The sequence below is a fragment of the Lathyrus oleraceus genome, chromosome 4, assembly GCF_024323335.1.
Source record: "Lathyrus oleraceus cultivar Zhongwan6 chromosome 4, CAAS_Psat_ZW6_1.0, whole genome shotgun sequence".
NCBI lineage: Eukaryota > Viridiplantae > Streptophyta > Magnoliopsida > Fabales > Fabaceae > Lathyrus > Lathyrus oleraceus.
The window spans coordinates 252309689-252381777 of record NC_066582.1 but is presented as its reverse complement, the minus strand read 5'-3'; the positions used below and the strand labels follow the sequence as shown (position 1 = coordinate 252381777).

Here is a 72089-nt window from a genome sequence, read left to right as displayed (position 1 = left end):
CCTTGTGATAAATGTTGTGATACATGAATAATGTATTAGTAGCCAAACCTATTTCCCAACATGAAAAACTCTTCCTTTTGCAGTCAAAATTGGCTAATAAGTTCTTTTATAGTAATGTGAAAAATTACATTGTTGTATGACATGAAATGTTGGACAATAAAAAGCCAAATGATGTCCACGAGGATGCTGTACTTGATTAGTGAAAGTACAAGACGAGAAAGGATCCCTAACCCAGAGAGAGAGAGAGAGAGAGAGAGAGAGAGAGATATGATTAGGAATTATAACATTAAAGAGAGAGTTAAGGTAACAAACTAGCACTTGTGGTAGATAGTATGGTTAAATATCAACTTAGGTGGTTTGAACACTTGCGGGCATGACCGTCTTTGAAGGCATGTAAGGAGGACTACTGTACATGGGACAAAATTTGTCACGATTAAACCTTGGTTAAATAGGGTCTCATAAAATGTTTACTGCCTTTGAATCATGGTTAAATATAGCCTCTATTTGTTTTATCATGGTTCAACTGTAATTAATCTTCACAAGACCTCCAAAAACATGAGATGCTCTACTATGGGAAAATCTAAATATCCTACAGTGAGGAGAATTAAACCATATGGATGGTGGCACAATTGCTAGATGTAGAGAAATTTCATAAAAAACTATTTCATAAATCATTAAGAAATGCAGAGTTCCATATTTTGGCTATAATAACATTTATTAACATTATCATTATGACGACTTTTGATTCATGTACCTAACTTGATTGTTATAATAACATTATGATGACTTTTGATTCATGTACCTAACTTGATGTTTGTTGTATAATATTGAGCCAATTTTAGATGCATTGACCCATTTTTTAAAATTTGATCAGTGAACTTGTGTATAGTAATGGAAATGTAAAATTGGCAATACGACCTTCACATAGTAAAATATTAATAAAATGTGAATGTTGCCAATATAATGATGACATGTGGTAAATAAGAGGGCTATATTCAATTTTTGCCTATAATAATTGTATGAACTAACTAATTTAGACATTCACTAAGAAATCTTAGCATATTTGGGCATTTGGTCTAGTGGTATGATTCTCGCTTAGGGTGCGAGAGGTCCCGAGTTCAATTCTCGGAATGCCCCATTTTTAAGATCTGATTTTTCATTTATTGTTGAAGCTGACATGGTTATCTGAATATCACTAAGCATCAGTTTTTATATGCTTAGCATCTAGCATTTGTGTCACGTCACTTTGCTAATTCTTTTTGGTGCCTTACAAAGAAAAAACATGTTAGCTTCTAAGGAATATGTTGCAACACCGAATGGTCTCATTTTTGCACATAGATTTCTGTTGCAAGTGAAGTCATAGACTTTGACTGTACGATCTCAAATCAATGGTCAATCTTGTTTATAATATATATAATGATTGTGTAATATAACCTGTTGGATCTTAATCATACCTGAGATTGATTAACATTTATAATATATATAATGATGTGATTAACATTTATACCTGAGATTATATTGGATATGAATATTCGATATAAATCTCGTTTTCCACTTGTTTACTGATGACAAGTGGTGAAAATAAGAGGTATGTACCTCAACTTTTCCCCCTAAAACAGTTGTCCCAACTTTGTTATTTACAAACTAAAACTTCGCATATTAGGGAATATGGTCTAGTGGTATAATTCTCGCTTTGGGTTCGAGCGGTCCCGAGTTTGATTCTTGGATTGCCCATTTATTTTTATTTTGAGGTTGTAGAAGTTTACTATTGTTAAATGTTTAATTCAATTCGAATAAGCCATATATTTATTTTTATATTTGTTTAATATATGGAAACTGACAAACTTGACTTGTTTTCTGGTGTATTAATTAATAACTATTAGGCTTTAGGGGCTGCATATGAATGCCTTGTGATAAATGTTGTGATACATGAATACTGTATTAGTAGCCAAACCTATATCCCAACATGACAAACTCTTCCTTTTGCAGTCAAAATTGGCTAATAAGTTCTTTTATAGTAATGTGAAAAATTGCATTGTTGTATGACATGAAATGTTGGACAATAAAAAGCCAACTGAGGTCCACGAGGATGCTGTACTTGATTAGTGAAAGTACAAGACGAGAAAGGATCTGTAACCCAGAGAGAGAGAGAGATATGATTAGGAATTATAACATTAAAGAGAGAGTTAAGGTAACAAACTAGCACTTGTGGTAGATAGTATGGTTAAATATCAACTTAGGTGGTTTGAACACTTGCGGGCATGACCGTCTTTGAAGGCATGTAAGGTGGACTACTGTACATGGGACAAAATTTGTCACGATTAAACCTTGGTTAAATAGGGTCTCATAAATTTTTTACTGCCTTTGAATCATGGTTAAATATAACCTCTATTTGTTTTATCATGGTTCAACTATAATTAATCTTCACAAGACCTCACAAAACATGAGATGCTCTACTATGGGAAAATCTAAATATCCTACAGTGAGGAGAATTAAACCATATGGATGGTGGCACAATTGTTACATGTAGAGAAATTTCATAAAAAACTATTTCATAAATCATTAAGAAATGCAGAGTTCCATATTTTGGCTATAATAACATTTATTAACATTATCATTATGACGACTTTTGATTCATGTACCTAACTTGATTGTTATAATAACATTATGATGACTTTTAATTCATGTACCTAACTTGATGTTTGTTGTATAATATTGAGCCAATTTTAGATGGATTGACCCATTTTTTAAAATTTGATCAGTGAACTTGTGTATAGTAATGGAAATGTAAAATTGGCAATACGACCTTCACATAGTAAAATGTTAATAAAATGTGAATGTTGCCAATATAATGATGACATGTGGTAAATAAGAGGGCTATATTCAGTTTTTGCCTATAATAATTGTATGAACTAACTAATTTAGACATTCACTAACAAATCTTAGCATATCTGGGCATTTGGTCTAGTGGTATGATTCTCGCTTAGGGTGCGAGAGGTCTTGAGTTCAATTCTCGGAATGCCCCACTTTTAAGATCTGATTTTTCATTTATTTTTGAAGCTGACATGGTTATCTGAATATCACTAAGCATCAGTTTTTATATTCTTAGCATCTAGCATTTGTGTCACATCACTTTGCTAACTCTTTTTGGTGCCTTACAAAGAAAAAACATGTTAGCTTCTAAGGAATATGTTGCTACTCCAAATGGTCTAATTTTTGCACATAGACTTTTGTTGCAACTGCAGTCATAGACTTTGACTGTACGATCTCAAATCAATGGTCAATCTTGTTTATAATATATATAATGATTGTGTAATATAACCTGTTGGATCTTAATCATACCTGAGATTGATTAACATTTATAATGATGTGATTTTTGTATCGTAGGAAATCCTAGACTTTATTTATTCTAAGACCATATGGCAGGACCAACATCTGCTACTTAGTAGCGGGTTGCTACAAGCAGATTTGGTCATCACTTGTGTTGGTTGATAAAGGTATTATTCATATGTGTCGTCGATCAATAAATGTGAAAATAACCTCATGAATACCGCCTCTTCTTCAGCTTTTAGAGTTCCGAGTGTATCGAACAACTTGTAAAATTTTGTGAGATGTGTATATGGATCTTCAGAATCTAATCCGGAAAAAGGGTTAGCATAAATAATTTACAATAAATTTGTGTTTATCTCAACTTAGCGAGCATTCGTTTACGATTCAACTATGCAAGTTGGTTGTTTTTTACTATTGCGGCACAAGATTCTACCACCATTGTTGTTGTTTTCAAGGTTTTCCATGGTTTCTTGCTTTGAAACAATAGACTCTTCTAGTTCTTTTTTCTTCGCTAGCAATTTTGCTTTTATGGTCTTTCTATTGTTTCTGTGTGCGATTCGTTCTATTTTAGGATCAAACCAAAGTTGTTCTTCATGAACCTTACCTCGCATAAACAAATTTTAACGTACTAACCAACTGTTAGTAGGTTAGTGACTATAAACAAAATATGCATATATGTAAATAGAATAGTCAAAATGATAAAATATATCACAATGTCTTTAAAAACTAACACCAGTCCCCCGACAACGATGTCATTTTTGTTGTATTGTAGATAACAAGTTCAATTTTATTATCTACATAGAGACTAATTAATATTTTCTATGGTTTTAAGAATGATTTATCAGATGTTTGATTATTTGTGAATACAAAAAGTAAAATAAAAGAATAGAAAATAAAATGAACTTTGGTGTTCAATAGTTGAGAAAATATATTGGGTTAGATTTCATTGACTTATTCTTATATAATATCCTTGATCAGTATTAAGTAACTCTAATCAACTATTAATATTACCTTCCTTTGCTATCACTGTAACTCATGTCTGAGTCAACGATGCAAGATCAATCATATTACCTAATAGGCGATCTCTCAGTCTATTAACCAATACAACAACATTAAGTTTCAACAAATTCATACTCATATTGAACCTAAATCTAGGTCTAAACTTTAGAATATCCAATAGATGAAAAGATTAAATCTAGTAGTGACAAGTACCTTTCGCATATCAACTCATACCATGAAAAATATGTTTTAGGTAGATAATCCAAAACAAGCATTAAGAACAAATAATTCATCCATATTAGATATAAGGAAGAATTACATTGAACACCACGACCAAGATCAAGACATGAGTATTAGGACGACTAAATCTAACCCGAAAATAGAAAGTATCTACACTTACTCATCATAGCCTTACAATTGATCCCTGGAAGAAAGATGTTGAAAAACATCTGTTTCAGATTTCTTGAACAATGTTTCTGCCTTCAGTCTTCCCCTCTTTTTCTTTCATGTTGCATTTTTGGTATATAATGGACTTTTTCACTCCAAACAAGGAATTCTACATAATTACACCAAATTATCTTCAAATGAAGTTTTTGAACCTCTATTTATAGGGTTATGTCCTACCATTCTCGCTAAGTTAAGTTCAAAGTTTATTTATTACATCTACAATCTTAACCATTAAGAAATGTCAGTTCATCCTGCAAGTGGTCTTGACCGCCTTAACCTCGCTTAGCTTGCCTCAAGCTCGCTTAGTGAGCAAACCCTTTTTTTGCCATGAAGTAACTTAGCCCTAAAGTTATCTAAACCACCAAGCTAGCTCCATGCGCTTTCTAGTGAACTTTGGTTCTTGGGTGAGGTTATTGACTTTTAAGCATTATTTTGTTGTCCTTTTATGGCTTAGCGAGATCCTATTATTGTCTAAGCGAGCATTGGTGTTTGAATGGTGCATTTTATATGCTTTTGGTGTTTGGTCCTTTTTACATGTATTTAGTAAACACACTTTTAAAAAATTCATACAGGTGTTTTATTATGTTTTCTTGATAAATTGATGATTTTTTTATTGATGACTTGTCAAATAAGTCAGTAAGTGTCTAAGCATTTTGCATATTTTGACCTTATCATATACAAATGGTACATTGTGAATACTGGAATGAGAGAAAACTTAGAGACCAAAGACTATTTATAAGCTTGATTATACCATTAATAATTCTAAAGTCATTAATATAATTAAAAGATAATTATCACCCAATATAATGACCCATTAAAAGTCATTATCACCTAATATAATGACCATTAAATTTAACACCCTTAAAAAAAATAAAAACTTCCAAAATATATAGACTATTTAAATGCAGGTTTTTAATAATAATCAATTTATAAATGTTAGAGTATTACACACCACGATAGAGAGTCTTTCTTTCCTACTTCAAATTCATCATTATTTGCGATATTTTGGGTTAAGGGGTCGTTGCTGAATGAAAGTAGATCGTACCACATGTCATCTTTATCATAGAGACATCGTCATTTCCATTTGCTAAGTAGGGCATCATTGAATACCTCTAAATCTTTGAACCTCTATACCACCATCTTTCTTTCTTTTACATGCATTTTCTCAGCTTACCCAACAAATCTTTTCTTGGTCCGTGCATCCAATCCATAAAAACTTCTTCAGAATAAACATTTTTTTATAGATTTGTACAATGATAAATAGTATAGTGGTATGGTTATAAGAATTTATAAATGATACACATCTCAAAGATACTTAATATAGTTATCTTAAATGTTGATTTCATATAGCTTTGATACTCCTTAAGTTATCAGTTGAGTCTTTCCTAAATAATATAGTGTTGTCTATAAACTATAGGATGTTGAATTTAAAGTTATGCGTTAATTGATATCCCTCATAATCTCCATTTAGGATTGCTTCATGACATAAATTGGTAAACCCTTGAGCTATTATTAAAAATATAAAGGGTGATAATGACTCTCCTTAGCATAATCCACGGCCCATATGAAATTCCTCTATTGGGATCCCATTCAGTAATATTGACTTACAACTATTAAAAATACAAAATCTTATCCACCTAATCCATTTCCATCCAAAGCTTATTCTTTGAAGCATACATTTCAGATGTACTCATTCAACACAATCATATGCCTTCTCAAAAATATTGAAGATGAGGCATTGATCTTTTCTTCTTTTGGTTAAATCAATTATCCGCTAAGAATTTTTTTTTCTTAGATGAAGGCAATTTAGAATTTTAAAATGACTTTTCCTAGCACCAACCTTAATCTTGCAACTAGTAGCTTTGCAATAATTTTGTAAAGGCAACCAATTTGGGCCTATAGTCACTTAGATCTTGAAGGTGGGTTGAATTTGGATATTAATGTTGGGTGTTATTTACTACACCCCATGTAGTGATAACACATTATATGGAAACTCCAAAATTCTCTGCCTATACTCTAGATTTTAAAATTCAGATACGTTCATTCTACAACAAAATCATTTCATGATTGAGGCACCCAAATTTTGTCAAAAATTGGTCAGAATTTCAATCTCTGAATTAGTCTTGCATGTGTATTTTTGTGTGTTTTTTTAAATCATAGTTTTGGATTCTAAACTCCGGATTAAACTCATGATAGTATTTTACACTCATTGACACTAAGTTAGAAGAAAATTGATTTTTTTTAATAAACTTACATTATAAGTCATTTATAAATCAAACCCACGATAAACCATATACATTTGTCACTTAATAATAAGAACAAAATAGAAGGACTAATGCATATATATGAATGCCAAAATGTCAAATATGAAATGTCAAATATGAAATGTCAAATATAAAATGTCAATATGTCATAATCAACCAAAATATAAACCATAATACAAAAATATCAAAATATACAAAATAAAATTCCACTACTCCGTATATTTAACGCCCATGTTCCTCCTTTGCCGCTGGTACTACAATGCATGCCATGCCTCTGCTATGATGGCTCGTAGAGTGGCCATCTGAAGAGTGTCTTCCTCAAACTCGCACATAGCTATGGCATTTATCCCAATAGCTACAACACGATGATATATCAGTAACACATCAATGATATGGTTTACCCTTGCCTGCTCCCCCTCTAAGATCTCTTGATGAGCTGGCTTCGGATGAACTCTTTCTGCATCTGGTGTCTTGTACGGATATGACACTATAAAACCATTGGATTTAGATGTATATTATACTCCATGGACGAGGAACAGACACACGACGTACATCCTCTATAATTAAATGATCATAGTATACTGCAAAAATCTCATCAACACACATGTGGAGGACATTGGTTGTAGCATCAACGCTAAAGTCTCTGGATATGCACTACATATATACGAAGTGATGCCTGACTCGCTTAGGTAAATGTGGGTACATAAGTCGAGACCCACATGACAGTCATCCAAAATATAAGGCATACGACTTAAAATATATATCATAAAGCATAAAACTATTTAAGCAATGGATGTATTTGAAATCAAAAAAGTAAAATAAATGAGCAACTTACCAAAGCAATGGAGTAGAATTTCATATACACGCAATGTAGTGGAGTAAAGACTTGATAAACTTTAATGTAATGGATAAAATCTTAGAGAATGCTTAAAAATGAGGAGAACAGGCTCTATAACACAAATGAGGAGAAACTTCATGTTTCTCTATTTTTTTCTCTTTTGTAGAAATGAAAATGGGGAAGGAGAGAGAAATGTGCAAGTTTACTTAAACAGAAGCGTCAGGATTCCAATCTCCGTAAAAAATCTGGATGTTGGAATCTTGAATATTTTTTAAATTGTGGTTCTAAGGTTGAACATAGCTGTGGTGTGTTAGGTATGTCCGAAGTTCAATCTCAATAATTGACTATACGGATTCCAAAGTCTAGAATTTTTTAATGGGTTAAATATGTTTGTAGTACTCCTAAATATCTCATATTTCATGTTTAATCCCTGAACAAAATTTCTTTTAAGAATGGTCCCCATAAAAAAAATTTATCCACACTTTTGGTCCTTCCTGAAATTTAGCGACGATTTTTACAATTTAACGAAAGAATTAGCGACGTATTTAGCGACTAAACGACTGAATTATCGACGGTTTTAGCATAAAGGGTCAAAAGTGGATAAAACTTTTTAAGATGATCATTCTTTAAAAAAGAATTTTTGAGAGATTAAAAGCGAAATATATAATATTTAGAAAAACACAAACATATTTAGCCATTTTTTATTATCTAATTTTGACGTACTTTAGAGATAGATTGTTGTGAATTACGTCTCGATTTTAAAATTTGGATTGGAAGATTATTTTTAGAATCATATATTATTATTATTATTCTTTATTTATTTATTGTAGAGAAGAAAAAAACACATCAATGTTTTATTTTTTATAAAATTTCATTTTGAAATTTGTTCTAAATCTAAATATAATTTGAGTTGGCGCTTTCACTTCACCATACTAATACAAGCTAAAAGCATTTGAGATCGGTCAAAAATACATCATTCTTATTTCCCAAGCAAATGGATAATATTTCTTTAGTTGTTTATATGCATATAGTCAAACTCAATAATTCAAACTAAAACTGAATAAAAAATAGAGATGAATATAATTCTTGTTTCCCAAGCAATTTGATAATAATTTTCTAGTTGTTTATTCATATAAGTCAAAATCAATAATTCAAACTAAAACTAAATAGTAAAAAATAGAGGTGAATATAATTCTTGATTCCCAAGCAATTGGATAATATTTTTTAGTGTTCTTTTGCCACTGACATACTTCAAGATTAATAATCAAAACTAAGGTAAAGGTTGAACTTAAGCTTAACAAGATATTGCCATTAATATTAGAGTGATGAAATTGAGGATTATACATTTGATGAAATTTGAGACTTTCCTGTCATACCTTTGGATAATGATACTAATTCTAAGTAAAATTAAGTTGATGGAGAATAAACTTGGATTTAATCTAAAACTCCGAAGAATAATGTGATATTAAATAGAAAGTGTGACTTTAAATACATTTGACTTTTTACACGAGTTATAGTTTTTTTTCTTCATAATTTTAATTATTTTTATTAATAATATTTCATCCGTTTCAAATTATATATTAGGTAAATATATTTGTTCTGCATTTTATGATTTTTATAATATTAATGAAATATATTTTTTTTTTATTAATGATAAAATATATTTTCTTTTAAAAGATCCATAAAGCATAATTATAATTAGAACCAAATATAATTTTTTTTAAAGTTATCAATGAAACCATTTCATCTTCATCATTTAAAACAACAATACTTTAATATTTTAGAAAAATGAGTTTAACTCACTTACATTTATCAAGCAAATGGGTCAACGATCTTAATCCTTAAAATTTACAAAAATAGGGAATTGAATTACACTCACTTACATTTATAAAATTAAAAAAAAATAAAAAAAATAAAAAAAGTATCTCTCAATAATATCAGATGGGTGTAATTTGCAAGAATGAATGAAAAAAGTATATGTCATGATGCGTAGACGAACTTATATATGATTAGGGGTTAAAACTACTTCGGATTGGTCCAGATCAGAATGCCGAAAACCGTGGAATTTGATTCAATGGATGATGATGAATGAGTAGTCTGGATCCAGTGTGCAGTCCTCTAACGAAGGTCTACATGTTCATCTTCAACTTCGAGGTATACTGGAGTGGGCCTTTGATGTTGGGTCAGTCTTGTTGGGCAGTTTGGTCGGCTTAGAACAATTTCCTCCCAAGTCATTGCTACAATATATGAAGCTAAGTTTGTGATAGAAACTTGGAGACTGGCCTCTAGACTAGTCTTCTTCGCTGCATCGATGTGCTCAGGCAGGTCTATATATTGGAGACGGGGTCAGAGACATATTGAGTAAGAGTAGATGACATCGAGAACACGCGTATTGGATGCTTATCTTGTAACTGGAATGTTCGCAATTTAACTTCTTCATGTGTCCCTAAGCTTCAAGGGACATAATATGCCTTGAGGTCATTCCAATGTTGTGATAATATTGAGGCCTAATGGTTCGCTTGTGCATTTTCCTCGATCTTTGACAGCGGTTAGGGATATCGCTTACTGCCAATATATAAATGCCAAAAGGAGGAACCTAATTCTCTTTTTTCTTTCCTTATTTGTTACAGCCATAATCTTTTCGCTTCTTTGGTGTTGTGCCCAGCCCATCATGTTTATGTTCTCATTGTTCCCAGTCTTTCTTTCTCTATTTTAACAACACCCTTGGATATTAGGTGATTCAATATCCTTGTACCTGAGACTTTGTGGTTACTGAAGGTAATAATCATTATTCCCCATTTTATTGTTTCATTTGTCGTTTGTTAGGATACTTTGTGCAACTTTCATGGAAAACTCAAAGGCTGACGTTGTTGTTCAAGGGGATGTACTTATGCTGGCATTGGTCTCAAGGAAGTCTCTAGGGGTCTGCTTTCACAACCTTACCTTTAACTAACCCATAACATGTAGACGACTTTGGGCGAGAACGAAAATCTAAAAGTTATATTATGGCACACATGTGTGATTTTATTTGTGACCCAACTAATAATGAAGTTATGTGGTTGGTAGAATCTTAATCATGTGATTAAAATTATGGTCATTCTTTTATATCTATTGATAATGGATAGGGAACGTATTGAGGTAACCAGCTGAATAAGTGGGAGTTTGGAGGTGAAGATCGGTCGTCATGGGTGGACTTGGAGATGTTGAACATAATTTCCTTCTATGCCAATAAATGAGCTTTGGGTAATACTTTCACTAAGGAGGGTCCCTACTCTGATTGGGGGTGGTCTCCCTAAAGGGTGTGTTCTTCCTCTCCACGAATGTGTATTTTCTCAGATAGGGCTATGGCTTCCCTTTAACGAGTTCAAGATGGAGGTCCTCAAGCATATATGAATCCCCCTTCATAAATACATAGTGTGAATTGTGCTTATGTAAATGTATTTCAATACTAGTGTAAATACAAGAGGGGTTTTCGAGTTTGACATTTTTCTTTCATCTTTTTAACATCCAACATACCTCAACGGATCCAGAACGTGGGTCATGGTTTTCTCTTCCTTAGACAAGTCAGAAAGTTGTTTAAGGTATATGTTGATAGCATGAAAAACTTCATGAGTTTATATTATCTGGTCACACCCCTTCAATAAGATTTCTCATGAGAGTATTTATGAGACCCAATTTGATGTGTTCCTCTAGGTGTATTGATAAACTCCCTAAGTTTCGACGCCAAAACCATATATTGGTATGGCCAGGGACATACCTTTATCCTCCATGTGACTTGTATCGGGAGGAGACGTATGTGAAGAATAAGCTTACAAGTTTAAGGGAAGGTCTTGAAGTTGATGATGGTGTTAGACCCTTCGATGTCAGGTATGACAAGCAAAAAAGCATGATATTAAGTCTCGACTGCTGGTGGAAGTGGACACTAGAGAGGAGAGGCATAACATTTTAGTTGGAACGACAACCTTACTTGTTCGTTTAATCATTATGTAATGGGTGCTACTATTAATATCCATTTCCTATTTTTTGCATATGAGATGGGTTTTCTCAAAATGATGCTCTTGATGAGAAAAATGTCAAAGAATAAACCCTCTACACCCAATGTCATAATTATGTCGGTTATGGAGAAAGCCTCCCTTGACGACAGTCCTAAATTTTATCTCATCCATTCTTCCCCATCCGGAACGGACTGAGGTGTAAGTTTTTGCCTTGCCTAGTGGTAATCAAGTTCAGATCCAAAGGTCTTCCCGCCGACCAGGGGGTGAGAACTTTCCAAGGTAATAATCTAAAGGAACTGGAGAAGGTTCATGAAGACGAGATGTTGACGTTGACTTTTACTTAACAAACCCTTCTTTAAGAGGCCTTAAGGTAGAAGTTTGTAGCGGTAAATTCATGATCATCAAGCTATGGATAAGCTAGACGTCAATTAAACCAGAGTCGTCACCACGCTTTTATTGTTTCCAAGGGAAAAGGGAAAAGCACGAACAAAATCCAAAAGATAAGAAGTTTTCAAATCAAAACTAATAAAATGCCATAGATTACAGGTAAGGGGTTTGGTTACACAGAGGGAAGGTGTTAGCACCCAAAGTGTCCTAGGTACACTTAGGGAGCCCTTTTTTGTGTGCAGATGTGTTTTTGTACAAAAGATGTTTTCAATAAATATAGTAGAGGGATGAGAAAAGAATTCATTAATTATATCTTTGTGTTTGATAAGGCCTTCGAACTTGTGCCTATGTACCAACATAAAATGAGGGATCAAAACCTCATAGTCCGTGGTATAAATTTCAAAGTGAGTGCATTGCTTTTAACAAAATTTTAAAGTTTGACAAAGGCACAAGAGGCCTAGAAATGGTTTGAATGAGTGTTAGTTCTTTTTGTCTTTTGAAATTTTAAGTCAAGTATAGTTAAGTTTATTTACAAATTGATTAAGAAAAGAGTTTTGAAAATGCAATGGCATAAGGCCAAAGTTTCTAATTTGCAATATGGTCAAAGTTTTGAAAAAAAAATACAAGCAAATAAGATTTTTAAAAGGAGAGAGAGATTTGAAATCAAAGAAATGGGAAGGAGATGAAGAGACTAATGCTAAGCAAAAATTTAAAAGTTAAGAGTTGAAAACATCTAACCAATGGGCTGCAATCCAATAGACAAGAATGTCATATAGAAACCCAAAATTCCCTTGGACTTTAGAGTCAAGCAACAATCAATATACAAACAACAAGTTGAAGAGCAAGGCATCAAATAGCCACATCCAAGCTTAGTAACTCCAGGATCTTCTTCAAAATTTTCCATGTATCAGATGACTTCGAAGATGGCATTAGGCACAAGTTCAAAATAACAACTTCACTATAATCATGTTGCAGATGAACTCAAATGGATCTTCAATATTGTATCAGATGGAGGTTCACTTCACAAGCGCTTGGTTTCATGAAAGTTGACATTGGTCAAGTCCTTTGCATAAGGAGTGTTGCATAAATTCTAAGTCCAATAGTCTCATATCACATCAACAGTCCACACAAAATGTTTTTTTAGGGTTTTTGTTCTTATTATGTACATTAAGGTCAAAATGAACACACAAGCAAACAAATATATATAAACACAATATATCACAAAATATGGGCCAAGTGGACAAAGGAAAAATGACATTAAAGTAAACAACTTGAATGGTATAAATAATGGCAAATGAATAAGGCTTAAAATTAAAGTGCATTAAAAGTAAATGAATTGAAATTAAATGTTAGTTGTTAGTTGATTAGAAGTTAGTATTGCTTTTGCTTTTATTTTTGTTTAAGTTATTCTTTGGAGAACACTCAACCCACTTATCACAAGCATGAATCCTTGAACCAAGACATCTTCCAAAGGAAGGAAAAAAGGTCAAGTTTCCACACAATACCATGAAAGATGGGAGACTTATAATCTCACTAACTAGAATGATATGCCTTTTGTGTCAAAATTTAGCGCTATGTTAAGCAATCGTAATTGGACTTATGTAGAAGTCATAACTATTTGAGGTCGGGTAATAGAACTTTGGTGTTAATGCATGTTAGAGACATAGTATAATGGACTATGCTCATGAAACATACCACACACAAAAAGAATATGCAAAGTGGGGGGCCTAATCTCATCCATACTTATGTTGATTTTGCAATCAACTAGCCTTAGGATATATAAATATTATAGGTCCATGACATGAATGAATAAAGAAGGGAAAAGAGATGAAGAGGGAGGGGAAATGGATCAAACACAAATTGGTCAAAGGAGGACTTTTACCAAATTAAGATCATTCATTCATTTTGGGAGATGGAATGTACATTCCATCAATCCCCTAAATCTAATGATCTTAACCTAGCAAAGTCAAATTAACCTTGACCAAGGCCCAACAACACAAGTCAAACTCACAAAGTCAATTAAAATGGCTCTACACAATTTATTTGTCATTTAATCAATTGAAAATAATAAAAAAAATGCATTAAATTAAATTATGGTTGGTCAATTTCCTAAAACCTCATCAAAACACCAAAGAAATGGCCATGAAATTTATCATAGGTCAAACAAGGTCAAAGGACCTTAGAGAAAAAAATTCAGAATTTTTGGAAACTTAAAAGTATTTTTAAACAATTAAAAGTATTCAAAAAATCAATTAAATTATTAAAAATATTAATAATGATCCACAAAATAATTTTAATTCAAAAAATGAAAGAGGAATTTGTTTAAATTATTTTGGTGAAACTCTCATATTTTTTGGATCAATATTAAATTTAATATGAATTAATGAAAATAAAACAAATAAAATGAAAATCAATTAATCAGAAAAAACGTGAACCACTTGATCTCCCTCATTAATTGAGATGGCAGATCAAGTGGATGAAAACACGCGTTCCATGGTACACTCAAGTTAGCGTGCCACACAGTTGGTATTCAAAAGGAACGCTCAAGATTAAAACAAATTGAACTGATCATGTGGCTCTGGACCATGTCACCTCATTGCTGGAGCAAAGCGTCGGTCGTCTTCTCAGGCGACCTTGGCCGGATTGGTCCACTCGTCACCATCACAAAAATGAAAAAGAAGGACATGATCTTAAAGAGAAAATGGCACTAATCTCGAATCTGACCTCAATTCAACCTAACTCCAAGTATATTGAGAGATACATGGAGTTGAAATTTGAGGTACATGAACTGAGTTGCTTCGATTTTTCCTCAAAGCAACTCAATCTTCTTGCCTACATTGGTAGGACTTCAAACAACCAAGGATCCAGGAGAATCAATGAGAAATGAGAGAGAATCGAAGAGAAGAAAAAAATCTGGAAAATACCTTCAATGTTGTGCAGAACTTGATCTCCCTTGCTTCAATACATGCTTGATCTTGCTTAGGAAGCTTGCAGAAGTGGCTTAGGATTGGTACAAAGCTTTGGATCCTGGAGTTTTTGAATCTCCAATCAGTAAGATTCAAACTCAATTTTCAAATGAAAATTCTCAGGTTTTCCTTTCAAATGTGAGGGTTTCAAGTGTGGGAGGCAAAGCTGGCACGCAAGGGTCCTTATTTCTGATGCCAAGAGCTCTTATTTATAACCAATTTAAATGTTATTTGCACCTTCCAAAATGTTTCCAAATTTGGCAATTGAGTGATGCATGCTTGCATGGGCGTGTACAGGCCCATGGAGCTACTCAATTAAGTCCATAATCACATGCAATTGAGTCTGAAAGTGGATTGGGATGCAAGGCAAAAATGTGCAGCTGTTTGAAGTTTGACCCTTGCCAAATGATGTAGCTATGTTCAGATTATGCGCAGACCCCTTAAACTTTATCCAAAATGGATGAAATCGGACTCTTTGGAAAGGTTAGATCAAGAGGAACAACTCTCATGTTGAACACTTTTCCATTTGAAGCTTGTATCATGATGAGTTTTGAGGTGGAAGTTTGGAAATTTCAACATGCCAAAAACTTTTCTAAGTGTCAAGCCATATGTTCAATTATTCCACCTTAGCTAACTTTTCATGTGAGCTTCAAATGAGAAACGTGTCTTCATCAAAGTTGTGGCTCTTTCAAAAAACTTCAAAATGGTCACAAATGTGACCCTATTTGGATTTGGGATGAATGAGTTATGCATTTTTGAAGTTGAGGAAAATCACTTGTTCAATGGTATTGGTCCAAAATGACCTAAAATGTATCCTCATATCATATGCTCATAAAAGTTGAATTATCTATTCCTCCAAACATCAAAGTTGAATTAGGCACCTTGAATTTGATTGTTCAACTTGGAAATATTTCATCTCATAAAAATTGAGCAAGTTATGGCCTTGGGAAGTTGACCTTCAAATTAGGGTTTAGACAAAATGACCTATAATCTTTCAACATAAAAAATGACTTTCCAAGCAAAACTAGCTCTAGACCTAAACATGAAAGTTGTTCGGAATGTCATTTCGAGTAACCTTTCTCTTGGAATAATTTTCATATGATGAAAATTGTAGGAAATAGGGTCTAGGGATCCCCAGTTTTGATCAGATGTATTCCTCTGGTTAACCACCATCAACCAACTTGCTAACTTTCAATTCTCTTGACTTTTGGGACTCATGGGAGATCATATATGCATAAGATGATGAAATTTGAAGTGTCCCTTGAAATATTTGATCAATTGTTAAAGAAGCTTGGTGAAGAAGTTACACAAGATACCCAGATGAACTAGGGTTTCCAAGGCAAACCAATCCCAAACTCTTGAAGAATTATTGATCAAAATAACATTTAGAGATAATGTGGACTCTGTCGCACCCCAAAATTTGACTTTGGCTTTGTTGACCACATCTTGATTAATCTCGTTGTCTCGTATTCATCTCAATTTCTTAAACTTCGCGTGACAACTGGTTTGATTAGGTTTTGTGTGTTTTCGTTGCTTACCGTGTTGTATTTCGTTGTTTTAGCAAAACCTGGCCGATATCGTTGCCTCGTATTTATCTCGCTTATCTCTGTTGTGCGTGGCATCGCTTCGATTAGGTTTTGTGCGTTTTTATCTATTTAATTGTTTGTTTGTCGGTATTTTGACTGTATTTCGAATATATTAGAGTTTTCGTATTGTCCGATTATTTGTGATTGTGTTTGTCAGCGTTTTTCGTGATGTCGTGTTGATTTTATTATTGCCTAGGGTTGTTTATTTAATTACGTGTTGTGCCGTGTGATTTAATCGAGTCTGTTTGAGTCGTGTTGTTGATTTTATTGGTTTACCGATTTACTGGTTTATTGGTTTTATCAATTTGTCTGTTTTGCTATGCAAATTGTCATCGTTTTTATCGCGTTCGTGTCGCTCGATTTTATCGTATTTTAATCGTGTGCCGTTTAATATTATTTGTGCTTAATATTAATTGTGTTTAGTTGTTAATTAGTTTATTTAATTAGGATTAATGTTATATTAGTTTATTATTATTATTATATATATATAAATTATATTATTAATTTATGTTAGATATTTTTTAGGTTTCTTATTGTTTAAGTAATCTAAATATATATTATTAATTTATGTTAGATATTTTTTAGGTTTCTTATTGTTTAAGTAATCTAAATATATATATATATATATATATATATATATATATATATATATATATATATATATATATATATATATATATATATAGGTGTGGTTAGTAAGAAAAGGGAAGAAAAAGGAGGGATCAGTAAGGAAAAAACGTGTGGTGAGAGAAACAGAGAATTGAAAAGAAATATTTTTCCAAAAGCATTACCGTATTTCACTTGTTCTTCATTTTCGGTAACCCAAAATCGTCCCGATTATTCACCGAAACACAAAACCGATTTCATATCTTTGAAGTTCGTCGAGTCCAGGTCACAAATATCCAAGGTTCATTTCATTCCGGCGTCGTTTCACCGATCAAAAGCGACGTTGAAGTCAGGTACTCACGAAGGCAGCCAGCACTGCGTCGGTGACGGTTTCCAGCTTTCGGTCGATCATTTGGACGATCAGAAGTTCATCCTCTTCACACAAGGTAATATTTTTCACTTATCTCTGAAATCGGCAAAGTTCCGGCTTGCCGACATGTGTTTTAATATATTATTTATCTAAATATATATATATATATTATTTTTGTCTATTATATATTATTTGTCTAAATGTACATATATATTATTTTTGTCTACTATATATTTATTGTCTAAATATAAATATATATATATATATATATATATATATATATATATATATATATATATATATATATATTACTTTTGTTTACTAAATATTGTTTATCTTTTATTATTATTTTGCATATATGTTTTATTTAAATGTTAGTTAAATTAATTATTTGTTTAAATGTTTATTTTAATTAAATGTTTATATCAAATGTTTATTTTGTCTAAAGTAAATGTTTATATTGTTTTTTTATATTTGTTTATGTTGTTACTAACCGTTTCGTTTCAGTTTCAGCTCGATTAACTCCACTAACTATTCGTAATACTAACTATTCATAGCTAACTGTGTTGTAATAATTTACTTTCTCGCATTTTTTATGTTCTGTATTGTGTGTTTAATCGTATTGTTCACGTTTTATGTTAAAAAATCGAAAAATCCAAAAAAGAGAAACCCGATGCGATTCCAACGGTCGCCGTTTAAGAAACCCTTTTCACACACTCACAAGCTTACTCTTGGGCTTCCTTATAATGAGCCCATTTATTTATTGTATCAGGGTTTAGGCTCATTCAAATCTTTTGCCAGCTTTGGCTTTTCAGTTTAAAAACATTTTCAAAAGGACGTGTCAGTCTCGAAGCCTCCCGCCTAGGTCGAGCAAGAGATGGCAAGACACGCCAATCTAAAATCAACAAAACAGACTTTCCCCTTTTCTTTTGGGAGAACTACGTGGATTCTGATTTCTCCATTGCGCCTTGAAGATACGTAGGCATGAAGTCTACGACTTTATCGAGTCCAAAAACAATAAAATCAAGTTCTTTTCTCATCTCCCCAATCAAACGATCAAAGCGAAAAAAGCAAAGCATTCACATAAACATAAGTAAAAAGGTTCCTGTGGAGTACCACAGATGTAGAGGGTGTTAATACCTTCCCTTTGCATAACCAAACCCCGAACCCGTAACTCTAAAGGGATTTATCATTATTTTTCCCTTCCTCTTTTTGGATAAAATAAAAGACGGTGGCGACTCTTGCATTTAAAATATTTTTCAAACGGGTTAAGTTCAAACAATACTTAATCTCGTGAAAAATCCCGCCGCGACAGAATGGCGACTCTGCTGGGGACACAATGCTTAAACTTATTTGAGGGTTTAGCCTATCTTTGCTTGTTTATATGTTTGCTTTGTGAATATTTGCTAAATTGTATTGTTTGTAATGTTTGTTATTTTGGGTTTTGGGGGATACTTGTGATAAATCCTATACCCGGATTTGGGGCACATTTGAGATAGGATGGATGATAATTCAGGTTGACTTGATAGGAGACAATCCTTACCGAGTTGACTTGAGCCTTTGTCCGCTTGGTGGAGGCCTCTTTGAGGGTGATAGTGCTAAACAAGTCATTTGTGAGGCATTGTTGCTTTCGACGGGCCCGTGAAGCCAAGGACCTTAGTTTACCTTTACCCCATCTTGGCCTTACTTAGGATGTGATGCGGTGACCACTTCGGACCAAAAGTCTGGTTTGGTTGATACGCGATATCACACTCAAGCGAGATTCTTTTGAGAATAATATTGGAAAGCGAGCAGTTGCTTAACCCGATATTATCCGAAGAAGGATCCATAACCTTGGGAACTTTTAGAACCCGTTTGGCAGGTGAACCTTAGAACTTATCTTGGGGCTTTGTCCTAAACTCCATGCTGGTGATGAACTTTGAGCCTTGTATTGTTTGACCATGTTTGTGTTTGTTGCATTCATGCATGACATGCATTCATTCCCATCATTTCAACCTTTTTCCAAGGAACTTAAAGTGAGGATTGCAAATATTGCAGGAAACATGGATTTTGGACGGAGAAGTGTGAAAAAGTACAATCTCATCAATCCAAAGATAGATGAACTAAAGAAACTGGTTTCTTCGATCGCAGATCCTATTGGTTTCAGAGACAGATATGGGGCACTTATATCTTTATTGACACTTAGGATGGAAGAAGGGTTATTGCAGACATTAGTACAGTTCTATGATCCAGTCTATCACTGTTTCACATTCCCAGACTATCAACTCATGCCTACATTGGAAGAGTATGCCCAGTTGCTTCACATCCCAGTTGCTGATACAGTACCTTTCTCTGGTTCAGAAAAGTTACCCGAGCACAGTTCTCTTGCAAAAGTGTTGTACATGAAGAAGTCAGAATTTAAGAATAACTTCACCACCAAAGGAGGACTTCCAGGTTTCACTGCCAAGTTCTTAATGGGGAAGGTTTCTTATTTTGCCAGTCAAGGTTGTGATATTATTGTGGAGCATCTGTTCGCCTTGTTGATCTACGGTTTGTTAGTATTTCCTAATATTGAAGGTTTTGTGGATTCATATGCTATACGCATCTTCCTAAGTGGTAATCCTGTTCCAACTTTGCTCGGAGACACCTATCATTCCATCCATTACCGTACTTTGAAAAGAGGAGGAACCATAGTCTGCTGTATACCGTTACTCTACAAATGGTTTGTCTCTCATCTTCCTAAGTCAGCTACTTTTTGGGATCGCAAGTCAGGACTTCAGTGGTCACAGAGGATTATGTCTCTTACCCAGTCAAATATTGCATGGTATAGTAGAGTTTTAGACGATGTGAAGATCATTGATAGTTGCGGGGAGTTCCCCAATGTGCCCCTCATGGGCACAAAGGGAATCATTTCTTATAATCCAGTACTTGCTAGGAGATAACTCGGTTACCCTATGAAGGACAGGCCTCCTAACATTCTTTTAGAAGGTATTTTCTTGAGGGATAACGAGGAGGACCCTACCATGAAAGAGAGAGTAGTAAGAGCTTGGCATCGTGTTTGTCGCAAAGGGAGACTTGAATTGGGTAAGAAAGATTGTACCTCCTATGAGCCGTACCTCCAGTGGATCAGAGCCAGAGTTATACAGTTGAAAATGCCATACCCACATCATGATCCTATCAAACCCGCCCCGTTGAAGACCCCCTACCTTCCGCTAGATGACAAAGAAGAACTCCAAGCCACCTTGGAGAGGGTCAAGAAAGAGAGAGACGCTTGGAAGGATAAGGCCCAGGTGCTCGAAATGGAAAATGAAGAACTTCAGAGACAGTTAAAGGAGCAGAGTGGAGAAGATCGTGCAGGTAAACGTCCAAGGGTGCAAGAGGATTTATTTTCCTCAGGCACAACAGATTACTCCCAGATTCCACAGTCCTCAGGTGCATGGAAAGGTCTTGTAGACAGTTTGGTGAAGGAGAAAGCTTTTATGCAGAAGGCCTATGAAGAAAGAATTGAGAGACTTGAAGGACAACTCCTACTTGTTTATGCTCGTCCTGATGACACATGTCCTTAATTGGTTTTCTTGGTTGTATTTTGGGTTGATAACTTTGTTTTGTTATCAAAAATGTTTGCAATTCTATCTTTTCCTTCACTTAGAGTTCCTTGGAAAATCACTCATTTTGCATATCCATGCATCACGTGCATACGGGTTGTCTGTCTTGGTCCAGTCTTCTAACAGTTGCTTCCCGCCAGCAGATCCATTTCAAGCTGACGCATAATTACAACACAAGAGCCAACTACAAAAGAAGGCCCCAGATTTGTGACACCAGGAGTAGTTATGAAGAACTGGACCGCAGTTGACATCCCACATTGTGTCCACATATCAAAGTAATTAAGCTTTTCAGTTTTCAAAAATCTTCCGCTTTAGCCCAAAGCGCGAAGCATTAATTTTGTAAAATGGGCACTTTTGTCAAAAACGTACTATCCATGAAAAAGATCTTTTGTGTTCCTATACACTTGTGTCATTTTATCTTTTCAGCTTTTTCGGAAAATGGTAACACAAAAAAAAAACCTTAAAAAGAACACATTTTTGCATGTCATGGTCAGTCCTCTAAAAACAATTGTTTGTACAGGATACTTAAACCCGTTGAACACAATGACATCATGCCCTCTCCCAACTTTTAACATTCTGTATTCGAAGCTGAAGAGGAAGAGTGGGATGAGATTCCAGAAGAGGTCGCCCGCCAGCTTGAAAATGAAGAAGACACTATTCAGCCATACAAGGAGCCTTTGGAAACAGTCAACTTGGGTTCGGAAGAAAATGTGAAAGAAGTCAAAAATTGGAGCATTGTTATCCCCACAGGTCAAGGAGCAATTGATCAGTCTGTTGAAAGAGTATGTAGATGTGTTTGCTTGGTCTTATCAAGATATGCCTGGTCTCGACACTGGCATCGTAGAGCACAAGCTACCTTTGAAGCCAGAATGTCCACCGGTCAAACAGAAATTAAGAAGAACACATCCAGATATGGCCGTCAAAATTAAAGAAGAAGTTCTGAAGCAAATAGATGTTGGTTTTCTTGCCACTTCAGTGTATCCAGAGTGGATAGCAAATATTGTGCCAGTTCCTAAGAAGGACGGGAAGGTACGAATGTGTGTCGACTATCGTGACTTAAATAGAGCAAGCCCAAAGGATGATTTCCCCCTGCCTCACATTGACATGTTGGTAGACAATACAGCAAAGTTTGACATATTCTCCTTCATGGACGGATTCTCCGGGTATAACCAGATCAAAATGGCTCCCGAAGACATGGAAAAAACTACATTCATAACACCATGGGGAACATTTTGTTATCAAGTGATGCCGTTTGGGTTGAAGAACGCAGGTGCTACTTACCAGCGAGCCATGACAACGCTCTTTCACGACATGATGCACAAAGAGATTGAGGTTTATGTGGATGACATGATCGCGAAGTCTCGTTCAGAAGAAGGTCACTTAGTAGATCTATTGAAGCTGTTTCAACGATTGAGGAAGTTCCGTCTTCGCCTCAATCCGAACAAATGCACATTTGGCGTCAGGTCAGGTAAACTCTTGGGCTTCATTGTCGGCCAAAAAGGCATTGAAGTTGATCCAGATAAAGTAAAAGCTATCCAAGAGATGCCCGCACCAAAAACAGAAAGGCAAGTGAGAGGTTTTCTAGGACGATTGAATTACATATCCCGGTTTATTTCTCACATAACTGCCACTTGTGAACCTATCTTCAAATTGCTGAGAAAGAGTCAGAATTGTGTTTGGACAGAGGATTGTCAGAAAGCATTTGACAATATCAAAGAGTACCTCATAGAGCCTCCTATCTTGTTACCACCTGTTGCTGGAAGACCGTTGGTTATGTATTTGACAGTGCTTGAGAATTCTATGGGCTGTATTCTGGGTCAACAAGACGAAACTGGAAAGAAAGAGCATGCCATTTACTACTTAAGCAAGAAATTTACTGACTGTGAATCACGATACTCCTTACTCGAGAAGACATGTTGTGCATTGGCTTGGGCTGCTAAGAGATTGAGGCAGTATATGTTAAGTCACGCCACTTGGTTGATATCCAAAATGGATCCAATCAAGTACATTTTTGAGAAGCCTGCACTCACTGGTAAGATTGCAAGATGGCAGATGCTGTTATCAGAATACGACATTGAGTATCATACCCAGAAAGCTATCAAGAGCAGTGTGTTGGCTGAGTACCTTGCTCACCAACCCGTTGAAGATCACGATGATAATGAGGATGAGTTTCCTGATGAAGATGTCATGTTCTTAAAATCCAGAGATTGTAAAAAGCCACTTCCTGAAGAAGGACCTGAACCAGATTCTCAATGGGGTTTAGTATTTGATGGAGCTTCCAACGTTTATGGACATGGAGTAGGTGCAGTCATTATCACTCCAGAAGGTTCTCATATTCCTTTCACGGCAAGAATTTGCTTTGAATGTACAAACAACATTGCTGAATATGAAGCCTGTATCATGGGTCTTGAAGAAGCCATTGACCTCGGCATCAAAAATCTTACTGTTTATGGTGACTCAGCGTTAGTTATCAATCAGATCAAAGGAGAATGGGAAACACGCCACCCTGGCTTGATCCCATACAAAGACTATGCAAGAAGATTGTTGACTTTCTTCACCAAGGTTGAATTGCATCACATTCCTCGGGATGAGAATCATATGGCGGATGCTCTAGCTACGTTGTCTTCAATGTATCAAGTGGGTTTTCCAAACGAAGTACCCAGAATTGTGATCAAGCGACTTGATAGACCAGCACATGTGTTTACAGCTGAGGCCAGTTTTGATGATAAACCATGGTACCACGATATCAAGCATTTCCTTCAGACTCAGGAGTATCCTCTTGGAGCAACAGAAAAAGATAAAAAGACTTTGAGAAGATTGTCAGGCAGTTTCTTCCTTAATCAGAATGTGCTCTATAAGAGGAATTATGACATGGTCTTACTCAGATGTGTTGACAAAAAGGAAGCAGAAATGTTGATGAAAGAAGTTCACGAAGGGTCCTTTGGTACTCATGCAAACGGCCACTCTATGTCAAGAAAGATGTTGAGAGTTGGTTACTACTGGTTGACCATGGAATCAGATTGCTGCAAATTTGTAAAGAAGTGTCACAAATGTCAGATCTACGCTGATAAGGTTCATGTACCACCAACCTTTTTGAATGTGATTTCTGCTCCTTGGCCATTCTCAATGTGGGGCATTGACATGATCGGTATGATTGAACCCAAAGCTTCCAACGGACACCGTTTCATTCTCGTGGCAATTGATTACTTCACCAAATGGGTGGAAGCAGCTTCGTATGCAAAGGTGACAAAGCAAGTGGTGGTCAGATTCATCAAAAATAATCTCATTTGCCGATATGGCATTCCAAACAAGATCATCACTGACAATGGCTCCAATCTGAACAACAAAATGATGGATGAATTATGTGAAAGTTTCAGGATCGAGCATCACAACTCTTCTCCTTACCGTCCCAAGATGAATGGGGCAGTTGAAGCTGCAAATAAGAATATCAAGAAGATCATTCAAAAGATGGTTGTTACCTACAAAGATTGGCATGAAATGCTGCCTTTTGCACTACACGGATATAGAACATCAGTCCGTACTTCAACTGGGGCAACCCCATTTTCACTTGTATACGGTATGGAAGCTGTGTTACCAATAGAGGTTGAAATTCCATCAATGAGGATACTAATGGAAACTCAGTTGTCAGAGGCTGAATGGTGTCAAAGCAGATACGATCAGTTGAATTTGATTGAAGAAAAAAGAATGACTGCCTTGTGCCATGGACAGTTATATCAAAAGAGAATGAAGCAGGCATTTGATAGGAAGGTTAAGCCGAGAGAATTCAAAGAGGGTGACCTTGTGCTCAAGAAGATGATACTATTTCACAATGATTCTAGGGGCAAGTGGACTCCTAACTATGAAGGACCCTATGTTGTCAAGAAAGCCTTCTCAGGCGGTGCTTTAATTCTTACAAACATGGATGGTGAAGAGCTTCCACGTCCCGTGAATACAGATGCAGTCAAGAAATACTTCGCCTAAAAAATGAAAAGAACAACTCGCTAAGTTGAAAACCCGAAAGGGCGGCTTAGGCAAAAATGAGCGTCTCGGTGGACTGAAAACCTGAAAGGGCGGTCCAAGCAGAAATTAGAGACATAAAAAAACAAAGAGAATATTATCCCGGTAGATTGAAAACCCGAAAGGGCAATCTAGGCAAAAGTTAGGGATTTCAGGCAAGTAACTGCATAACAGAGATAAGATCATTGAAGTATCAGAATATTTTCAACAGTTCTCCAACTTTCTCAAGGCTGCAATACAGGTCAAAAGTGGAAGAGAGAATGATGTCATTGTAGTTCAACGTACCCTTTTTCCACGAAATTACCATTTTCCAATTTGTAAAGATCTATGGAATCACGCTGTTGGCTGATTACCATCCTATAAAATCAATTTGAGCCTTTCTATATTTCTTGGCACTCTTAATTTTCATTTCAATTTACGAAAGTTCTTTTACTTTGACAGATATGTTTTGAAACAAAAGTTTTGAATTAAAAACAGTTTTTGAAAAATATAAAGATTATTTATTTTGATTTGTGGACATCAATAAAAGGATTGAGACATGTGGTCCCAGTAATTCTGAAATCATGTGATTCCAACTAGACATGTTCATATTACTATCCTTATATGTATATGATGAAAAAATCTCCACAGGTGTCTTGGCAGTAATATTTCTCCAGCAGAGGTTGTGATTCTGGATATCCCCAGCTATGCTTCCTAGTTTTCCTCAAGAGATCATGCAAGAAATATTTCAAGAAGTTTATTCCCTTCACTTGGGGCATGAAGACTCCCCAGTTAATTGATCATGAAGACTCCCCAGTTTAATTGATCATGAAGGCTCCCCGTTTAATTGATCATGAAGACTTTGATCCAGGTTTTAAGTTACAGATTTGGCCTATGGGATTACTACAGGTATTTCCCCAGTAATTTATTAAGGAGGGATCAGCAATGTCCCCAGCAGAGGATGAGAAGGAAGATTTGATTTCCCTGAGCAGGAGTAATACAGAGGTCTCCATCCCTCAGCGAGTGAAGAAAGTTGATATTCAGAAACTACAGGGAATCTCCTGTTGTTCTCTGTCCATTCAATAGAAGGATATGTCTCCGCCTCAGTAATGTTTTGTAGTAAAAGAAGAGTGTGTTATGCATTTTAAGCAAATTTAAGAATTACAGGATTCCTCCTGAATTCTCATTTATATTCAAAGGTCAGACATCACTGTTCCCCGGCAGAGTCTCCTAGAGGAAAGAGCTCGTAACCAGATATCAGACACCATAATCCCTGCAGAGTCTTCAGATACAGAAAGTCTCCATGATAATTAAAGCAAAAAAATCAAGGATAGATTTCCCCTATATTCTTATTCCCTGGAAAGATACCACCTATCCCCAGCGGACTTTATCCCCAGCGGAGTCTTCCAGAAGAATAATCCCTTCTGCATTATCAGCAAATTCAAGAATTGCAGGACTTCTCTTACAATATCATCTTATTTCCAGAGGATAACACCTTGTATCCCCAGCGGAGTCCTCAGAAAGGTCCAATCCTCATATACCTCACAAATTCAAGAACCACAGGGAATCTCCTGCATTTTTGAAGTAGAAGGCATCTCCATTCTTCTACGGAATCCTCAGCAGAGACAGACTTTTAAAGAAACCTGGATATGGTGCTCTTGTACCAATTCCCAAGCAAGTCTTTGTACTACTCCCTAGCGAGTCTCAGTGCAAATCTCCAGCAAGTCCTTATGCAGCTGTTAACATTTTTAGTTATTCCTAGTTTTGTCTGTCCATCATGCATTCATTACTAAATATTCATGCATATCTATGACATATCATGCTTGCATTCATATGCACCTTGTTTCCTTGTTTATATTGTGGGTTGAGTCAATCTCTCCATATAGAGTATCCTCATAAGCAGCAAAATACCTTTTATTGGTCATGTTCCCCACAGAGATTTATGCCTCGTGGAAGATGGTTGTTTCAGTTGTAAATCCTGATGAGTTCATTCCTCTTCAGTTGAAGTCTTGTTTGACCGATTCATTCTAGTTCTATCCTAGTTTGAACCTCGTGTCTCCAGATAAAGCTCAGAAATTGCCAGTAAAAGAAGGCAACAATATAGTCTTTGTGACTCTCATTCAGTAAAACAGACATGACAGATATTGTGTCCAAGTCCTTTATGCCTTCATCTTTGAGTTGGTACCCGTTACAAACTTGAGTTACCTACATCCATGAGTGGTAACCTTTGTTATCCCTCGGATAAATTAATTACTATCTCCATCTATGAGTTGATAACATCATCACAGAAAGTTCCATGGTTCTACCTGCAACATTGAGCTGGTAGCGTGCTTTCGTCTTTGAGTTTAGCACAGATTCCTTTTGATTCCACCTTCGTCTTTGAGTTGGTGAAGTACCTGCAACTTTGAGCTGGTAATATGCATTCATCTTTGAGTTCGCACATTTTCCTGTGATTCCATCTTCGTCTTTGAGTTGATGGAGTACCTTCATCTATGAGTAGGGTATGTTTGATCCTTGTTGAACTGATAGTGTGCTTTCATCTTTGAGTCTGCACAGATAACTTCTGATTCCATCTTCGTCTTTGAGTTGATGGAGTACCTTCATCTATGAGTTAGGTACATTTTGTCCTTCCACCGTCATCTTTGAGTCGGTAATGATAAACATCTCCAGGAAAATATGTTCTAAATTCTTTTAAACACCTTTGTCAATGAATCGGTGGTTGCCTTCAACTTTGAGTCGGCATTTCTCTGTCTACCTCATCGATGAGTTGGTAGTGTGCATTCAACTGTAAGTCTGCACAATGATCCTTAGGTCTGATTCTTCATCTACACCATCATCAATGAGTTGGAATTTGATTTCCCTAGCAGTGTTATTATCAATCTTTTGAAGCTTGCCTTCAACTTTGAGTTGGCATGTCCTGTTTACCTCATCAATGAGTGGGTAGTGAGTTGTCAACCATGAGTTAACGCAGTTCGATTCTTATTATGCCCTTGTTATACCTTCATCCTTGAGTTGGTATTCATCTTTTCTATTACCTCCATCTTTGAGTTGGTAATGTCACATCAGTACTCTTGTTATATTGATCTTTTCCCACTTACATCTATGAGATAGTGATGTATCGTCAGCATTGAGTCGATATCTCTTTTCCTCCTATTTTCCATCTATGAATAGGTAGTGAATCTTCCCCAGCTGAGTATTCTCAGTGTTTACCTTCATGCATTGAGTCGGTGTATGTCCTTCCCCAATAGAGTTTGCACTCCTGTGTCTCTGTGTCTGTCTGTCTTTTGCATCATGCATACATGCATTTGCGGTCAAATTTTATGGCGTTTGTCATATTTAATTACCTTACGCCATTCGATAGCCTCCGGCTATCTGGCCTAAGTTAATTAAATAGGGGCATCTGTCGCACCCCAAAATTTGACTTTGGCTTTGTTGACCACATCTTGATTAATCTCGTTGTCTCGTATTCATCTCAATTTCTTAAACTTCGCGTGACAACTGGTTTGATTAGGTTTTGTGTGTTTTCGTTGCTTACCGTGTTGTATTTCGTTGTTTTAGCAAAACCTGGCCGATATCGTTGCCTCGTATTTATCTCGCTTATCTCTGTTGTGCGTGGCATCGCTTCGATTAGGTTTTGTGCGTTTTTATCTATTTAATTATTTGTTTGTCGGTATTTTGACTGTATTTCGAATATATTAGAGTTTTCGTATTGTCCGATTATTTGTGATTGTGTTTGTCAGCGTTTTTCGTGATGTCGTGTTGATTTTATTATTGCCTAGGGTTGTTTATTTAATTACGTGTTGTACCGTGTGATTTAATCGAGTCTGTTTGAGTCGTGTTGTTGATTTTACTGGTTTACCGGTTTACTGGTTTATTGGTTTTATCAATTTGTCTGTTTTGCTGTGCAAATTGTCATCGTTTTTATCGCGTTCGTGTCGCTCGATTTTATCGTATTTTAATCGTGTGCCGTTTAATATTATTTGTGCTTAATATTAATTGTGTTTAGTTGTTAATTAGTTTATTTAATTAGGATTAATGTTATATTAGTTTATTATTATTATTATTATATAATATATAAATTATATTATTAATTTATGTTAGATATTTTTTAGGTTTCTTATTGTTTAAGTAATCTAAATATATATTATTAATTTATGTTAGATATTTTTTAGGTTTCTTATTGTTTAAGTAATCTAAATATATATTATTAATTTATGTTAGATATTTTTTAGGTTTCTTATTGTTTAAGTAATCTAAATATATATTATTAATTTATGTTAGATATTTTTTAGGTTTCTTATTGTTTAAGTAATCTAAATATATATATATAGGTGTGGTTAGTAAGAAAAGGGAAGAAAAAGGAGGGATCAGTAAGGAAAAAACGTGTGGTGAGAGAAACAGAGAATTGAAAAGAAATATTTTTCCAAAAGCATTACCGTATTTCACTTGTTCTTCATTTTCGGTAACCCAAAATCGTCCCGATTATTCACCGAAACACAAAACCGATTTCATATCTTTGAAGTTCGTCGAGTCCAGGTCACAAATATCCAAGGTTCATTTCATTCCGGCGTCGTTTCACCGATCAAAAGCGACGTTGAAGTCAGGTACTCACGAAGGCAGCCAGCACTGCGTCGGTGACGGTTTCCAGCTTTCGGTCGATCATTTGGACGATCAGAAGTTCATCCTCTTCACACAAGGTAATATTTTTCACTTATCTCTGAAATCGGCAAAGTTCCGGCTTGCCGACATGTGTTTTAATATATTATTTATCTAAATATATATATATATATATATATATATATATATATATATATATATATATATATATATATATATATATATATATATATATATATATTATTTTTGTCTATTATATATTATTTGTCTAAATGTACATATATATTATTTTTGTCTACTATATATTTATTGTCTAAATATAAATATATATATATATATATATATATATATATATATATATATATATATATATATATATATATATATATATATATATATATATTACTTTTGTTTACTAAATATTGTTTATCTTTTATTATTATTTTGCATATATGTTTTATTTAAATGTTAGTTAAATTAATTATTTGTTTAAATGTTTATTTTAATTAAATGTTTATATCAAATGTTTATTTTGTCTAAAGTAAATGTTTATATTGTTTTTTTATATTTGTTTATGTTGTTACTAACCGTTTCGTTTCAGTTTCAGCTCGATTAACTCCACTAACTATTCGTAATACTAACTATTCATAGCTAACTGTGTTGTAATAATTTACTTTCTCGCATTTTTTATGTTCTGTATTGTGTGTTTAATCGTATTGTTCACGTTTTATGTTAAAAAATCGAAAAATCCAAAAAAGAGAAACCCGGTGCGATTCCAACGGTCGCCGTTTAAGAAACCCTTTTCACACACTCACAAGCTTACTCTTGGGCTTCCTTATAATGAGCCCATTTATTTATTGTATCAGGGTTTAGGCTCATTCAAATCTTTTGCCAGCTTTGGCTTTTCAGTTTAAAAACTTTTTCAAAAGGACGTGTCAGTCTCGAAGCCTCCCGTCTAGGTCGAGCAAGAGATGGCAAGACACGCCAATCTAAAATCAACAAAACAGACTTTCCCCTTTTCTTTTGGGAGAACTACGTGGATTCTGATTTCTCCATTGCGCCTTGGAGATACGTAGGCATGAAGTCTACGACTTTATCGAGTCCAAAAACAATAAAATCAAGTTCTTTTCTCATCTCCCCAATCAAACGATCAAAGCGAAAAAAGCAAAGCATTCACATAAACATAAGCAAAAAGGTTCCTGTGGAGTACCACAGATGTAGAGGGTGCTAATACCTTCCCTTTGCATAACCAACCCCCGGAACCGTAACTCTAAAGGGATTTATCGTTATTTTTCCCTTCCTCTTTTTGGATAAAATAAAAGACGGTGGCGACTCTTGCATTTAAAATATTTTTCAAACGGGTTAAGTTCAAACAATACTTAATCTCGTGAAAAATCCCGCCGCGACAGACTCATATATGATTCCTATAGCCTTTGTGGATCATTCTTGGTTGAGCTCTTATCAATTAGGGTCTTAAACCCTATACATGAACTTGATATATCAAAGATGATCAAGTGCCCTACCTACAAAAGAGTTAGGCAAATGCAGAGACATATTTTTGGTATTTTGGTTAGGAAATGATAGAATACAAAGTATGATACAATCACATGGTGCTTGGTAATCTCTCCCAATACAAACCCAATGGATGAGGGGGGGGGGGAGGAGGATGCAAGGTATGATCCCAATGCTAATGCATATGATGAGATAGCATGAGGGATTTTAGGATCAAAATTGGGGTCTTACAGCTGCCCCTATTTAAGGACATTCTAACTGAGGAGGTGAAGGTTAAAATCTTCATATCGACTCAGTAGAATGGGCATAAATAACAACATATATAAACAAATTTTAGTCCCTAAGAGACCTCATGATGCATATGATATGAATGCTAAAAATAAACTCTTTGTGGGGGAATACTGCCACAAAGGAAAAGAATTCAGAGAGACTGAAAGTCCGCAGGAGCGTTATGCATTCCGTAAGGAAAACTCACTGGGGAGACAAAGACTCTGAGGGATAAAGGGTTGTGTATAGGACAGGCTACGACTTAAAAGCTACTGGGGGACATGAGGAATTCCACGAAAATGGAAAGACTCAACCGGGGGGAGAACATCTGCAGGGGAAACAGATAGATCAAAATAAAACTGAAATATTCGAACCATGCAGGAAAAGCAATTCCACTAAGGAAATACGCACTCAACTCAACTGGGGAAGAAACAAAATTTCAAACACAGGAGGAGGAGAAAACATATTATCCCCTACCTATTACTGGGTAAGGAGATAATAAAATCTGACAGGGAGGACATCCGTTACCGGTTAGGGTAAACATATCAAGGATGACTCATTGAGGGCCACCAGGAGGTGAATTCATTACCGGTTACTGGGTAAGAATATACTTGTTGGGGAAAAGTTGAAAATAGGATTTACAACTACCGGTTACTGGGCAGAAGACCAAAGGGAGAGAATATCTGTCACTGGTTAAAGTGAACATATCAAGGATAGACTCAAAGGAAAGAAAATCCGCCACTAGTTAAGATGAACATATCAAGGATAGACTTGCCTGGGAATGTTAAGGAGGATACCCGTCATCGATTAAGATGAACATATCAAGGATAAACCAACTGAACAACAAGAATAGGAATTACATCTATCGAATGCTGGATAGAATACTAACAAAGAGAATATCCGTCATCGGTTAGCATGAACATATCAAGGATAGAATCCGAGGGGAAGAATAGTGATTACATCTATCAGTTACTGGATAGAATACCGCAAAGAGAATATCTGTTGCCGGTTAGGATGAACATATCAAGGATAAACTCTGCAAAGGGGAGAAAAAACAGGATTTACAACTACCGGTTACTGGGCAGAAGACTGCAAAGAGAAGGAAACCCGTCATCGATTAGGATGAACATATCAAAGATTAACTCTCTAGGAAACAAATAGGGATTATAACTACCTTTTTAATGGGTAGAATACCATAAAGAGAATATCCGTCACCGGTTAAGATGAACATATCAAGGATAAACTCAAAGCAGGGGAAGAAAATATCCGTCACCGGTTAGGATGAACATATCAAGGATATACTTCCTGGGGATTTGTGAAAACGAATTCGTTGGGGAGAATAAGGTTACTTTTGTCGGATACTAGGCAAGAAGTAATAAATTGCCAACTAAGAAGAATATTACCAGCTACTGGGTAATAGACTCTTAGGGGACCAAAAATATCTATCTAGGTAAGATCTAGAAAGAAACGGTCAATCAAGACTCAACCCAATGAGGATATAACTCAAGGGGAATGATTCCATCCAGATAATCAACTGTGGAGGAAACTGAAATAATAACCATCCACGAGGAAACAACTCGGTGGGGAAAGGATAAAGGTTAAATTCTTTCTACTTAAGGGGTTGACACTCTACAATTGAAAGACGAGAGACACACCAATCTTGCATGGGGATAAAGTACCACCATGACAGAGAATAGAATTACAAGAATCTCAAAGTGTAATGATGCGATAATGAAATTATATGAGTGTATATGTATATGTATATGTATATATGATGATTATGCTGACAAAACAATCTTAAAGGATACAAAATGTCGCAAATTTGAACCATCGATACAATTCTCGGCCAATCCACAAAAGAGGGAAACAACTACTGGAGAAAATACCAAACATCTCAAAAGCTCGACCCTAGCTGGGGGAGAAGATATGACATCTACTGAGGAAACTGCTACTAACTCGGCGGGGAATTTTAGGTCAACACCATATCAAATGGGAGACAACCCTGTAGGGGGATCAAATACAAATAACTGTTCAGAAACCAGGAGAGAAATCTTACTGGGAGCAAATCTAATGGCGATTGGTGGGGAAACCAAAGCTCTGTCGAAATCATGCGAACTGCTGCAACGAATGTTCGTACTCAGCTAGGGAACAATCATAAACTCTGTTGGGGACAACGGCGAATTAATCATCTGGGGAAAACAACAAACACCTGGTGTTAAACATGTTGCCGAGGGTGAAAGAGGAATCACACCTATTGCTTTGGGGAGAACCAATACTGCTCCGCATTTAGGGTTTACTGCTTTCGAATCACTGTTAATATTCCTTTCAAATGAAATCGATTGCTTAAAATTAATGCTTTTATATGTTTAAGAAAACATGCTTAAAATTTTAATTTTCAAAATGATCATAATGAAATTTAGAACTATTTGGCTGAATTAAATAAGAGTAGAAACAATTGGATAAAAGCTCAACTTTATTTAATAGAATGGTAGTTTGTAAATGACAAGACTCCATAGATCTTTACAAAAATTGAAAATGGTAATTTACATGGAAATGGGTTACATCGAATACAATGATCACCAATCCTTCTACCATCTCCTGATATCCATTATGCTCTTGGCTGCTATCGGGGATCAGAATCCGACAATGTGCTCAAGAAAATCTTCAAAAATGAAGACCAGCAGGATGCAGTTACTTGCCATAATCCCTAATTTTTGCATAAATTTCCCCAAGGAGGGGTACTCAATTTATCGGGATAATTCTTTCTTCTGTTTTATATCTCTAACTTTTGCCTGGATCGCCCTTTCGGGTTTTCAATCCACCGAGACACTCATTTTTGCCTAAGCCGCCCATTCGGGTTTTCAACTTAGCGAGCTATTCCTTTTTTTTCTTTTAGGAGAAGTATTTCTTGACTGCATCTGCGTTCACAGGACGAGTGAACTCTTCACCATCCATAGTTGTAAGAATCAAAGCACCGCCTGAAAAGGCATTCTTAACAACATATGTGCCTTCATAATTAGGAGTCCATTTTCCCCTAGAATCTGGTTTGAAAGACAGAATCTTCTTGAGCACAAGGTCACCTTCTCTAAACACACGAGGTTTGACCTTCTTGTCAAAAGATTTCTTCATTCTTTGCTGGTATAACTGACCATGACACATGGTACTCAACCTCTTCTCTTTAACCAAATTCAGTTGATCATACCTGGTTTAATACCATTCAACCTCAGTCAACTTGGCTTCCATTAAGACACGTAATGATGGGATCTCAACCTCCATGGGGAGCACATCTTCCATACCATATATAAGAGAGAAGGGGGTTACCCCTGTTGAAGTATGGACGGATGTACGATACCCATGCAAAGCAAATGGGAGCATTCATCTTAGGTCTGTAGGGAGAAGAATCATGATGTGCAATCTTGAAGTCTTTGCAAAGAGCTTCCACCATATTGTTATTCAAGTTCGATCCATTATCAGTAATGATCTTACTTGGCACACCATAACGACATATAATTTGATTCTTTATAAACCTCACAACAACTTGCTTGGTTACGTTCACATACGATGCCGCTTCAACCCATTTTGTGAAGTAGTCAAATACCACCAAAATGAAACGATGTTCATTCGACGCTTTGGGCTCAATCATACCAATCATATCAATTCCCCACATGTAAAAGGGCCATGGGGAAGAAATGACGTTCAACAGTGTCGGAGGAACATGAATCTTATCTGCATAAATTTGACACTTGTGGCACTTCTTCACAAACTTGCAACAGTCAGATTCCATTGTCAGCCAATAGTAACCTGCTCTCAACATCTTTTTCTCCATTGCATGTCCATTGGAATGAGTACCAAAGGAACCTTCATGGACTTCAATTATCAACATGTCTGCTTCGTGTCTATCCACGCATCTGAGCAGAGCCATATCGAAGTTTCTCTTGTACAATACATCACCCTTTAGGTAGAAATTTCTGACTAATCTTCTCAAAGTCTTCTTATAGATGCCCCAGACGGGTAAATCTGACTTTGGAGGAAACACTTTATGTCGTAATACCACGGCTTTTCGTCTTTGATTTCTTCAACAGTAAACACATGAGCTGGCCTATCAAGATACATCACAGTCAGGTTGGGAACCTCATTCCAATACTTCACTACAATCATTGAAGCCAACGTTGCAAGAGCATCTGACATCAGGTTTTCATCTCGAGGGATATGGTGAAACTCAACCTTTGTAAAGAAAGTTTAAATCCTCCTCGCATAATCTCTATATGCTATCAAACCGGGTTGATTCTTCTCCCATTCATCTTTGATCTGATTCACAACCAAAGCCGAATCTCCATAGACGTCTAAATACTTGATTCTGAGATCAATGGCCTCTTCAAGCCCCATAATGCAAGCTTCATAGTCAGCCATATTATTTGTACACTTGAAAGTCAATCTAGTTGTAAACGGAAAACGAGTGCTTTGAGGAGTAATAATTACTGCCCCAATGCCATTACCATACTGATTAACAACTCCATCAAATACCATGCCCCAACGGGAACCAGGTTCTTGCCCTTCATCAAGCAATGGTTCATCACAATCTTTCATTTTCAGGTACAAGATCTCTTCATCAGGAAAATCATACTGCACTGACTGGTAATCTTCAATTGGTTGGTGAGCCAAATGGTCAGCCAAGACACTACCTTTAATTGCGTTTTGAGATCCGTATTCAATATCATACTCTGATAACAACATCTGCCAATGGGCAATCCTCCCAGTTAAAGCAGGCTTCTCAAATATATACTTGATTGTATCCATTTTGGATATCAACCAAGTGGTATGATTCAACATGTATTGACGCAAACACTTAGCAGCCCAAGCCAATGCGCAATAAGTTTTCTCAAGCATAGAATACCGAGTCTCACAATCGATGAACTTCTTACTGAGGTAGTAAATAACATATTATCTCTTTCCAGTTTCATCTTGCTGACCAAGAACACAACCCATACTTTCTTCAGGCACAGTCAAATACATGATCAATGGTCTTCCTTCAACAGGTGGAGACAGAATCGGAGGTTCGAGCAGATATTCCTTGATACTATTAAAAGCTTTCTGGCAGTCTTTAGTCCAATCACCAGACTGATCTTTCCGAAGAAGCTCGAATATAGGTGCATACGTGGCAGTCATGTGTGAAATGAGTCTTGAGATATAATTCTAGCGGCCGAGAAAACCTCTGACTTTCTTCTTAGTTTTGGGTGCAGGCATCTCTTGTATTTCTTTGACCTTGGTAGGATCAACTTCAATACCCGTCTCGCTGACAATAAAGCCCAACAACTTACCAGAACGAACACCAAAAGTACACTTATTGGGATTCAAGTGGAGTTTATACTTCCTCAAACGCTGGAATAACTTCAACAAATGCTCAACATGTTCCTCTTCATCAATAGATTTAGCAATCATATCATCAACATAGACTTCAATCTCTTTATGCATCATATCATGAAAAAGAGTAGTCATTGCTCTATGGTAAGTTTCACCAGCATTCTTTAAACCGAAAGGCATCACTCTATAACAGAATGTTCCCCAGGGTGTAATGAATGTGGTCTTCTCCATATCTTCGGGTTCCATCTTGATCTAATTATATCCGGAAAATCCATCCATAAACGAAAAGACTTTAATTTTGCTGTATTGTCTACCAACATATCAATGTGTGACAGAGGGAAATCATCTTTCGGACTAGCTTTATTCAAATCTTTATAATCAACACACATACAGAATTTTCCATCCTTCTTCGGAACAAGCACAATATTGGCCACCCACTGCGGATACTCAGCGGTCACAAGGAAACTGGCATCAATCTGCTTTTGCACTTCTTCTTTGATCTTTACTGCCATATCAAGATGAGTTCTCCTCAACTTTTGTTTGACTGGCGGGCATTCTGGCTTCAATGGTAATCTATGCTCCACAATCTCAGAATCCAACCCAGGCATGTCTTGATAGGACCAAGCAAACACATCTGGATACTCTTGGAGAAGATCAACCAACCCTTTCTTAACATCAGGACACAGTCGAGACCCAATCTTGACTTCCTTCACATCATCCTCGGAACCCAAGTTGACTAACTCAATCTGCTCTTCGAATGGCTGAATGGATTTTCCCTCGTGCTCAAGAAGACGAGACAATTCATCACTTTCCTCCTCAGCCTCAAACACAGGGAATTCAAAATTTGGAGAAGGAGATGGATCATTGTATTCAATGGGGTTAGAAACCAACCTGCATAATGATTTGATATTTGATTTTAGAGAAGTGAATTGTGACCAAATATTATATAGATGGACAATTATATTATTTATTTATGTTTTTTGTGATTACCATTTTCAGAATAAAGCAAAAAGTAAAAATAAAACATCATAGATGTGGATGAATAGAATATATTTTATTGATGATCAAAATTTGAAAATTCCAAACAATGTTCACTTCTCCCTTAGGCATAGGAGAAGGATTTTCAAAAACAAATAAAAGCAATTACTTAGGTTGATGCATAATAACAGGAATATCAACGGCAATCCAATTGTTGCAAGCCTTTCCACGCGTCACAAAATTGGTGTAGTCTTTCTCTTCATCACCCTCTAGCACAACAACTAAGTGTTGTTCATTACCATGAATGAACCCTCCGCTACGGAAACTGAGTTGCACATCTTCAGCTCTAACCACTGTTGAACCTTGTTGGGAACCCAAGCCAGCTCTGCTCTTGTTGTCGGAGACTTCTACTATCTGTCCCCACTGATCAGACTGACCATCTTCAACAATTTTCAGCGCATCTTTGAATGAGGACATGGGTGCCCTAACTCTATTTTCTTCACCAATATATAAGACTTGGAACGGAGTTCCAACCTCATCCTCAGCTTCTATGTAAGAGAAAGATGACAAGTGGCTGACCAACAACGCCTTCTCCCCACTAACAATAACCAGCTTACCATTCTTGACAAATTTCAGCTTCTGATGCAACGTTGAAGTAACGACTCCTGCCTCATGAATCCATGGCCTTCCCAATAAGAAACTATAGGCCGAATGGATATCCATTACTTGAAAAGTAATTTGGAAGTCACTCGGACCTCTCTTTACTGGAAGGTCCACTTCACCAATTACAGTTTTGTGAGAACCGTCAAATGCTTTGATGATCACGCCACTATATCTCATCGGAGCTCCTTGGTATGACAATTTTGATAGGGTTGACTTCGAAAGCATATTCAGTGAAGATCCAATGTCTACCAATACATTTGACAGAGCGTCATCTTTGCAATTCATCGAGATGTGCAGAGCCAAATTATGATTTCTACCCTCCTCGGGGAGTTCTTCATCACAGAAACTGAGATTGTTGCAAGAAGTGATGTTAGCCATAATATGATCGAACTGATCCACTGTAACATCATGTTCCATGTAAGCTTGCTCTAGGACTTTCTGCAGTGCTTCTCTGTGTGCTTCTGAATTCATTAACAGAGACAACACTAAAATCCTGGAGGGAGTTTGAAGCAGTTGTTCCACCATATTCAAGTCGTTGGATTCATTAGACTGACACCTTGGAGTGCTAACAGACTCTACCACTGGTACATCAACCTTCTTATTAATAGATACATCTTCCATGTTTTTTGGGAACACCGGCGCAAACACACGACCACTGCGGGTCACCTTGGTAACATCGGCTATGCTCACAACCGAACTGGTAGTAGGTAAAGGAACCTCTTGACCATTCTCCAACATGGTAGCATTATACTGATATGGGACAACCTTATCAGATGCATACGTGATAGGACCAGCTAACCGTATAACCAACAACGATACCGATATGTTGTTGACACTATTACTGCTGTTGTTGTCGTACTGAATCACCAATCTCTCAGGAGTTTTGAAAACCAGGACTATAACATTGACATCATCATCTACATGATGGGACTGAACAATCTGAATCAAACCTTCATCCATTAACCTCTGGATGTCTCTCTTCACAATCATACAACCTCTAGGATTTAGACTACAAATAGCACAACCATCATGATCATGCTCACAATCGCTAACCAAGCAAATATCCTTATGCATCCTCACCAAGGACCTTCTAGTGAAGCGTACATCAAATACATTGAACTCGCCAGGACAACCATCCACCATATTAACAGATGAATTTCCATGGGCAGGTAGTGGGTTAGCTTTGACGTTCGGAGCACAATCCTCAAAGGACACCATTCCACTCTTGACCAGCTTCTGGACTTCATACTTCAAGGGGTAGTAATTCTCGATATCATGGCCAGGAGCTCCTTGATGAAAAGCACAGCGTGGTTCAGGGATTTAAGGGGGATTTCTTGGTTGTAACAGGTTCTTGAGAACCAACGATGGATATAATTCTGCGTACGTCATAGGAATTGGGTCAAAATAGTCATTCTTCCTCTTAAAATTTGATTATTGTTGAAGATGATTGTTGGTATTGTTGTTGTTGTAGGTGTTTGTTCGTTGATGTGGTTGCTGTTGTTGACGTTGTTGTTGTTGAATTGGTGTTGACTGATTAGTTGAAAATATTGAGATTACTGATGATACTTGATGATGGTGTTGACGGGGTGGTTGACTTCTTCTTACATGAGGCCTTTTCTGCCTCCCAATGGACACTGCATTAGTCTCTACTTCCTTCTTCTTACCAAAACTATTTCCATATATCTTGCTGGATGATGCTTCCTCCTTGGATAACCGTCCCTCTCGAACAGCTTCTTCTAGCCTAATCCCCATGTTTACCATCTCGATAAAATCACTAGGGGCACTGACAATCACCCGCTTATAATAAAATGAGCTCAGGGTCTTGAGAAAAATTTTAGTCATCTCCTTCTCTTTCAAAGGAGGGGTAATCTGAGCAGCAAGCTCTCTCCATCTTTGAGCATACTCTTTAAACATCTCCTTGTCTTTCTGAGACAACGACCTTAACTGGTCCCTATCTGGAGCCATATCAACATTATATTTGTACTGCTTCACGAATGCTTCGCCTAAATCATTGAACGTGCAGATGCTCTCACTATCTAATCCCATGTACCACCTCAGAGCGGCACCGGTAAAACTGTCTAGAAAATAATGAATCAACAACTGATCATTATCGGTTTGAGTAGACATCTTTTTGTCGTACATCACAAAATAATTGAGTGGACAGGTATTCCCTTTGTACTTTTCAAAGTCAGGCACTTTGAACTTCACCAAGATTTTCACATTCGGAACCAAACAAAGTTTCGCAACACTCTTTCCAAACAGATCCTTACCCCTCAAAGTTTTCAACTCCTTACGCAGCTCCAATAATTGATCTTTCATCTCATCCATCTTTTCATACACATCAGGGCCCTCAGACAGCTCAGAATGATAGATGGTGTCTTTTACATGGGGTAGAGTATGCACAACAGGCGGTGTCACAGACATGACCGGGCTAGATACCGACATAGAAGCAAATGTAGGCGCAAATCCTTTAGGCATAAAATTAGACGGCATTCCCCACAGGAATTCGGCAGGCATGTCGGGTGCGAAGTGAGAAGCAGTTGCAGGAATGGTAGAGGTAGCAACCTCGGAAATGACAGTCCTCTGAGGAGGAGGAGTTACAGGCATTGGAGAAGACTGTCTCTGAGCGGCTATCACGGACTCCATCATGGCAGTCAGACGGGCGATCTCATCCTTCAGGTCTCTGTTCTCTTGCTCTAGATGCTCCATAATCTTTGAGTGATTGGCACGGGTATTGTATCGATGAGTCAGCTTGGCTGAAGCACAAAAGAAATACCAATAAGACATCTGGTGAAAGAGAAACCTGCTTATGCAAATGATGCATGAAATGCGATGCTTGATTGTTTTTATTTTCAAGGAACTTACTATATTATTTGCAAATATATATGTATTCAACAATACTTGCAACAATTTGATATGACAATAAAATCTCTTTTATTTATATAATTGGAAGGATTACACTTAGTACAATTTCAGAAACCAAATGAAAAATACAAGAGAAAAGGAGACTAGTCATCTTAAGGATCCCTAACAACAACATCAGAAGATCTGGCTACAGCCGCGTACTTTCTTCGAATGTGTCGGATCTCTGTCTCAAAAGAAACCTTCATCCGAGTCTTCTCGAGGACAAGCTGGTCAATAATCTTCTTCCAAGCGACGGAAGGCTGAGGCATAATAGAGGAAGATGAAACTTATGGTTCTCTCTGTCTCTTCGTTACTCGGTCTTCAAGAAGCTCGATAAGTGCATCTTTGTCTTTCGACTCAAGTTGCAGCTCCTCATGCTTTCTGCTCAAAGCATGGAATCGCTCTTCCCACATATCCTTTTCTTGCTTCATCTTGGCGAGCGCGTCTTCCAACTCCTTTATATCTTGGTTAGGGAGAGTTAATGGCTCATCCACAACCATAGACATAGGTCTCTCACAAGCATAAGGCATCTTCAATTCCAAAGCTCTCTTCTTCACCCAAAGAGTGTAAGCTTCCAAAGCTACACAATTGCACGGACCAAGCTCGGATCTTCTCTTCCTATGCACATTATGCCAAGCATGCACAATCTTCTTCTTCAAATGTTGGGGATCTTTACCCTCTTGATAGAAAATACCTTCTAACAAAGTGTTATTAGGTTTGTCTCTCAAGGGGAACCCAAGTTGACGACGAGCCAAAACAGGGTTGTAGTTAATTCCTCCTTGTGTACCAATGAGAGGCACATTAGAGAATTCACCATAACAATCAATAATCTCCAAACTGCTTAATGAAGGATCATACCAAACTATATCATCATTAGTGAGAGACATAAGTCTCTAAGACCAACTTAGACATTGTTTGTTCTCCACAAAAGCAGGTGTTTGAAGCAAGTGCGAAATAAACCACTTGTATAGAAGACGAACACAATAGACAATAGTTCCACCACCTTTAGAATTCCTTAGATGTAAAGAGAAGTACATATCTCCTAACAGCGTAGGCACAGGATTCCCAATCAAGAAGATTCTAATGGCGTTAACATCAACAAAACTGTCAATGTTAGCGAACAAAGCTAAACCATAGATGATCAACACAAAGATAGCCTCGAAAGCATCTACACTACCGGCTTGAGCAAAAGCAGTAGCTTCCTTGATGAGGAACTCAGAAGTCAATCCAAACACTCCTCCTTTCTTCACCCAATGAGCCTAATCTCAGACTACTTCAAGTGAAGGGCTTCAACAATAAGATGAGATCTGAGAATCTCTTCCAATCCACTAAAAGGCACTTTGTTAGAAATAGGTATTCCCAATAGATGGGCATACTCCTCAAACGTAGCCACAAGCTGATAATCAGGAAAAGTGAAGCAACGGTAAAGAGGATCATAAAACTGAACCAAAACACTCAGAAGTCCTTCAACCACATCAACAGATAAGATAGACAGAAGCTTACCATGACATTGCTTGAAGTACAAGGGATCTAATACAAAAGATGCTAACTTCCTAAACTCTTTCAAGTCTGGACATCTAAAACTGTACTTCTCAGTGTTCCTTCGTCCATAATCCATGGTCTGAAAATATTTGCAAATAATACCTCAGTTCCTTGAAATTTTCGTGTGATGAATGTTATGATGCGCATGAATGCATGAATGCGACAATCACAAATAAGGGATCACACACAAGGCAAACAAACAAAGGTCAAGGGATGAATCAAATCACTGTCAAGATCAATCATCCATTTTGGTGGATTATGGTTTACACCTTATCAACACCCAAGTTCCATTGATATTGACAAGACTTGATTGGATCAACCAAGAATCAAGGGTTTGTTGTGAGTCACGAGCATGGAGTCTGGGTAAGAACCATCCCAAAGGAGTGAACTTAGGATAAAAACCTATATATCATGTTTTAAAAAGTTCCCAGAGTCTTAATTCCATCTATTGGATATTACAGGTTGTGATGACTGACTCATCAACCCATAATATTCTCAAGAGAAACTCGTCTGAGTGTAGTATCGCGTAACAACTGCGATCAAGTCTAAACTTGAACAGTCTTCGCACTGCGTCCTAAATAGGCCAAGAGGGGTTAAATGTTCTATGGTCCTCAGCTTTTCAGACCCCAAATCAGAGATAATAATGCCTAACCACAAATAACTTGTGTGACATTCCTAACTCCAAAAGGGTCTCCACTGAGTAGATAGATCTCAAGCCAACTTGTTAAGGGCTACTCCACACAAGTCGAACATGACTACACCATCCTCTTATCTTAATTTCACTCAAGTTCGGGTTAGAACTTATCTCGCCACACAGAAATCACCAAGCACAACAAGCAGATTATATCATACAAAAAAATATACATACATCAAATATACAATTATATTCACACAAAAAAGTAGGCTAAACCCACTGGAGACTACTCCCCAACAGAGTCTTCACTTAATTTATGTAGCGGTAAATTCATGATCATCAAGCTATGGATAAGCTAGACGTCAATTATACCAGAGTCGTCACCGCGCTTTTATTGTGTCCAAGGGAAAAGGGAAAAGTACGAACAAAACCCAAAAGATAAGAAGTTTTCAAATTAAAACTAATAAAATGCTAGAGATTACAAGTAAGGGGGTTGGTTACACAGAGGGAAGGTGTTAGCACCCAAAGTGTCCTAGGTACTCCTAGGGAGCCCTTTTTTGTGTGCATATGTGTTTTTGTGCAAAAGATGTTTACAATAAATAAAGTGGAGGGATGAGAAAAGAATTCATTAATTATATCTTTGTGTTTGACAAGACCTTCGGACTTGTGCCTACGTACCAACATAAAATGAAGGATCAAAACCTCGTAGTTTGTGGTATAAATTTCAAAGTGAGTGCATTGCGTTTAACAAATTTTAAAAGTTTAACAAAGGAACAAGAGGCCTAGAAATGGTTTGAATGAGTGTTAGTTCTTTTTGTCTTTTTAAATTTTAAGTCAAGTATAGTTAAGTTTATTTACAAATTGATTAAGAAAAGAGTTTTGAAAATACAATGGCATAAGGCCAAAGTTTCTAATTTGCAATATGGTCAAAGTTTAGAAAAAACAAACACAGGCAAAGAAGATTTTTAAAAGGAGGGAGAGATTTGAAATCAAAGAAATGGGGAGGAGATGAAGAAACTAATCCTAAGCAAAAATTTAAAAGTTAAGAGTTGAAAAGATTAAACCAATGGGCTGCAATCCAATAGACAAAAATGTCATATAGAAACCTAAAATTCCCTTGGACTTTAGAGTCAAGCCTACAAACAACAAGTTGAAGAGAAAGAAATCAAATAAAGATAGCCACATCCAAGCTTAGTAACTCCAGGATCTTCTTCAAAATTTTCCATGTATCAGATGACTTCAAAGATGGCATTAGGCACATGTTCAAAATAACAGCTTCACTATAATCATGTTGCAGATGAACTCAAATGGATCTTCAATATTGTATCAGATGAAGGTTCACTTCACAAGCACTTGGTTTCATGAAAGTTGGCATTGGCCAAGTCCTTTGCATAGGGAGTGTTGCCTAAATTCTAAGTCCAATAGTCTCAGATCACATCAACAGTCCACACAAAATGTTTTTTAGGGTTTTTGTTCTTATTATGTATATTAAGGTCAAAACGACCACACAAGCAAACAAATATATATAAACACAATATATCACAAAATATGGTCCAAGTGGACAAAGGGAAAATGACATTAAAGTAAACAACTTGAATGGTATAAATAATGACATATGAATAAGGCTTAAAATTAAAGTGCATTAAAAGTAAATGACTTAAAATTAAATGTTAGTTGTTAGTTGATTAGAAGTTAGTATTGCTTTTGATTTTATTTTTGTTTAAGTCATTCTTGGGAGAACACTCAACCCGCTTATCAGAAGCATGGATCCTTGAACCAAGACATCTTCCAAAGGAAGGAAAAAAGGCCAAGTTTCCATACAATACCATGAAAGAGGGGAGACTTACAATCTCACTAACTAGAATGATATTCCTTTTGTGTCAAAATTTAGCGCTATGTTAAGCAATCGTAATTGGACTTATGTAGAAGTCACAACTGTTTGAGGTCGGACAATAGAATTTTTGTGTTAATGCATATTAGAGACATAGTATAATCGACTATGCTCATGAAACATACCACACACAATAAGAATATGCAAAGTGGGGGGCCTAATCTCATCCATACTTATGTTGATTTTTCAATCAACTAGCCTTAGGATATAGAGATACTATAGGTCCATGACATGAATGAATAAATAAGGGGAAAGAGATGAAGAGGGGGGGGGGGGAGATGGATCAAACACAAATTGGTCAAAGGAGGACTTTTACCAAATTAAGATCATTCATTCATTTTGGGAGATGGAATGTACATTCCATCAATCCCCTAAATCCAATAATCTTAACCTAGCAAAGTCAAACCAACCTTGACCAAGGCCCAACAAAACAAGTCAAACTCACAAAGTCAATTAAAATGGCTCTACACAATTTATTTGACATTTAATCAATTAAAAATAATAAAAATACGTATTAAATTAAATTATGGTTGGTCAATTTCCTAAAACCTCATCAAAATACCAAAGAAATGACCATGAGATTTATCATAGGTCAAACAAGATCAAAGGACCTTGGAGAAAAAATTTCAGAATTTTTGGAAACTTAAAGGTATTTTTAAACAATTAAAAATATTCACAAAATCAATTAAATCATGAAAAATATTATTAATGATCCAAAAAATGATTTTAATTCAGAAAATGAAAGAGGAATTTATTTAATTTTTTTTGGTGAAACTCTCACATTTTTGGGATATGAATTGATGAAAATAAAACAAATAAAATGAAAATCAATTAATCAGAAAAAAACGTGGACCACTTGATCTCCCTCATTAATTGAGGTGGCAGATCAAGTGGATGAAAACACGCGTTCCATGGTACACTCAAGTCAGCGCGCCACACAATTGGTATTCAAAAGGAACGCTCAAGATTAAAACAAATTGAACTGATCATGTGGCTCTGGACCATGCCACCTCATTGCCGGAGCAAAGTATCGGTCGTCTTCTCAGGCGACCTTGGTCGGACTGGTCCACTCATCACCATCACAAAAATGAAAAAGAAAGATATGATCTTAAAGAGTAAATGGCATTGATCACGAATCTGACATCAATTCAACCTAACTCCAAGTATATTGAGAGATACATGGAGTTGAAATTTGAGGTACATGAACTGAGTTGCTTCAATTTGTCCTCAAATCAACTCAATCTTCTTGCCTACATTGGTAAGACTTCAGACAACCAAGGATCCAAGAGAATTGATGAGAAATGAGAGAGAATCAAAGAGAAGAAAAAAATTGGGAAAATATCTTCAGTGTTGTGCAGAACTTGATCTCTCTTGCTTCAATTCATGCTTGATCTTGCTTAGGAAGCTTGCATAAGTGGCTTAGGATTGGAACAAAGCTTTGGATCCTGGGGTTTTTTAATCTCCAATCAATGAGATTCAAACTCAATTTCCAAATGAAAATTCTCAAGTTTTCCTTTCAAATGTGAGGGTTTCAAGTGTGGGAGGCAAAGCTGGCACGCAAGGGTCCTTATTTCTGATGCCAATGGCTCTTATTTATAGCCAATTCAAATGTTATTTGCACCTTCCAAAATGTTTCTAAAATATGCAATTGAGTGATGCATTCTTGCTTGGGCGTGTACAGGCCCATGAATCTATTCAATTAAGTCCATAATCACATGCAATTAAGTCTGAATGTGGATTGGGATGCAAGGACAAAATGTGCAGTTATTTGAAGTTTGATCCTCGCCAAATGATGCAGCTATGTTCAGACCATGTGCAGACCCCTCAAACTTTTTCCAAAATGGATGAAACTGGACTCTTTAGAAAGGTTAGATCAAGAGGAACAACTATCATGTTGAACACTTTTACATTTGAAGCTTTTATCATGATGAGTTTTGAGGTGGAAGTTTGGAAATTTCACATGCCAAAAAGTTTTCTAAGTGTCAAGCCACATGTTCAATTATTTCACCTTGTCTAACATTTTATGTAAGCTTCAAATGAGAAACGTGTATTCATCAAAGTTGTAGCTCTTTCAAAAACCTTAAAAATGGTCACAAATTTGACCCCATTCGGATTTGGGATGAATGAGTTATGCATTTTTAAAGTTGAGGAAAATCACTTGTTCAATGGTATTGGTCCAAAATGACCTATAACGTATCCTCATATTACATGCTCATAAAAGTTGAATCAGCTCTTCCTCCAAACATAAAAGTTGAATTAAACACCTTGAATTTTATTTTTAAACTTGGAAATATTTCACCTCATAAAAATTGAGCAAGTTATGGCCTTGGGAAGTTGATCTCCAAATTAGGGTTTAGACAAAATGACCTATAAGCTTTCAACATAAAAAATGACTTTCCAAGCAAAACTAGCTCTAGACCTCAACATGAAAGTTATTTGGAATGTCATTTAGAGTAACATTTATCTTGGAATAATTTTCATATGATGAAAATTGTATGAGATAGGGTCTAGGGATCCCCAGTTTTGATCAGATGAATTCCTCTGGTCAACCACCATCAACCAACTTGCTAACTTCAAATTCTCTTGACGTTTGGGACTCATGGGAGATCATATATGCATAAGATTATGAAATTTCAAGTGTCCCTTGAAATATTTGATCAATTGTTGAAGAAGCTTGGTGAAGAAGTTACACAAGATACCTAGATGAACTAGGGTTTCCAAGGCAACCCAATCCCAAACTCTTGAAGAATTCTTGATCAAAATAACATGTAGAGATCATGTGGACTCATATATGATTCCTAGAGACTTTTTGGATCATTCTTGGTTGAGCTCTTAGCAATGAGGGTCTTAAACCCTATACATGAACTTGATAAATCAAAGGTGATCAAGTGCCCTACCTACAAAAGAGTTAGGCAAATGCAGAGACATATTTTTGGTATTTTGGTTAGGAAATGATAGAATACAAAGTATGATACAATCACATGGTGCTTGGTGATCACTCCCAATATAAACCCAATGGATGAGGGAGGGAGGAGGATGCCACTGTATGATCCCAATGCTAATGCATATGATGAGATAGCATGAGGGATCTTAGGGTAAAAATTGGGGCCTTACAAAGGTCAATTCAGGAAGGTTGGGTCATGATGAGAGTCCATTTTTGACCCCGAAAACTTTATCTCCCTTGTTTCTTGATCATTTGGGTTCCAAAATAATTAGGGAGGTACAATCCTATGTCTCTAAAGAATGCTATGCGTACTTTATGGGTAAATATGAAGTAATTATTTAAGAAGAGATGGAAGAAAATGTCGTACTATATTAGAAATGTTGTTTTTGTCTTGGTTTCTGAAGTTATAGGAAGGGATAAGGTTATGCAACCAGAGTGTCTCTGAAAAGAAAAAGATAAGCTCGAAGAGAGCCTTAACACACTCGTTATCTAAAGGGACGAGATTCTTCGTGAACTTGCAGGTTCGGCTAGTCTCTTAAAGGAAATAGGTGACGAGGTGTGAACATCTGGGTACCCCTCTTTATTGGTTAGGAAGGTGAAGATGTTGACTCTGGAAATAAAGGAGAGCGATATGACCTTGACATCGATCTAGAAGGGATTGTTCGACACCAAAACTAATTTAACCTGTGTAAATGGTGTTTAGATTCTTCCAATAAAATGATATGGGAGCTAGAGAAGTCCCTGAGTGAAACCCAGGGTGGTTTGAAGATGAATTAGGATGATTTGCATGAGATTGAGTTTAAAAAGGTTCATCTAACTAAAGAGTATACAAAAGATTTGGGGTTTAGTTACTCTGGATTTTGAGAATGCCTTGAAGTATGTGGAATTCTTCCATCTATGGGTGAAAATTTCAACGGAGAAGATTCATCCAAAGTAGGAAATAATGGACGGGAGAGTAGTCATTCTCGGTGAGAATAGTGGACGACCAGTATCTCAAGGTATATGAAGTAATTAATATAGACAACATCCACATAGGTCACATTTTTGTCCAGAAATATGGTTTTTCCAATGTCCTCATAATTATATTTTATAATTGCATCATCGCCAATATGAGTAATACTAGCAGTCAAATGACCTTCATAATTATATTTTAGAAATGAAAATAATGCATGTGCTCCTCATTTATTGATAATCTTCTTATGAGCCTGATTTGAACCATCTCCTAAGTGTGTAACCATTAAGTATAGTAGGTCCTCGAAACTTTGAATTAGAAAACTATGTATGTTACTGAAAGATGGAGGATGCATGATACATCGTCTAATGTGATACTTATCTCACCAATGGGCAGATGAAATGACAATGTCTCCGAGTTCCATCTCTCAACAAAGGAAGACATAAGTACATGGTGAATAAAATGAAAACAAATCCTAAAAACATTATTTAATCTGAATGCTACTGATACTTGTTGAAGTCAAGGTTCATTAGGTTGCTCCAATTGCATTATCTTTCTACCATGGTAATACACTTTAGTGTCTCACCGAACTATAAAAATTAATGGCTCAATATCAGATGATTATTATCAATATAAATATGATCAATCATATGTTTAAAATCATAATAAATATTTTTTACCTCTCCATTCCAAACATGTTTTGCATATAGTGGAAGAAGTGACGTGTTTGATGAACCTCAAAAAAAATCCCCCAGGTGCGGCGAGAGTAGGTGTAGGAGCAGATGCACGGGCCATAGGTCTTCCATGTGACCAAGATCCCCAACCAAGTGTCAAACGATTATTTAAACAAGGATATATTTAAACAACATTATGCGTTTGGAAGTGAACTATCAGACAAGGATATATTTAAACATTTATAGAGTTTGAAAGAAATACTTAGAATATATTAAACCACATTTTTCAAAAAATAAAATGCATAAACTTACTACTATAAGTTTATGTAATTAAAAAGAACAAATTATATGTCACTCAAAAACTCTTTTAAATCTATCAGATCAACTTAGTTATTATTATATTATATTTTAAATTTAAACTAAAATATAAAAATAAAATTTAATTATCTCAAATAATTTATGAAAATAATTTAAAAAATCTTAAGAAGAATGTCATAAATTATTTTTATAAAAATTTTAAAATATATAATTTCATAAACTAATAAGCTCAGATAAGTCAATAAAACTAGCATTTTGTCTCATTTATCTTTTAATTTGTTAGACTATGGACCGGTTTGTTTTAACTTTTAAAAAATAAATTTTTTCTTTATATTTTTGAAAATGGATTTTATAAAAATGCTTTTTAAAATATTACAAGTTTTTTATAAGTCAAAAGATTAATTTTGACATACTATAACAAACATACACTATTTGAAGATTAAAATAGTCAAAATCACAGTTTTTTTTAAAAGTTGTATTTCAAAAATGATTTTTATAAAAAGCTATTTGAAATAGCTTCAAAATTAAATGATTTTTTGAAAATTTGATATTAAAAAAAAGTTTCGATAAAATGATGAAATACATAAAATAACATTTTAAAAATAACTATTCAAACAAATTTTTAATTTATTTGCAACATTTTTTTACACTAAAATATGGTAGACTATAAAAATCATTTAAAAAAAAGACTACCACTATATATATTGGTATATAGTTAGACACTACAAACCCGTCAAAAAAAAATTGGACATTACAAAGTGGCTTTAGCTTCAAAATAATTAATTAATTAATCTAGAAGATGAGTTTTCTAGCGGGAAGGTTAGCAGGAAAAGAAGCCACTTATTTTTTCCATGAATCCAAACAAGCCATTGCAAAATTAGCTCAAAAGAATCAATCAATCTCAAAAATCAATTCAGATGAACGACACTTCGTTCAAGATCATGCCGATGTTCTTCCAAAAATTCTGAAACACTTTTCCCTTCCAAATTATTCAGAGATGAAACGAAAAATTCATCGTCGTTCTCTGCATCCAAATGGATTCTTCCTTCTGATCCCAAAATCCAATACTCTGTGTTTCCTGATGTTCTCAATACTCTTCATGGTTTCGTTTCTTTGCACTAAGCTACCTTTGACCCCAAGAGGTAGCTTTGTTGCTTGAGTACAAGCAACAATCTAAATTTGAGGGAGTTTGATAAGTGATTTTTGCATCATTATTTCAAGTCATTTTCTCTAAGTATTTTATCGCATTTTATTCGGTTTACCTCCAATTACCATGTTTTATCCTATGGTTTATGCATTCTTGTTATTTTCAGGGTCTAATGAGTATCCAAGACCAAGAGGGATAAAAAATAAGCAAAACAAGACAAAAAGAAAAAAGAAAATTTTTCTCCATAGTAAAACCAAGGGGCTTCTACGATCACCCGTAGCAGAAAGGGTGATTAGAGCTCCCCTTGAATACTTTCCCCATACAAAAGATAGAGACCTACTACGATCATCCATAACAGCTGCTACGAGCCATAACAGCTGCTACGAATCGTAGCAGGAGGGCAATGAAGTTTTCTTTTGTTTCCTTATTTAGACTGATTCTCTTTTATTGTGGCTCTTAGGCAATATTTAATTTGATGCAAATCTGATGTAATAGTGATTAAACCAAGGATTTTGTACAACTTTACTTTTTTTCTATAAAACTCATAGCCTATTCTGAATTTTAGGGAGGAAGTTTTATTCTATAAAATTTTCTACATATTTTTACTCTCTTTTTCTTTGTACTCAAGTCTCCAAGGGAGCAAGATTGGATCAAAATTTAATCTTAATTCAGGTTTTTCTTGTTCATTCTTATTAAATTGTTCATTTACTAAATTCGTTTGATATGAATCTATGTTAAATACCGATTTGATTATGTTTCCTCTCATCATGAGTGAGTCGTCCATTAGAGACTAGGGGTTATGGGGATTATCTTATGACCTCTTGTATTATCCGTCACAATCGATTACAAGAATTTTAGTTTAAACTTATTTTATAATCTTAGTTCATGCATTCTAACTCAGTTACGAAAGTAAGGTGTTCTCAGGTATTGACCATAGTCTAAAAGAATATGTGTCGATAACAGAATGCAAAATTTTAAACAATCGGTCCAAAACAGCGAAAACCCTTGGGAAAATTTAAGAAAACTATATAGCTGAGCAAAAGTAACGAATCATCGAAGAATAATCTGACTGTGTAAAAGCAGACAAATTATTCGTCGTCGATAGGGCAATGCGCTGACGAAAGCAGGTATTACCCATATTTATCTATTTTATATTTTTTTTACATGATTCTCGTAATAGAAGTGACATGAATCATGCGATTATGTTATAGTAAGAACCATAACCCTAGGTCTTGCTTGTCTCAATTGAGATTTAAGTGATTTTACAAATAAGCTGTTTACATTTAAGTGCCTTTTCATTTAATTTGTTTTTACCAAAATTCATATTTTCGATTTCTCTAAATATACATCGATAAGACGGAATTTGTTACTTAAGTCATTAGTCTCTGTGGTTCGATATCTTTTACTACTTCGCACAGTCGTGTACTTGCGGCTGCATCACTACCAAAATGTTTGAATTATCTGTTATGTTCCAATTGTGGCAGAAAGTATTAGTACATGCTTATAATATTCTTTATTCATATTTCATTATAAACAATAGAAAACATGATCCAAAAGAAGAAGATTGATATTATTGGATGAAACTATAATGGCATCTAGAAGCTTTTTAAGCTAAATCTTCATTTTCTTTGATTAATGATGCCAAATAAATTTCTTTTTTTCTTGATATAGTAATTATTTTATGTATGATTGAGTATGGTTGAAGATGCAAAGAGAAGAATGATGAGAGAAGAGGCGAGAAAATGGCGCAGGAAGAAGATGTGGTTACAGTGCAAGAAGAATATGTGGAAGCTATAAAGAGAAAAAAAATTGACTTGACCCACAAAATAAGTAAACAAAGAGAGAAAAATATGATATAAATATTTAATTAATTGTTTTAGTACAAAATGATAGAGTGTAATATAAGTGGTTAGTGTCAACATAGCAAAATTGTTTTTAAAATTGAGTCACACCAATCCCGAAATATAAAATTGTTAGGAAAAAATTGGAAAATATAAAATAAAATAACACAATCATAGCACAAGGAGATAACATGAAAATTTTAAAATCGGAGAAAAAACCACGGTCGTTGTCAAATGACAACCAGGGAATAATATCATGTAAAAATCGTTACAACACATAATATACCCTCAATCACCCCATACCCCAATACACCCACACCCTTCCAAAGCAAATATTTAACTACATCTCACAATACTATACACAAGATTATAAGAGAACAAAGAAAGTCAAATACTAATTTAAAATATTTTTTATTTGTACATCTTATAATGAAGAACTTGAATCTTTTATATAGTCTTGGACTCCCTTTTCATTTATAAAACTAAGCAATGTGAGGCTTCTTCAACATGTATATTTTTAACCAACCCCAACAATCTCACATTGATTGAAAATAGTACATTTGCTTTCATGTTTTCACCGACAATGATACTCCACCATAAAGAATATAGTCATTTGAAGATACATCACTCCAAAAAATTTCACATTATCTTCACCGATAACCATAATTCAAAAACTATCACACTGTGCCATAAATAATATATTTCACTTGAAGATGAATCACTTCAAGAATTTCACATTGTCATCACCGACAATCATATACTCTATCATGAAGAACATATTTTACTTAAAGTTAAATCTCTCCAAGTTTTTTCACATGTTGAAAACTTATGGCCGAAATTCCATGTTGGTAGTAAGCTCTTCAATCATGGGCATAATCTCAAACCTTGTGTAAACTTGATTGGACACATCTTTGACTTGAATTTTTCACGGGTCAAAAACAATTCTTCCATCAAATTTCTCTAGTCCAAACTATACCGCGGAACTTGTGACTGTAGCTCAACAACTTTTTCACAACACTACCATTCTTTTTTGATGTGGAAGATCATACAAAGCTCTGATATTAGTTGTTAGTAAAAAAAATACATAGAGAAAAAAGAAGAACACAATAACAACACAAGAATTTAACGTGAAAACTCCAAAATCGAAGAAAAAACCACCACCGTTGTCAAATGACAACCAGAGAATAACAATAAGTAAAAATTATTACAACATAAATTTAAAATGTTTTTAATTGATACATCTTATAATAAAGAATTTAAATCCTTTATATAGTCTTGAACTTCGTCTTTCTTTTACAAAACTAAACAATATAAAATTTCTTTTTAATAATATATATATATATATATATATATATATATATATATATATATATATATATATATATATATATATATATATATATATATATATATATATATATATAAACATTTGAGGGTTAATAGAAAGATTTACCCAATAATAAAAGCTGTAGGCAAGTTTTATATGATATTTATTATTTTATCTTCTGACAGAAGAAAAAAAACAATGGAGAGAAACCAAAACACATTTAGCTTTTATAGAGTTAATCCTAAAAACTATATATACAAATGACATGTGTATGTAATTGGACATTACAATACAAAGTGGTTTTAGCTTCAAAAGACTTAATTAATTAATCAGGAAGATGAGTTTTCTAGCGGGAAGATTAGCAGGAAAAGAAGCTGCTTATTTTTTCCACGAATCCAAACAAGCCGTTACAAAATTAGCTCAAAAGAATCAACCAATCTCAAAAACCAATTCAGATGAACGACACGTCGTTCAAGATCACGCTGATGTGCTTCCAGAAATTCTAAAACACTCTCTTCCTTCCAAATTATTCAGAGAGGAAACGGCGAATTCATCGTCGTTCTCTGCATCCAAATGGATCCTTCCCTCTGATCCCAAAATTCAATACTCTGTGTCTCCTGATGTTCTCAATCCTCTTCGTGGTTTCGTTTCTTTGCCTCAAGCTACCTTTGGCCCCAAGAGGTTCGTTACTTCTCCTTTATCATGATTCATTTCAATTTCACTTTCTTTTTTATTTTTTAATTAATCAGTTTTTGTTTGAATTCTACTTGTTGATTATTGATATACGTGTATTTGGTGCATAATATGGTTCATGATTTGAATTTCATTTCTGGTTTGTTATTTTATATATAAATTGGGTGTCCGAGTTGGAAATGATTTTGTTTGTAGTTTAGAAATCTATGAGTTCTTATTATAAGAAAAAATTTACTTTTTTTTATTTTATATAATGAATAATCAATATATGTAGTCTATATATAGTCTAGATACATGGATTATTCAATGTATTTAAAAAGTGAAAATTTTCTTAGAATAAGAGTCGGAGAAAGTATTTTTAATGTTGAAAACCACCATTTCATTTGATGTTTTTATGATGTATTGGTGTGTTTCATGTTTTGGGATGATGATTTGGTTTCAGGTGGGAAATGCCTGAATCAACACACGGGGTTTCAGCCTCTACGGCTAATGAATTGCGTCCAGACCGATATGAAATTCATGCTAACCCGGAAAAGTTAAAAGCAGCATCTGAAGGGCTTGCAAATCGTATGTTTCATTCTTGTTGTATTAATCTGCTTGTGTTGAATTCTCTCATTTGCTCATCGTTTGGGGTAAACGCTGTAAGCAATTCTCAATAAAAGCAAAGTCTAAGGGAGTGTTTGAGTAAACCTTTTAGTTAAACACTTATTCAATGATTGCTTATTGGGCACATGGTTATCTGTAAACTAAACTGTTTCTACGATTGAATAGGGAATGGGTAGGACTTAATGTGAGTTTTGTTTAAGTTGTTTTTATAAGCTAGTATGTGAAAATAAGCTGTAAATAGCTATGATATCCATAAGCTCTTCTCGATACTTACACAAGACTCCGGGGTAAGCTGAAAATAGCTTATTTGGGAAGAAATTAAGTCTCTGTTATAAGTCAGGTTGTGTGTGGTAATAGTCGTCGTTAAAATGAAAACAAGTAAGCTTTTCTCAGTTTGTTGTCCAAGTACAAATTAGAGTAGAAAAAATTCAATGGTCCATGCTGCATGAGACTGTTAAAAGCACCATAAGAAGAGTGCTTTGGGCATTTGGAACACATGTTGAAATATCTGAGGATCATAGTTTTTACTCCCTCTTATCCTATATATAACAAGAAGAAACAATAATCATTGAGACCAAAACGGTCCTATAAAATGTCTTAATTTGGAACACATGTTGTCTAATGCATTTGTTTTCAATTTTATAGTTGGAAAGGCATTTGCTATTGCCACTGCAGTTGTGTTTGGTGGTGCTGCAATGGTAATCGGTATGGTGGCCTCCAAGTTAGAACTGCATAATGTAAGTGATTTGACTCCATTAACTCTTCATCATGTTCAATGAACTATTTAGGACCATAAAACTATTCCTATAAACTATATACTATTGTTTCTTCTTTATCTTAAGTTTTTGTTGTTTTAACAGATGGGTGACCTCAAAACTAAAGGAAGGGATGTTGTTGAGCCAAAACTCGAGAACATCAAAAAGCAATTTGTTCCCATGAAAATATGGGTCAGTTTCAAATTGCATTTCTTTATACTTCTGAATATTTCAACTGAAAGGCATAACTCAAAAACCAAAACTTTTGTTTATAGGCTGAAAATATGTCAAAAAAGTGGCATTTGGAAAGGAAAGATGTCGAGCAGAAGGCTTTTGTAAAAGATCTATCTAACCTTTTTGGTGCTAAATAGTCAGATTGAGATTTACAATTTTACTTGTTTTCCTTTTATTATAGTTTGCATTAAGTGGCAGGGTGATATGTAGATAATTTGGATCTAGTGTTCTTCTGGCTGTTGTTGTGGCTTTAGTGTAGAAGTTAAAGCTTTGTGGAGAATGAAAATAATACACAGTATATGTAGTAAATAACAGAATTGCTGATTTGGTTAATTCAGCAATCATTTGTTCTTTCAGATATATGTGGTAGATAACTTGGTAAAGATGGGAAATTAAAAACTTGTCTTTGTTATATAGATACTAAATTATATATGCAGATATTTTCTAAAATGTGCTCGAGACTTTATGCTTTGATTTTTGCACTTTTTGAATCCAATTATCTCTAGTTGTTAGCTTATATGTTGTATAAAGATATTATATTCAAAACCATAATCTTAATTTGTGACTAAATGGTGATATTTAGTGTTTTGTACATAGTTGAATCTACTTCCTGAATGCAAAGTTCATGAATGAAGTTTAAGCTCCGAAACCAAGAGTAGACAATTTCCATAAATTATGAATATTGAAAGACTATTGAAAGGTACATGCAATATATACAAAATTTCTAATGTTAATTAAGAAAATAGTATTATACTGTTCTAATTGCAGATTCTTAAAATTAAGGAGATTTTCTTAATCATATCAATAATCACATAAATAAAAAATATATTACTAAGATTTCTCACGCTCTCTCTTAAGCAAGTAAATATGTGTTATCCATTCTTAGTTTGGATAAGATTAATTCAAAAGGTCCTAACATGCTCTTTCTCTAGGATCTCCTGATGAGTTGGCCTAGGTGGATATTCCGGAGCACTCGGTGTCATATAAAGATGTAATATTCTGGAAAAATCATTAGATGTAGCAGTGTACAGAACTCCAGTCGCTAGGAGTTATGATACTTTGTGTCTCCTCTAGTATCCGATGATTAAAATAATCATCAAACATGATATCCATATCTCTACGTGTCATAGCGGGAGGAGCAGACTCAGAAGGGTCTATGGGAATTGTAACACCCCAATAAAAAAATAAGATAATTATTTGATTTAAATTAATATTATATTTATTAATTTAATTAAATAATTGGAATTTATTGGATTATTATTATTATTATTTTGGAATAATAATTATTGGAAAATATATAAGTGTGAAATAAGGAAAAAGAATCCCATTTGGTAAAAAGAGTTTTTACGTGAAAACAGAGAAGCGGCTGAAAAGAGGAAAAGGGCAAAGAGGAAGAGCAAGGGCAAAGGTTGGAGAAGAGAAAGCTTGAAGCTCAAAGATTTGCCGGATTAATCAGGTAAGGGGGGTTTATCGTCGTTTAATGGGTATTATGGGTTAGCATGTAATGGGTAGTGATAAGCCGTTGAATTGACCCTAATTGGGATTATGAATGCTGGAAAATTATGTTGGATAAACTGTGTTTAGGCTGTAATTGAATCCGTGTTGGGTTAGTTGTGAATTTCCAAACGTATAGCTTTATACGGAATTGGAATCGGAGGTCCGGAAGTCCTCCAACGGCGGAAAATGCGGAGAATTCTGCATTCTGCCTTGTGTTAGCGCAGGAACAGCTTCTGTCTTGCGTTAACCGGTTAACCCAGGGTGTTAACCGGTTAACACTGTTATGTATTTTGAATAATTGCTGTTTTGTCTGCGTTAACCGGTTAACCCAGGGTGTTAACCGGTTAACACTGTTGTGAATGCTGAGATATGGCTGATTGTGCTGCGTTAACCGGTTAACCCAGGGCGTTAACCGGTTAACACTGTTAAGTTTTGGGCAGGAAGCGTGTTTGTGCTGCGTTAACCGGTTAACCCAGGGCGTTAACCGGTTAACACTGTTGTAGAGTGGGAAAATTGTTAATTAAAATGTTGTGTGCCTAATTGATGGTTGCCTATATCGGTGTGTGATATAGTAGGGATTATTTCCCGCTGTTTTGAGCAGTATAGGTATTAGTAGGGTGTGCTAATACTGTGTTTAATTATTTGACATGATATGATGTGTTGATACATGTGTTGATAATGTATGATGGGATGCATAATGTTGTGAATGTGTATGTTATGCATGTGTTGTGAATGGACTGTTTTATGGCTTAGAGAGTGAGCATCGGTCCATTGTGGATTATTGTTGTGATGTTGCATTGCTAGGTGATTAGCGTGCATAATGTGGCCTTTATGGTGGTAGCTAATTCCCATGGTGAGGAATTAGTGATGTTAGTCATTTGGACTGTTTTTGATGTTTGCATGCTAGGTGAATTAGCGTGCATAGCATGGCCCTTGGGGTGGTAGCTAATTCCCATGGTGAGGAATTAGTGATGTGAGTCACTAGGTCTCAAATGAGTGGGACTGGTGAGCTTGGTAGCCGTACCTGGATTTGGTCGGTGAAGTTGAACTATATGTTCACGAATAGTCGGTACCGCATGCATGGAGTCTCATTGCATAATATATGTGTAGTGTATAATATGAATGGATGTATTCCAATGTTATACGTGTGTTGTGTTGGCATTGAGCATGAGTATGATTTGTGTTGATATTGAGTATGATATTTGAGTTGATGTGCCGTTACTGAATGTGTGATACGGTTAGGGTGATTAATGTGTTAAATTACTTAACATGACATTATATTCTATAATGGTTATTATATCGATTGAGGAACTCACCCTTACAACTATTTTTCAGGTAACGAGCAGTGATTGAGTAGAAGCTAATGCTTGGAGTCTAGTGTAGTCTCCTTAGTGGGTCATGCTCTGATAGATGTAACATCGGGAGGGAACATTTTAATTGTGTTGTTGATGTTTGTTGAATCAGTTTACATGTAGTATGTTACATGTTTTGAATGATCGATTTGATCTCTATCCGCTGCGTATTGTGCAATACTTTATGTTTTGAGTTAAATAATGAGCATGACTAAATAGTATGACGAATGGTGCGAAATAAATGTGTGACACCCTTAATTGCATGATTACTCTGATTTATATGTTGTTATTTTAATTAAATATTTGGGGTATTTTAGAAGGGTGTTACATTAGTGGTATCAGAGCATAGTCGGTCGAGTCGAGTCGTAATTATTCTGTTTCCCCTGTACGGGATAGGTGTTGTGTAACCCTATCAGTACTTATTGTTTTAGCTTGTTGGGGTTTCAGAATAGAGATGGCGGGAAGAGGTAGAGACGATGCTGCGATTGCTGAGGCTCTGGGTATGCTAGCTGGAGTACTTGGGGGAAATCCGAATGTTGTGGGAATGGGAGCTGCTCGTCAATTGAGTGAGTTCCAGAAGAACAATCCTCCAATGTTCAAGGGAGCATACGATCCAGATGGCGCTCAGAAGTGGTTGAAGGAGATCGAGAGAATCTTCCGGGTGACTGAGTGTGCCGATAACCAGAAGGTCAGGTTCGGTACGCATATGCTGTCAGAGGAAGCAGATGATTGGTGGGTTGCTACCCGCACTGAGTTGGAATCTGCTGGGAATGCTGAGATCACTTGGGCTGTGTTCAGAGAGAGATTCCTGAGGAAGTACTTTCCAGAAGATGTCAGAGGAAAGAAAGAGATAGAGTTCTTAGAATTGAAGCAGGGTAACAAGTCTGTTACTGAGTATGCTGCTAAGTTCACAGAGCTGTCAAAGTATTACACTCCCTATGATGAGGCTACTGGGGAATTTTCGAAATGTGTGAAGTTTGAGAACGGGTTGCGTCCTGAGATCAAGCAGGCTATTGGGTATCAGAGGATTAGAGTGTTTTCTGATCTGGTTGACTGTTGCAGGATTTTTGAACAGGATACCAAGGCCAGAGCGGAGAGTTATCAGCAGAGGGTTGATAGGAAAGGCAAGAATCAGAATGATCGTGGGAAACCATATGCAGCTGGCAAGGGTTTCCAGAGACAGAGTGGAATGAAGAGACCTAGTGGGGGAGACTCCAGTGCCCCTGCTAAGTGTTACAGATGTGGTCAGACTGGACATCGTTTCCATGAGTGTGCTAGTGTTGAGAAGAAGTGTTTCAAGTGTGGCAAAGGTGGTCATTTGGCTGCAGAGTGTCGGTTGAAGACTGTGACTTGTTTCAACTGTGGAGAGGTGGGTCATATCAGTCCACAGTGTCCTAAGCCGAAGAAAGAGAACCAGTCGGGAGGCAAGGTCTTTGCTTTATCGGGTTCTGAGACTTCTGCAGATGATCGTTTGATCCGAGGTACGTGTTATATTAATGGCTTTCCTCTTGTAGCTATTACTGACACAGGTGCGACTCGTTCCTTTATATCTTTGGATTGTGCTGTGAAACTTAAGTTAGAAATATCTGAGATGTTGGGTAGTATGGTGATTGATACTCCTGCGAAGGGTTCAGTGACTACTACTTCAGTTTGTTTAAATTGTCCTTTGAGTATTTTTGGTAGAGACTTTGGGATGGACCTTGTGTGTCTTCCACTAGTGCAGATTGATGTTATTCTGGGTATGAACTGGTTGGTGTTTAACCGAGTTTATATCAACTGTTTTGATAAGACTGTGATATTTCCTGAGATTGAGGAAGGTAAGGAATTGTTTCTATCAGCAAGGCAGGTGAATGAGGAAGTAGCAGGTGGGGCAGAGTTGTTTATGCTGTTAGCGACTTTGGAGGCTAAAGATAAACTGGTGATTGGCGATCTAGCCGTGGTGTGTGATTTTCCTGATGTGTTTCCTGAAGAAGTGAATGAATTGCCGCCAGAGCGTGAAGTTGAGTTCTCGATTGATTTGGTACCTGGTACTAGACCGATATCGATGGCTCCGTACCGAATGTCTGCTGTTGAGTTAACTGAATTGAAGAGTCAGTTGGAAGATCTGTTGGATAAGAAATTTATTCGTCCGAGTGTGTCACCGTGGGGTGCACCAGTGTTATTGGTTAAGAAGAAAGAAGGTACTATGAGGTTGTGTGTGGACTACAGGCAACTGAATAAAGTGACGATCAAGAATCGGTATCCTTTGCCGAGGATTGATGATTTGATGGACCAGTTGGTTGGTGCGAGTGTGTTCAGCAAAATATATTTGAGATCTGGGTATCATCAGATACGTGTGAAAACTGAGGATATTCAGAAGACTGCTTTCAGAACAAGGTATGGACATTATGAGTATTCTGTAATGTCTTTTGGTGTGACTAATGCGCCTGGAGTATTCATGGAGTATATGAATAGGATTTTCCATCCGTACCTAGACAAGTTTGTTGTGGTGTTTATTGATGACATTTTGGTGTATTCGAAATCTGAAGAAGAGCATGCTGAGCATTTGAGAGTGGTTTTAGGAGTTCTACGAGAAAAGAAGTTATTTGCGAAACTGTCTAAGTGTGAATTTTGGTTAGAAGAGGTTAGTTTTCTTGGTCATGTGATTTCGAGAGGTGGTGTTGCTGTTGATCCTTCTAAGATAGAAGCGGTGTCTAAGTGGGAAGCTCCTAAGTCTGTTGCTGAGATTCGAAGTTTCCTTGGTTTGGCTGGTTATTATAGGAAATTTATTGAGGGATTTTCTAAGTTGGCGTTACCGTTGACGATGTTGACTAGAAAGGGGCAAGCGTTTGTTTGGGACTCAAAATGTGAAGAAGGTTTCCAAGAGTTAAAGAGAAGGTTAACTACTGCTCCTATTCTGATATTACCGAGTTCGTCGGAATCATTTGAGGTTTACTGTGATGCTTCATTGTTGGGTTTGGGTGGTGTGTTGATGCAGAATAAGCAGGTTATAGCTTATGCTTCGAGACAGCTGAGGGTTCATGAGAGGAACTATCCGACACACGACTTAGAGTTGGCAGCTGTGGTATTTGTTCTGAAGTTATGGAGGCATTACTTGTATGGATCAAGATTTGAGGTTTTCAGTGACCATAAAAGTTTAAAGTATTTGTTTGATCAGAAAGAGCTGAATATGAGACAGAGGAGATGGTTAGAGTTTCTGAAGGATTATGACTTTGGTTTGAATTACCATCCGGGTAAAGCAAACGTAGTGGCTGATGCATTGAGTCGGAAATCATTGCATATGTCTATGTTAATGGTTAGAAAATTGGATTTAATTGAGCAGTTTAGAGACTTGAGTTTGGTGTGTGAGAGTACTCACAATAGTGTTAAATTGGGAATGTTGAAGTTAACGAGTGGTATTCTGGATGATATTAGAGAGGGTCAGAAATCAGATGTGCTTTTGGTTGATAAGTTGACTCTAGTGAATCAAGGTCAAGGTGGTGAATTCAGAGTTGATGAGAGTGGTGTTTTGAAATTTGGTAATCGGGTGTGTATTCCGGATGTTACCGAACTTAAGAAGAGTATTCTGGAAGAAGGACATCGTAGTGGCCTGAGTATTCATCCTGGAGCTACGAAGATGTATCATGATTTGAAAAAGTTATTTTGGTGGCCGGGAATGAATAGAGAAATTGCGAGTTTTGTTTATTCCTGTTTGACTTGTCAGAAGTCAAAGATTGAGCATCAGAAGCCGTCTGGGCTAATGCAACCGTTGACTATTCCAGAGTGGAAGTGGGATAGTGTCAGTATGGATTTTGTGTCTGGTTTGCCGAGGACAATTAAGAATTTTGAAGCTATTTGGGTGATTGTTGATAGATTGACGAAATCGGCTCATTTCATTCCGATCAGAATGGATTATCCGTTAGAGAGATTAGCCGAGTTGTATATTGAGAAGATTGTAAGTTTGCATGGTATTCCGTCGAGTATTGTTTCGGACAGAGATCCTAGATTTACATCGAAGTTCTGGGAAGGTTTGCAGAAGGCTTTGGGAACTAAGCTGAGATTGAGTTCTGCATATCATCCGCAGACTGATGGTCAGACTGAGAGGACGATTCAGTCATTAGAGGATCTTTTGAGAGCTTGTGTTTTGGAAAAGGGAGGTGCTTGGGATTGTTATTTACCTTTGATTGAGTTTACCTACAACAATAGTTTTCATTCGAGCATTGGTATGGCACCGTTTGAAGCTTTGTATGGTAGGAGATGTCGGACACCTTTATGTTGGTATGAGTCCGGTGAGAGTGCTGTGGTTGGACCGGAGATTGTTCAACAAACAACAGAAAAGATTAAGATGATTCAGGAGAAGATGAGAATTGCTCAGAGTCGTCAGAAGAGTTATCACGATAAAAGGAGGAAGTCACTTGAGTTCCAAGAGGGAGATCATGTGTTTCTTCGTGTTACTCCGATAACTGGGGTTGGTCGAGCTTTGAAGTCGAGGAAGTTGACACCTCGATTTATTGGTCCTTATCAGATTTTGGAGAGGATAGGGGAGGTAGCCTATCGTATCGCTTTACCGCCGTCGCTTGCGAATTTGCATGAGGTTTTTCATGTGTCTCAGTTGAGGAGGTACATTCCTGATCCGTCGCATGTAGTCCAAGTAGATGATGTACAGGTAAGAGATAACCTGACTGTTGAAACATCACCTATGAGGATCGAGGATCGAGAGTTGAAGCAATTGCGGGGTAGAGAGATTGCCTTGGTGAAGGTAGCTTGGGGAGGACCAGCAGGTGGCAATGTGACTTGGGAACTGGAGAGTCAGATGAAGGAATCTTATCCTGAATTATTCGCTTGAGGTATGTTTTCGAGGACGAAAACTCTTTTAGTGGGGGAGAGTTGTAACACCCCAATAAAAAAAATAAGATAATTATTTGATTTAAATTAATATTATATTTATTAATTTAATTAAATAATTGGAATTTATTGGATTATTATTATTATTATTTTGGAATAATAATTATTGGAAAATATATAAGTGTGAAATAAGGAAAAAGAATCCCATTTGGTAAAAAGAGTTTTTACGTGAAAACAGAGAAGCGGCTGAAAAGAGGAAAAGGGCAAAGAGGAAGAGCAAGGGCAAAGGTTGGAGAAGAGAAAGCTTGAAGCTCAAAGATTTGCCGGATTAATCAGGTAAGGGGGGTTTATCGTCGTTTAATGGGTATTATGGGTTAGCATGTAATGGGCAGTGATAAGCCGTTGAATTGACCCTAATTGGGATTATGAATGCTGGAAAATTATGTTGGATAAACTGTGTTTAGGCTGTAATTGAATCTGTGTTGGGTTAGTTGTGAATTTCCAAACGTATAGCTTTATACGGAATTGGAATCGGAGGTCCGGAAGTCCTCCAACGGCGGAAAATGCGGAGAATTCTGCATTCTGCCTTGTGTTAGCGCAGGAACAGCTTCTGTCTTGCGTTAACCGGTTAACCCAGGGTGTTAACCGGTTAACACTGTTATGTATTTTGAATAATTGCTGTTTTGTCTGCGTTAACCGGTTAACCCAGGGTGTTAACCGGTTAACACTGTTGTGAATGCTGAGATATGGCTGATTGTGCTGCGTTAACCGGTTAACCCAGGGCGTTAACCGGTTAACACTGTTAAGTTTTGGGCAGGAAGCGTGTTTGTGCTGCGTTAACCGGTTAACACTGTTGTAGAGTGGGAAAATTGTTAATTAAAATGTTGTGTGCCTAATTGATGGTTGCCTATATCGGTGTGTGATATAGTAGGGATTATTTCCCGCTGTTTTGAGCAGTATAGGTATTAGTAGGGTGTGCTAATACTGTGTTTAATTATTTGACATGATATGATGTGTTGATACATGTGTTGATAATGTATGATGGTATGCATAATGTTGTGAATGTGTATGTTATGCATGTGTTGTGAATGGACTGTTTTATGGCTTAGAGAGTGAGCATCGGTCCATTGTGGATTATTGTTGTGATGTTGCATTGCTAGGTGATTAGCGTGCATAATGTGGCCTTTATGGTGGTAGCTAATTCCCATGGTGAGGAATTAGTGATGTTAGTCATTTGGACTGTTTTTGATGTTTGCATGCTAGGTGAATTAGCGTGCATAGCATGGCCCTTGGGGTGGTAGCTAATTCCCATGGTGAGGAATTAGTGATGTGAGTCACTAGGTCTCAAATGAGTGGGACTGGTGAGCTTGGTAGCCGTACCTGGATTTGGTCGGTGAAGTTGAACTATATGTTCACGAATAGTCGGTACCGCATGCATGGAGTCTCATTGCATAATATATGTGTAGTGTATAATATGAATGGATGTATTCCAATGTTATACGTGTGTTGTGTTGGCATTGAGCATGAGTATGATTTGTGTTGATATTGAGTATGATATTTGAGTTGATGTGCCGTTACTGAATGTGTGATACGGTTAGGGTGATTAATGTGTTAAATTACTTAACATGACATTATATTCTATAATGGTTATTATATCGATTGAGGAACTCACCCTTACAACTATTTTTCAGGTAACGAGCAGTGATTGAGTAGAAGCTAATGCTTGGAGTCTAGTGTAGTCTCCTTAGTGGGTCATGCTCTGATAGATGTAACATCGGGAGGGAACATTTTAATTGTGTTGTTGATGTTTGTTGAATCAGTTTACATGTAGTATGTTACATGTTTTGAATGATCGATTTGATCTCTATCCGTTGCGTGTAACACCCCTATAATAATAAAATAATTATTTAAATTGAGTTAATAATTTATTTATTAATTTAATTAAATAATTGGAAATTTTATTATTATTATTATTATTGGATTATTATTATTATTGGAAAATATATATAAGTTGGAAATAAGGGAAAAGAGCCCATTTGGAGTAAAAAGGTTTTTACGTGAAAAGCAGAGGAACGATCGTGAAAGAGGAAAAGGGCAAGAGGCAGAGCAAGAGGAAGAAGGTTGAAGAGAGAAAAGCTTGGAGCTCAAAGATTCGCCGAATTAATCAGGTAAGGGGGGTTTATCGTCGATTAATGGGTATTATGGGATAATATGTGATGGGTAGTGATAAGCCGTTAATTTGACCCTAATTGGGATTATTGATGCTGAAGAATGATGTTGGATAAATTGTATTTAGACTGTAATTGAATCTGTGTTTGGGTTAGTGGTGAAATTCCGAACGTATAGCTTTTTACGGAATCGGAATCGGAGGTCCGGAAGTCCTCCAACGGCGGAAAATGCGGAGAACTCTGCATTCTGCCTTGTGTTAGCGCAGGAACTGCTGTTTTGTCTGCGTTAACCGGTTAACCCAGGGTGTTAACCGGTTAACACTGTTTTGAATTGTGAAAAGGTGTTGTTTTGCCTGCGTTAACCGGTTAACCCAGGGCGTTAACCGGTTAACACTGTTGCGTTTTGCCAGAAAATGTGTTTTTGCCTGCGTTAACCGGTTAACCCAGGGCGTTAACCGGTTAACACTGTTGCAGAGTGGAAAAATTGGCTTTTAATGTTGTGTACATAATTGAGAGATGGCCTATGTTGGCGTATGATGTAATAGGGATTATTTCCCGCTGTTTTGAGCAGTATAGGTATTAGTAGAGTGTGCTAATACTGTGTTTAATTGATTGACATGATAATGATGTGTTGATGATGTATGCTGATATGCATAATGCTATGAATGTATATATTATGCATGTAATTGTGAATGGACTGTTGTATGGCTTAGAGTGTGAGCATGTGTCCATTGTGAATTGTTGTTGATGCTGCATTGCTAGATGATTAGCATGCATAGCATAGCCTTTGGGGCTGTAGCTAATTCCCATGGTGAGGAATTAGTGAGTGAATCATTGTGGATTTGTTGTTGATGTTTGCATGCTAGATGATTAGTGTGCATAGTCTAGCCTTCGGGGCTGTAGCTAATTCCCATGGTGAGGAATTAGTGAGTGAGTCACTAGGTCTCAAATGAGTGGGACTAGTGAGCTTAGTAGCCGTATCTGGAGGGATCGGTGAGCTTGAACTATATGTTCAAGAATAGTCGGTACCGCATGTGTGGAGTCTCATTGCATAATGTATGTATGGCGTATAATATGAATGGATGTATTCCAATATTATACGTGTGTTTGTGTTGTTGTAGAGTATGATTTGAGATTATACTTGTGTGTTATGGAATGTTGAGTATGATGTGAGCTGATGTGCTGTTACTGATTGTATGTTGTGATTAGGGTGGTTAATGTGTTAAATTACTTAATATTGCATGATATTTTATAATGCTTATTATATTGATTGAGGAACTCACCCTTACAACTATTTTTCAGGTAACGAGAAATGAGTGAGTAGAAGCGAATGCTTGGAGTCTAGTGTAGTCTCCTTAGTGGGTCGTGCTCTGATAGATGTAACATCGGGAGGGAACCTTTTAATCATGTTGTTTTATGTTGTTGAATAATTTACACGTGAATGTTACATGTTTTACATGATTGAGGAGATCTCTATCCGCTGCGTTTTATGCAAATGTAACTGTTTTGAATTAATAAAAGAGCATGACCGTTATATTGTTGAATGGTGTGAATAATTGTGTGACACCCTTGAATGGCATAATTACTCTGAATTGTTATATGTTTATTATTTTTAATTAAATAATTGGGGTATTTTAGAAGGGTGTTACATTAGTGGTATCAGAGCATAGTCGGTCGAGTCGAGTCGTAATTATTCTGTTTCCCCTGTACGGGATAGGTGTTGTGTAACCCTATCAGTACTCATTGTTTTAGCTTGTTGGGTTTTCAGAATAGAGATGGCTGGAAGAGGTAGAGATGATGCTGCGATTGCTGAGGCTCTGGGTATGCTAGCTGGAGTACTTGGAGGAAATCCGAATGTTGTGGGAATGGGAGCTGCTCGTCAACTGAGTGAGTTCCAGAAGAACAATCCTCCAATGTTCAAGGGAGCATACGATCCAGATGGCGCTCAGAAGTGGTTGAAGGAGATCGAGAGAATCTTCTGAGTGACTGAGTGTGCCGATAACCAGAAGGTCAGGTTCGGTACGCATATGCTGTCAGAGGAAGCTGATGATTGGTGGGTTGCTACCCGCACTGAGTTGGAAACTGCTGGGAATGCTGAAATCACTTGGGCTGTGTTCAGAGAGAGATTCCTGAGGAAGTACTTTCCAGAAGATGTCAGAGGAAAGAAAGAGATAGAGTTTTTGGAATTGAAGCAGGGTAACAGGTCTGTTACTGAGTATGCTGCTAAGTTCACAGAGCTGTCTAAGTATTACACTCCCTATAATGAGGCTGCTGGAGAATTTTCGAAATGTGTGAAGTTTGAGAACGGGTTGCGTCCCGAGATCAAACAGGCTATTGGATATCAGCAGATCAGAGTGTTTTCTGACTTGGTTGACTGTTGCAGGATTTTTGAACAGGATTCCAAAGCCAGAGCAGAGAGCTATCAACAGAGAGTTGATAGGAAAGGCAAGAATCAGAATGATCGTGGAAAACCGTATGCAGCTGGCAAAGGTTTCCAGAAGCAGAGTGGGATGAAGAGGCCTAGTGGGGGAGACTCTAGTGCCCCTGCTAAGTGTTATAGATGTGGTCGGGCTGGACATCGGGTCCATGAGTGTACCAGTGCTGAGATGAAGTGTTTCAAGTGTGGAAAAGGTGGTCATTTGGCTGCAGAGTGTCGGTTGAAGACTGTAACTTGTTTCAACTGTGGAGAGTTGGGTCATATCAGTCCACAGTGTCCTAAGCCGAAGAAAGAGAATCAGTCGGGAGGCAAGGTCTTTGCTTTATCGGGTTCTGAGACTTCTGCAGATGATCGTTTGATCCGAGGTACGTGTTATATTAATGGCTTTCCTCTTGTAGCTATTATTGACACCGGTGCTACTCATTCCTTTATATCTTTGGATTGTGCTGTGAAACTTAAGTTAGAGATATCTGAGATGCATGGTAGTATGGTGATTGATACTCCTGCAAAGGGTTCAGTGACTACTACTTCAGTTTGTTTGAATTGTCCTTTGAGTATTTTTGGTAGAGACTTTGGGATAGACCTTGTGTGTCTTCCCCTAGTGCAGATTGATGTTATCTTGGGTATGAACTGGTTGGTGTTTAACCGAGTTTCTATCAACTGTTTTGATAAGACTGTGATATTTCCTGAGAGTGAGGAAGGAAAGAGTTTGTTTCTATCAGCAAGGCAGGTGAATGAGGAAGTAGCAGATGGGGCAGAGTTGTTTATGCTGTTAGCGACTTTAGAGGCTAAAGATAAACTGGTGATTGGCGATCTAGCCGTGGTGTGTGATTTTCCTGATGTGTTTCCGGAAGAGGTGAATGAATTGCCGCCAGAGCGTGAAGTTGAGTTCTCGATTGATTTGGTACCTGGTACTAGGCCGATATCGATGGCTCCGTACCGTATGTCTGCTGTTGAGTTAACTGAATTGAAGAGTCAGTTGGAAGATCTGTTGGATAAGAAATTTATTCGTCCGAGTGTGTCACCGTGGGGTGCGCCAGTGTTATTGGTTAAGAAGAAAGAAGGTACTATGAGGTTGTGTGTGGATTACAGGCAACTGAATAAAGTGACGATCAAGAATCGGTATCCTTTGCCGAGGATTGACGATTTGATGGATCAGTTGGTTGGTGCGAGTGTGTTCAGCAAGATAGATTTGAGATCTGGGTATCATCAGATACGTGTGAAAACTGAGGATATTCAGAAGACTGCTTTCCGAACAAGGTATGGACATTATGAGTATTCTGTAATGCCTTTTGGTGTGACTAATGCGCCTGGAGTATTCATGGAGTATATGAATAGAATTTTCCATCCGTACCTAGACCAGTTTGTTGTGGTGTTTATTGATGACATTTTGGTGTATTCGAAATCTGAAGAAGAGCATGCTGAGCATTTGAGAGTGGTTTTAGAAGTTCTACGAGAAAAGAAGTTATTTGCTAAACTGTCTAAGTGTGAATTTTGGTTAGAAGAGGTTAGTTTTCTTGGTCATGTGATTTCAAGAGGTGGTGTTGCTGTTGATCCTTCCAAGATAGAAGCGGTATCTAAGTGGGAAGCTCCGAAGTCTGTTACTGAGATTCGAAGTTTTCTTGGCTTAGCTGGTTATTATAGGAAGTTCATTGAGGGATTTTCTAAGTTGGCGTTACCGTTGACGATGTTGACTAGAAAGGGGCAAGCGTTTGTTTGGGACTCGAAATGTGAAGAAGGTTTCCAAGAGTTAAAGAGAAGGTTGACTATTGCTCCTATTCTGATATTACCGAGTTCGTCGGAACCATTTGAGGTTTACTGTGATGCTTCATTGTTGGGTTTGGGTGGTGTGTTGATGCAGAATAAGCAGGTTATAGCTTATGCTTCGAGACAACTGAGGGTTCATGAGAGGAACTATCCGACACACGATTTAGAGTTGGCAGCTGTAGTGTTTGTTCTGAAGTTATGGAGGCATTACTTGTATGGATCAAGATTTGAGGTTTTCAGTGACCATAAAAGTTTAAAGTATTTGTTTGATCAGAAAGAGCTGAATATGAGACAGAGGAGATGGTTAGAATTTCTGAAGGATTATGACTTTGGTTTGAATTACCATCCGGGTAAAGCAAACGTAGTAGCTGATGCATTGAGTCGGAAATCATTGCATATGTCTATGTTAATGGTTAAAGAATTAGATTTAATTGAGCAGTTTAGAGACTTGAGTTTGGTGTGTGAGAGTACTCACAATAGTGTTAAATTGGGAATGTTGAAGTTAACGAGTGGTATTCTGGATGAGATCAGAGAAGGTCAGAAATCCGATATGCTTTTGGTTGATAAGTTGACTTTAGTGAATCAAGGTCAAGGTGGTGAATTCAGAGTTGATGAGAATGGTGTTTTGAAATTTGGTAATCGGGTGTGTATTCCGGATGTTACCGAACTTAAGAAGAGTATTCTTGAAGAAGGACATCGTAGTGGTTTGAGTATTCATCCTGGAGCTACGAAGATGTATCATGATTTGAAAAAGTTATTTTGGTGGCCGGGAATGAAAAGAGAAATTGCAAGTTTTGTTTATTCCTGTTTGACTTG

At 36.4% G+C, this 72089-nt stretch overlaps 1 protein-coding gene and 2 non-coding genes across 3 annotated transcripts; all 3 read left to right on the top strand.

The window, feature by feature from the left end:
• Positions 1-1065: 1065 nt before the first annotated feature.
• Positions 1066-1137, top strand: TRNAP-AGG (transfer RNA proline (anticodon AGG)). The gene has a single exon. It is a non-coding gene; the product is annotated as a tRNA-Pro (tRNA).
• A 1816-nt stretch (positions 1138-2953) lies between these two features.
• On the top strand, positions 2954-3025 carry TRNAP-AGG (transfer RNA proline (anticodon AGG)). Its single transcript has one exon. It is a non-coding gene; the product is annotated as a tRNA-Pro (tRNA).
• Positions 3026-55140: 52115 nt separating this feature from the next.
• LOC127074922 (uncharacterized) lies at positions 55141-57584 on the top strand. The gene is made up of 5 exons (XM_051016342.1): positions 55141-55621; positions 56076-56200; positions 56885-56976; positions 57100-57186; positions 57270-57584. The coding sequence occupies exons 1-5, from the start codon at positions 55278-55280 to the stop codon at positions 57363-57365; spliced, it is 744 nt and encodes a 247-aa protein (XP_050872299.1). The 5' UTR covers positions 55141-55277; the 3' UTR covers positions 57366-57584.
• The last annotated feature ends 14505 nt before the right edge of the window (positions 57585-72089 follow it).

Bases quoted from the DNA above. Each gene is read 5' to 3' on its own strand.
- LOC127074922 (XM_051016342.1), top strand. From the start codon at position 55,278: ATGAGTTTTCTAGCGGGAAGATTAGCAGGAAAAGAAGCTGCTTATTTT. The intron at 56,977-57,099 runs GTAAGTGATTTG...TTGTTTTAACAG, and splicing joins CCAAGTTAGAACTGCATAAT to ATGGGTGACCTCAAAACTAA. The intron at 57,187-57,269 runs GTCAGTTTCAAA...TTTTGTTTATAG, and splicing joins TTGTTCCCATGAAAATATGG to GCTGAAAATATGTCAAAAAA.